At 36.2% G+C, this 72,089-nt stretch overlaps 5 protein-coding genes and 1 long non-coding RNA gene across 7 annotated transcripts in view; 4 read left to right on the forward strand and 2 right to left on the reverse strand.

The window, feature by feature from the left end:
- Positions 1-832, reverse strand: part of LOC132092850 (PR domain zinc finger protein 1-like) — a 7,135-nt gene extending 6,303 nt beyond the window's left edge. Inside the window, exon 1 of the mRNA XM_059499282.1 lies at positions 742-832. The gene's annotated coding sequence lies outside the window, so the exon portion shown is untranslated. The remainder of the gene's footprint in view (positions 1-741) is intronic.
- A 1,584-nt stretch (positions 833-2,416) lies between these two features.
- On the forward strand, positions 2,417-15,377 carry LOC132092122 (prolyl endopeptidase-like). The gene is made up of 15 exons (XM_059498208.1): positions 2,417-2,566; positions 3,545-3,619; positions 3,717-3,850; positions 6,533-6,663; positions 6,746-6,955; positions 9,058-9,179; positions 9,257-9,362; positions 9,448-9,645; positions 10,617-10,814; positions 11,187-11,290; positions 11,373-11,509; positions 11,608-11,702; positions 12,328-12,459; positions 12,555-12,711; positions 14,147-15,377. Exons 1-15 carry the CDS (start codon positions 2,525-2,527, stop codon positions 14,439-14,441), a joined length of 2,136 nt encoding a protein of 711 aa, XP_059354191.1. The 5' UTR covers positions 2,417-2,524; the 3' UTR covers positions 14,442-15,377.
- A 1,456-nt stretch (positions 15,378-16,833) lies between these two features.
- Positions 16,834-30,010, forward strand: LOC132092120 (GRB2-associated and regulator of MAPK protein 2-like). Its single transcript, XM_059498207.1, has 6 exons — positions 16,834-17,101; positions 20,179-20,319; positions 22,461-22,591; positions 24,746-25,858; positions 27,515-27,675; positions 28,829-30,010. Exons 1-6 carry the CDS (start codon positions 16,990-16,992, stop codon positions 29,595-29,597), a joined length of 2,427 nt encoding a protein of 808 aa, XP_059354190.1. The 5' UTR covers positions 16,834-16,989; the 3' UTR covers positions 29,598-30,010.
- A 1,872-nt stretch (positions 30,011-31,882) lies between these two features.
- hadhaa (hydroxyacyl-CoA dehydrogenase trifunctional multienzyme complex subunit alpha a) lies at positions 31,883-42,192 on the reverse strand. Of its 2 annotated transcripts, XM_059498203.1 has the most exons (20): positions 42,117-42,192; positions 41,122-41,157; positions 40,976-41,046; positions 40,453-40,586; positions 40,233-40,371; positions 37,629-37,748; positions 37,399-37,501; positions 36,135-36,257; positions 35,914-36,032; positions 35,787-35,843; positions 34,835-34,944; positions 34,598-34,732; positions 33,975-34,146; positions 33,808-33,894; positions 33,555-33,695; positions 33,407-33,475; positions 32,809-33,004; positions 32,463-32,577; positions 32,229-32,374; positions 31,883-32,075 (listed from the first exon to the last, which is right to left on the reverse strand). In XM_059498203.1, the coding sequence occupies exons 1-20, from the start codon at positions 42,175-42,177 to the stop codon at positions 31,930-31,932; spliced, it is 2,280 nt and encodes a 759-aa protein (XP_059354186.1). In that variant the 5' UTR covers positions 42,178-42,192; the 3' UTR covers positions 31,883-31,929. The 2 variants fall into 2 exon arrangements, with proteins under 2 accessions (XP_059354186.1, XP_059354187.1); XM_059498204.1 differs by lacking the exon at positions 41,122-41,157.
- Positions 42,193-42,373: 181 nt separating this feature from the next.
- LOC132092118 (trifunctional enzyme subunit beta, mitochondrial-like) lies at positions 42,374-53,536 on the forward strand. Its single transcript, XM_059498205.1, has 16 exons — positions 42,374-42,517; positions 45,615-45,691; positions 45,801-45,842; positions 46,046-46,136; positions 46,543-46,587; positions 46,684-46,783; positions 47,677-47,764; positions 47,880-48,067; positions 49,380-49,560; positions 50,349-50,470; positions 50,589-50,668; positions 51,160-51,207; positions 51,847-51,934; positions 52,062-52,136; positions 53,151-53,315; positions 53,392-53,536. The coding sequence occupies exons 2-16, from the start codon at positions 45,625-45,627 to the stop codon at positions 53,425-53,427; spliced, it is 1,416 nt and encodes a 471-aa protein (XP_059354188.1). The 5' UTR covers positions 42,374-42,517; positions 45,615-45,624; the 3' UTR covers positions 53,428-53,536.
- Positions 53,537-60,638: 7,102 nt separating this feature from the next.
- Positions 60,639-72,089, forward strand: part of LOC132091778 (uncharacterized) — a 15,192-nt gene continuing 3,741 nt past the window's right edge. The window contains exon 1 of the long non-coding RNA XR_009422129.1: positions 60,639-60,665. This is a non-coding gene — a long non-coding RNA (uncharacterized LOC132091778). The remainder of the gene's footprint in view (positions 60,666-72,089) is intronic.

The following is a 72,089-nucleotide window of genomic DNA, read 5'->3' on the forward strand; positions in this document are numbered from 1 at the left end:
ACACAGCTTTTCACTTCTCAAGACATTAACTGATGAACTGGAGTGGTGTGGATTACTTGTGGATTATTGTGATGTTTTTATCAGCTGTTTGGACTCTCATTCTGACGGCACCCATTCACTGCAGAGCATCCATTGCTGAGAAAGTGATGCAATGCAGTTCTCCAAATCTGATGAACAAAGAAACTCATCTACATCTTGGATAGCCTTCGGTATAAATCTGCATTTTTGGGTGAACTATCCCTTCAGTTATTAATTATTATTAACTTATGAGTCACTTGACAAAATGAACAATTTTGATAAACAAGATCTCAAATGCAGTTTTTTCAACTTCTCAAACTCTTAATTAATACTTAGCTACACTTATTTTATGGCTGTATCATATCTCATTTGTATATTTTATTCTTCTAAGGAGTTTTAGAGGCAACTAAGACACAGTTGATGTAATCATTTTTTACTGATATTTTTTATTCCAATGCACGTGTTTAACAGGTCCACATCATTTCAGGCTGATGTGAGAATTCAGATTAGAAAAGAACTAAAACTGAAACTCAATACCAGAGCAGTCCTGCACGCACAGTGCTGCAACCACATCACACACGTCTCAGCACCTGAGGAGGTTTCCTTCAGACTGAGCTTCAGCTGATTCACACACACACACACACACACACACACACACACACACACACACACAAGATACCCTACAGACCAAATGCATGTTCAGATAGAGTAAAAAACACTTACTGTGGCTTCTGTTGAGTAAGTGAGTGTCTCTCCAGCCGTCTGTCAAGCTCTCTGTCTCTGTTTCTCTTGAATGTGTAGAAACTTGCATTTTCATTCAGACATCATCTGAAGACAAACTCCACCCTGATGTCTCCCTCCACCCCTTTGAGGCTTTTTCTTTTCCTCTCTCTGAATGTGCATTTCACAGAATCTTACATGGTCTCTACATGACATCTCAGAGGTTTTGATATCTATTTATATTGTTTCTCAGTGCTGAATAATGAGAATACCTCACACCATTTACATGTATTACAGATTTTCTCAGTCGCTTTGGTACATTTCTCAGATCAAAATCAGATTCTCAAAACTAATTCAATCTTCACATCATCTAGTCATTTGTGCACATCATAAAAGCAATTTCTCAGTCTTTTGAACAAAAATGTTTTTGCACGTTCATGCAGATGATTATGTATAGTTGTTTGCTGTTTCCTACATTAAATGCTTATGAAAATAAAATATAATAATATATTATATTATGCTGGTTCTGTTTTCACAATCTGTCAAGCAGCATATTTTCCATTTAGAGTTTTTTTTTTTGGTTGTGTGTTCTGAATAGATGAATTGTGAAGGTGAATCTTACTAATGATGAGGAATGTAAGAGGTTAAATCAGTGGTCAACCAGATCAAAAACACAAAGAGGTAGAAGAAGCCAAGGATGTAGCAACATTTCCCATTAAACAAGGCCACTAAATGCAGTCGAATATTGTGTCCTCAATCATTCAAACATTTAGTATGGTATGTAAATAAACAATGTGCACTATACTGTAATATTTTATATACTTACTGTAATGCATCATATTACAGTAGTCCACTTACATTTTACATTATACAGTAAATATACTTTATACAGATACACATATACATATATACACACAGACAGTAATGTGAAGATTTGTACTATTGATGTATCATACAGGAAATGTGCATTTGTGCATTTTCAATCTGCCGTCAAAAAATGACTAAGCATTTTGACCTTGATCTTGTTCACGATCAGTGACTCAAGGACTCGATGTGCTCATTGACATAAATACTTACTTTTACACATGCATTGACTTCTCCAGTGATTTTGAACAAGTTACAGGCTTTTGCAGGTAATCCATTGTTGTGTGATGCTGTTTGGATTCACTGTGTTGAGAAATGCACATACTGGTTTGCAAATATTAAGAAAGATACAAGAAATGTACCAAAGAGACTGAGAACAACTATAATTCAGTTTATACAAATGAAACAGAATCCTGTATTGGCCGCTATGTTCGTTTTCAGCATTTTCTTTAATTGTTATATATTTTTTTTGTCTAATGAAGAAGACACAAACTTAATTAACTATCGACTTTAAAGTTAAATAACTGTGTTGCAAGAACAAAATATTTTAAGAGTAGAAAAATGGCTTTATAAATGAATAGATAGATAGATAGATAGATAGATAGATAGATAGAAAGATAGATTGATTTGGGGGGGGGTAGACATAAAGAATAAACAGACAAAAAAATCTGAATAAACAAAATCAGAATAAACGCAGAACCTAATTCATATTCATCATGCGTGTTTTGGTGTCTACCAGCGGAGGGCGCTGTTGTGAATTCAGCGCTCTTTCCAGCAGCGCGTTTGTCTTTGTACGGAGTCTTTGACTGTTGATTCCGGACATTGTGCTGCCTGCGGTGTGCGGTTCTCCAACACACTCGTCTCAGATCATTTCATCATATCATTATTTCATCTGTTCAACAGCTCTGAAAATCTCTAAATAATGGCCTTCCAGTATCCAAACGCCTGCAGGGAGGAATCAGTGGTGAGTGACTGAATGACAGAGAGAGAAAGAGGACATGAATGAAGGGATGGAAGGATGAATGAGAACTGAGACAGATGGGTGAATGACTGAAAGCGTGTTGAACTTGATGCATTAAAAAAACTACAACTAAAGCTGAAAAACTGCAGGTAACGTATTAATAAAAACGCTATGGGTGTACTTGAACTAAAATGAATGCAAAATACAAAAATGAGCACTAATTCAGAATCTACGACTACATGATTGGCGAATGAATAGATGAATAAAGAAATTAATTGATGAATGAATGATATTATAAATGAATCCACGAGAGATGAAAATAAATGAAAATAGAAGGATGACTAAATGAATGGATCATTGAGAGTCTGAATTAATGGATGAAAAAGAAAGAAATCAATAGAGGTCCTGTTTATTTCTCAAAATAGAAGAGAGAATTTAATGTTTTCTAATGTATAAATTAAAAATAAATAAATAGATGCAATAGGAAAATAAAGAAATAAATGACTTGATAAAACAAATATAAATGTAATCCTGAATTAATTTTTTAATGTTTTTTTTTCCTTTATGTATTTTCAGTATTTATTTTTTTTCTTTTTAACTTTTACTTACTTATTCTTTCATTTATTTCATATTTACGTAATTTATGTATTTATTCATTTTTAATTGTATTTATTCAAGCATTTATTTATTTATTTTTATACTCATTTATTCCCACATGTATTTATTTCTAGATTTATTTATTAATTAATTTATTTTTACTTTTCCATGTGCAATATGGAAATGAGCTCGTTAACTCATTGGTTGAGAGCTCACGTGTATATACAGTATACACTACATTTTGTTTTCTGAGACATGTTTGTGTTCTTGAAAGAAATTGCTCATCATGAAAAAATACACTTAAGCATTATTAATTAGCAAAGAAACTGGTTTCAAAAACACTGCCTCTCTGCTCATGTGTTGCATGTTTATATGTGTTATCAGGTGGATGACTATCATGGATGTAAAGTTCCTGACCCGTACAGCTGGCTGGAAGATCCTGACAGTGATAAAACACAGGTGATTTCCACACAACACTTTCCCACCCTCCTCTGAATCAGCATGTGATTTATGACTCTATATATTTGAGACTTGTGTGTGTTTCTGTGTCTCTCAGGCCTTTGTGAACGCTCAGAACCAGCTGACCCTGCCGTTCCTGGAGCAGTGTGAGATCAGAGACATCTTTAAGGATCGTATGACTGAACTCTATGACTACCCCAAATACAGCTGCCCCTTCAAACGCGGGAACAGGTGAGACAGGTGTTCACTGAAGACTCATAATAATAAAGGAATATAGTCTACCGATTAATGTGTTTACAATGGAAGGTTATGCATTGCAAAGAAATAAACATTACAATTATTATTATTTTAAATCTTACATGCCTCCAACTTTTTAATGGTAATACATCATATTTTCTGCAAAAAGAAGCACAACTATTTTCAACACTGATAATTAAGAGAAATGTTTCTTGAGCAGCAAATCAGCATATTAGAATGATTTCTGAATGATGGAGTAATGATGCTGAAAATTCAGTTCAAGTTAATTTGTATAGCGCTTTTCACGATACAAATCATTGCAAAGCAGCTTTACAGAAAATTAGGTTTTTCTACAATATATTTAGTAGTAGCTTATCAGTGGTGACTGTCAGACTCAGTTTATGTGCATATGGCAGAAATGTACGGAAAAATCTATTAAAGATTATGAGATGCATTATTTGAATGCTTTGCCAAAGAGATGTATCTTTAATCTAGATTTAAACAGAGAGAATGTGTCTGAACCCCGAACATTATCAGGAAGGCTATTCCAGAGTTTGGGAGCCAAATGTGAGAAAGCTCTACCTCCTTTAGTGGACTTTGCTATCTTAGGAACTACCAAAAGTCCAGCGTTTTGTGACCTTAGGGTGCGTGATGGGTTGTAGCGTGGTAGAAGGCTAGTTAGGTACGCAGGAGCTAAACCATTTAGGGCCTTATAGGTAAGTAATGATAATTTGTAACTGATACGGAACTTAATAGGTAGCCAGTGCAGAGACTGTAAAATTGGGGTAATATGATCATATTTTCTTGACCTGGTAAGAACTCTAGCTGCTGCATTTTGGACGACCTGTAGCTTGTTTATTGAAGAAGCAGGAAAATCACCTAGAAGTGCATTACAATAGTCCAGTCTAGAGGTCATGAATGCATGAACTAGAAACAGATAACATGTTTCGTAGCTTGGCAATGTTTCTTAGAGGTAAAAAATACTGTTTTTATAATATGGGAAATATGGTTTTCAAAAGACAAGTTGCTGTCTAATGTAACACCCAGATTTTTGACTGTAGAGGAAGTAACAGTGCATCCTTCTAGTTGCAAACTGTAGTCTACTAGATTCTGTGTACTGTTTTTACTCTGTCTTATCCGATTTTAATAGGAGAAAATTTACAAAATTTACATCTTTTACATTTTTAACACACTCTGTTTGCTTAGATAATTTTGAAGTTGCATCTGGTCATGTTGAAATGTATAGTTGAGTATCAGCATCAGCTAATAATATATTACCAAGAGGCAACATGTATATTGAAAATAGCAGAAAACCTAGGACAGATCCTTGTGGCACTCCATACTTTACTGGTGATAAATGAGATGGCTCCTCATTTAAATAAATGCCCTTGAATACCTGTATAGTTTTGTAATCTATCTATGAGTATGTAATGATCTATGGTGTCGAACGCAGCACTAAGATCAAGTAAGACTAGAAATGAGATGCAGCCTTGATCTGACGCAAGAAGCAGGTCATTTGTAATTTTAACAAGTGCAGTTTCTGTGCTATGGTGGGGCCTAAAACCTGACTGAAATTCTTCATACAGATCATTTTTGTACAGGAAGGTGCTCAACTGAGCAGACACAACTTTTTCTAAAATTTTAGACATAAATGGAAGATTTGAAATAGGCCTATAATTTGCCAGTGCACTAGGATCTAGTTTTGGTTTCTTAATAAGAGGCTTGATAACCGCCAGCTTGAATGGTTTTGGGACGTGACCTAAAGATAACGACGAGTTAATGATATTGAGAAGCGGTTCTTCGGCTACAGGTAACAAATCTTTCAGTAATTTAGTGGGTACAGGATCTAATAAACATGTTGTTGGTTTAGATACAGTGATAAGTTTATTTAGCTCTTCCTGTCCTATATTTGTAAAGCACTGCAGTTTATCTTTGGGTGCGATGGATGAAACTGAAGTGTTAGACGCTGTAGAATCTACATTTGTTATTGTATTTCTGATGTTATCTATTTTATCAGTGATGAAATTAATAAAGTCATTACTATTAAACTGTGAGAGAATATTTAGCTCGGGTGGCGTCTGGTTATTTGTTATCCTGTCTATAGCTGGACATATTGTTTTTCCCATGCAATACTAAAAAAAAATCAGCTTTGCATCACAAGAATAAATTACATTTTAAAATATATTCACTTGGAAAACAGTTATTTTAAGTGGTAATTATATAACTGTTTTTTGCTTTATTTTTGATCACAAAATGAAGTGAAGTGAAGTGACATTCAGCCAAGTATGGTGACCCATACTCAGAATTTGTGCTCTGCATTTAACCCATCTGAAGTGCACACACACAGAGCAGTGAACACACACACACACTGTGAACACACACCCGGAGCAGTGGGCAGCCATTTATGCTGCGGCACCCGGGGAGCAGTTGGGGGTTCGATGCCTTGCTCAAGGGCACCTAAGTCGTGGTATTGAAGGTGGAGAGAGAACTGTACATGCACTCCCCCCACCCACAATTCCTGCCGGCCCGGGACTCGAACTCACAACCTTTCGATTGGGAGTCCGACTCTCTAACCATTAAAAAAATTAATTATTCCAAACTGTTGACAGGTAGTGTTTGTGTGTATATTTTCTAAAGTTCTGCTCTAACAAACACAATTTTTTCTCCCTCTCATAGGTTTTTCCACTTTTACAACACTGGTCTGCAGAACCAGAGTGTTTTGTACATGCAGGAGAGCCTTGAGGCTGAGCCCAACGTGTTCCTGGACCCAAACACCTTCTCAGAGGACGGGACGGTAGCTTTACAAGGTGCTGGAAATATCTGTGTTTGTCTGACACCGTGTGATATCGCTGTAATGACTGTCAGCTAAGGCTTTTAGCTTATTCTCAGGTTATGTGTTCTCTGAGGATGGTGAGTACCTGGCGTACGGCACCAGCGCGAGTGGCTCCGACTGGGTTGAGATCCGGTTCTTGCAAGTGGACGGCGCCGTACTTCTGGAGGACCGACTGGAGAGGGTCAAATTCACCTGCATGTCCTGGACTCACGATGGAAAGGGACTCTTCTATAACTCTTATCCTGAGCAGGAAGGCAAGAGTGACGGTAAACACACACAAGCATGCACGATAAACATATTCACACATGCAGATGTTAGAGACAGTGTTATGTTTGTTATTCACATACTTTGAGTAATTATTAATATTTTGTAATAGCAATTTATTTTTTTTAATTTTCAGTTTTCATTTTAAGCTTTTGTCATTTTTATTAGTTTTTTCAAATATTTTTATTTAGCTTTATTTTATTTGTATTTCAATATTTGTTTGAATGCTTTCAGCAGTTAAAACTAAACTTTAGTTGCCAAGGCAAAATTAAAAAATTTAGGGTTTTATTATTTTTAAGGTTTTTATTTAACTTTTATATTATATTTTATTTTAAACTTTATTTCAATCACCAAAAACAATTTCAATAGCTTTAGTACCGTATTTTCCGCACTATAAGGCGCACCTTCAATGAATGGCCTATTTCAGAACTGTTTTCATATATAGGGCGCACCGGATTATAAGGCGCATAGAATAAAAGATACTGCAGTCAAACGTTTGACTGGGTTGGCGTTATGCATCCACTAGATGGAGCTGTGCTAAAGGGAATGTCAACATTTTGACAGAGCGCCTTGATCCATATATAAGGCGCTCCGGATTATAAGGCGCACTGTCATTTTTTTGAGAAAATTAAAGGATTTTAAGTGCCCCTTATAGTGTGGAAAATACGGTAGTATAATTTAAATATTATATTAGTATTGATTAATATTTTGTATTTTTGAAATATTTCTGTTTAGCTTCAATTAAAGTTTTTCATCTAATATTTGTTTTTTTTCCGGTGTTTTTTTAAATTTTATTTACATTTTTAATAGCTTTAGAAGTATTCAGATAACATTTTTCTATTTTTTTAAAATTAATAAATGTAATAAATATATATTTCTATTTAGCATTCATTTTTGTTTTAGCATTTTTTGCACTTAACTGAACAGAAGTTTTTTTTTTTTTTTTAGTATAATTCGGTAACACTTTAGAACAGGTAACACCTATTAGTTGCTTATTAGCATGCATATTACTAGAATATTAGCCATGTATTAGTGCTAAATAAGAACATATTAATGCATTGTTCTACCGGACCTTATTCTACATCCTAATCTTACCCAATACCTAAACCTAACAACTACCTTACTAACTATTAATAAGCAGCAAATTAAGAATTTATTGAGAGAAATGTCGTAGTTAATAGTTAAAAAGTGTTACCTATTCTAAAGGGTTACCTATAGTTCTATATTATAATTTATTTAAGCTTTTTGAAAAAAAAAAAAAAAGTTACATTATTTCAGTACTTAACAGCTTTAGTAGTTTTATTCAATGCTATATCAGTATTTAATAATATGTTGTAATTATATATATATATATATATATATATATATATATATATATATATATATATATATATTTATATATATATATATATATATAATATTATTATTATTATTATTCTGTTTAGCTTTTATTTTCAAACTTTTAATTCAATTCAAACACTTAATAAAAAATTGGTTTAGGTTAATGTTTTTCATATTTCTACCTAATATTTTATTTCAGTTTTTAATAGCTTTAGTATTATTATTCATTGCTATAATAGGAATAAATAGTTTTTTGTTTTAAATAATTATATTTTGCTTTAATTTATTTTGATTTTAGTAATTTTAGCACTTTAACCTAAATTTTTTTTCTAATTTTCTTAGTTTTTCACATAATATTTATATTATATTTTATTTCAATCACTGAAAATGATTTTTAATAAGGTCTAACTTGTTAACTTTAGTTAATGCAAACTAACATTTAATAACAATGAGCAATACATTTGTTTATGTATTATTTATTACTCTAATGAAAGTTAATAAAAATACTACTGTTCATTGTTAATTCGTGTCAGCTCAGGTCCAAGCTTCAACTTTATTAGTCATGTGCACAAAAAGTCATGTGACATTGTATATTGATATGCTTGAAATGCATAGTAAATGTTGTAATGAACATTAACAGAAATTAAGAAATGCTTTCATTTCAGTATTTTTCATTCTTAGTTCATGTTAACTGGGTTTCTGCATTAGTTTCAGTTACCAATAACAACATGGGTAAGAGATCTTGAGTCTGTCTGTCTCTCAGGCACTGAGACGTCCACTAACCTGCACCAGAAGTTGTACTATCACGTGTTGGGAACCCCTCAGTCTCAGGACGTCCTGTGTGCTGAATTTCCTGATCAGCCGAAATGGATGAGCGGTGCTGAGGTAACAAACCCACACTAAATGGTGCCTCATTTCTGGTTGTGTTATGAGGTGAATAACGTATGTGTGTGTGTTTTCAGGTGTCTGATGACGGCCGTTATGTGCTGTTGTCCATCCAAGAGGGCTGTGACCCCGTCAACAGACTGTGGTACTGTGACCTGAACGACGTGCCGCAGGGAATCACTGGTACAGACACACAGAAACATTATTTTTCAGACTAAAATGCTTGTTTTCCACTGCCAGGATCTCATGTATATCTTAATGATGACAGGATTGCTGCCATGGGTGAAGCTGATCGATAACTTCGATGCAGAGTATGAATACGTCACAAATGAAGGAACTGTTTTCACCTTCAAAACCAACCTGGACGCTCCTCAGTATCGACTCATCAACGTTGACTTCGCCCAGCCGAACATGGAGCCCAGCCAGTGGAAAGAGCTCATTCCCCAACACGACAAAGACGTCATCGGTGAGCAGAGATGATTTTTCTTTTTAAATCACGTCAATACAGAACTCACTGTCTTTACTTTCTCAATGAATGTCCATGTCTTTTTGAGTCTGATTCATCTGCAAGTCACTGAAAAATATATGTTTTCATGATCTCATAATTAAAATGTAATTACTTTTTCACTTTTACCTTTCCCACAGAAATATGTCACATTATGGAATTTAAATGTCGCACATTTAGTTTCTTTAAACTCTATTCAATTTAATTTATTTTCTTGATTTAAAAATAATAATATAAGTTGTATTTTTTTATTTATATTGGTCAAAAGTTTGAATAATTGACCTTTTTTTTTTTTTTTTTTTTTTTTTTTAAATAAGTCTTTTCTACTCACCAAACCTGCATTTATTTGATTAAAAATACAGTAAAAACAGTAATATTGTGAAATATTATTACAATTTAAAATAAGTATTTTCTATTTGATTATATTTAAAAATGTAATTTATTGCTGCGATCAAAGCTGAATTTTCAGCATCACTACACCAGTGTCACATGATCTTCATGCTGATGTACAACTCAATTATCATTGGTTCTTTTTTTATAAATGTTAAAAACGGTTTTTGCAGCTTTGTGAAGAAAATAATGTTTTTTAAGATTAAAGAACAACATTTATTTGAAATAGAAATCTTTTGTAACAATATAAATATCATAGGATTGCTTTGTAACAAAGTCGTGCAGAGTGCAATCTGTGTCTCAGAGATGTTGGGGTGTGTGTGTGTAATCTGTGCTGAATAGAAGTATTATTTTTTTTAACCCTTACATAACCAAAACTTTTATATGTATACACACACATACTTTTATACTTATATTTCTAGACATTTATTTGTATTACATTGTTTTTATTATTTTAAATAATATCAATAGCATTTAGTCAGTGGTGTGTTATGATGTTAATGATCTGTGAACTATAGTTTCTCTCTCTCCCTCTCTTTCAGTGTTTGCTACCTGTACATACTCCAAGTTCCTGTTTGTGTGTTTCCTCCATGACGTGAAGAACGTGTTGAAGATGTTCCATCTGTTCTCGGGGGAGGAGATCCGCACTTTTCCGCTGGACGTCGGCTCGATTGTGGGCTTCACTGGGAGGAAGAAAGACTCTGAGATCTTCTACAGCTTCACCTCGTTTCTCTCTCCAGGTCCGTCGAGATTCAGAAGCTTCTGAAATGAAGCACTTTGGTCCTTAAAGGGACAGTTCACACCAAAATGAAAATTGGCATAATTTAGTCACCCTCAGTTTGTTCAAAACCTGTATGAGTTTCTGTCTTCTGTTTAACAGTTTACAAATAAAATTGACTTCCATGTTATGGAAAAAATACTGTGGAAGTCAATGGCTATTGCAACGTTTTGATTACCAACATTCTTCAACAGAAATAAAGAAACTCATACAGGTTTGGAACAACATGAATTTTCCATTTTCAGCGAGCTATCCCTTTAATAACTCCTAAATAACAAACAGGTAATATTGTAAAAGTTGTGTATTGAATACAGTGTGATGTGTTTTTCTGCAGCGATCATCTATCACTGTGATTTGACTCAGGAGCCGCTGCAGCCGCATGTCTTCAGAGAAGTCACAGTGAAGGGTTTCAGTCCTGCTGACTACCAGACCACTCAGGTACAGCCAGACGCTTGCAGACGCTTCATCTGTCTGTCTGCAGGAAGATTGCCTTCACTTCATATCTGCTTGTTTCTTACAGGTCTTCTATCCCAGTAAAGACGGCACCCAAATCCCAATGTTTATTGTCCATAAGAAAGGACTCGAGTTGGATGGTTCCCATCCTGCCTTCCTGTACGGATACGGAGGTTTCAACATTTCCATCACACCCAGCTACAGGTGCAACACAAACCGAACACAGAAACATCCATCTGATGCACTACTCGCATCTCTCTTCTGTTCTTGTAAACGTCTGTCTCTCACCGTCTGTGTTTCAGTGTTTCTCGGCTGATATTCGTCAGGCATCTGGGAGGAGTTTTAGCTGTCGCTAATATCAGAGGAGGTGGAGAGTATGGAGAGACGTGGCATAAAGGCATGTGACTGTAATTCTGGAGGTTATCAGGGAATGATCTGCACTTTTATATGTTCATAATAGAATACGAGCAAATTGTATGCATTGTATATATGGCTTCCATTTGTTTTAATAGTACACTATTATAATTTTTTTTATAAAGAAATTAACACTTTTATTCAGCAAGGATGCATTAAATTGATTAAAGGCGAAATTAAAATTAATATAGAGAACATAATTTATGTGAAATTGAAACATTTTGTAATATATAATCACAAAATCCTGAAGTAAAATGCATCACTTGTTTCTACAAAAATGTGAAACTTTTTTTCAACATTGATAATGATCATAAATGTGTCTTGAGCAGCCAATCAGCATATTAGAATGATTTCTGAAGATCATGTGACACTGAAGACTGGAGGAATGATGCTGAAAATACAGCTGTGCATCACAGGAATAAATTACATTTTAAAATATATTCAAATAGAAAGCAGTTATTTTCGTAATATTAATGATTAACTGTATTTTTGATTAAATAAATGTAAGCTTGGTAGGGCAGAAGAGACTTCTTTAAAACAAATCTTAGTGTACATGCTACATTGATAGTATGCATAGTATGATCTCTTTCGTCTCTCTTCCTGTGCAGCCGGGATGCTGGCCAATAAGCAGAACTGTTTCACTGACTTTCAGTGTGCAGCTGAGTATCTGATAAAGGAGGGTTACACTTCCCCCAATAAAATCACCATCAATGGAGGCTCCAACGGAGGGCTGCTCGTGGGTATGACACACACACATTTATATATATATATATATGTATATATATGTACAAAGGTTTGCATTCTCTTGGTTCTAAATCTCCACCCTCTCCTGCAGCGGCGTGTGTGAATCAGAGGCCGGATCTGTTCGGCTGTGCTGTGGCTCAGGTCGGCGTCATGGACATGTTAAAGTTTCATAAGTTCACCATCGGTCACGCCTGGACCACTGATTTTGGCTGCTCGGAAATCAAAGAGCAATTTGATTGGTTAATCAAGTAAGTTTACTTCTACTTGCTACAGTGATGCACAGATAGATTTAATTTGCTACTTTTATAGAAGCACTCCACTTTAGACTTTGCGTTACGGGGGAAGTCGTGGCCTGGTGGTTAGAGAATCGGACTCCCAATCGAAGGGTTGTGGGTTCGAGTCCCGGGCCGGCAGGAATTGTGGGTGGGGGGAGTGTATGTACAGTTCTCTCACCACCCTCAATACCACGACTGAGGTGCCCTTGAGCAAGGCACCGAACCCCCAACTGCTCCCCGGGCGCCGCAGCATAAATGGCTGCCCACTGCTCCGGGTGTGTGTTCACAGTGTGTGTGTGTGTTCACTGCTCTGTGTGTGTGCATTTCAGATGGGTTAAATGCAGAGCACAAATTCTGAGTATGGGTCACCATACTTGGCCGAATGTCACTTCACTCACTTCACTTACTGTGATTTTACCTTATTAACTGGTAAAAATCATTGTACTGCACAGCGTCAAGTGGATTTTATAGAATGTGGCAAGAGCAATATAGTTAAAATAATTTATGCATTTATTAGTATACCTTAATTTAAATTTTTTTTTCATTACTATTAATATATTATGTTGTCGTTGTTAACTAAACTGTTAAATCACTTTCAATAATTGAAATAAAGTTTAAATCAAATATAAAAATTAAATGAAAAATGTTGTCTTGGTAACTAATTAAAATTTGAAGTAGTAAAAATGTTAAGGAACTAAATAGAATATAAAAACTATGAAAATTACAAAGCACATAAATTTACAAAAACCTAACTAAAATGAATGTTAAAATTAAATAGCTAATTTCAAATATTAATAAATACTACAATAGATTATAAATAAAGTAACTAAAACTAAAATAACACTGATTATATACCTATAAACTTAGAATTTTTATTTTCAATACTGCTTGTGGAGTTTTAGATTCACTAATTGAATATTTTGCAACTGAGTATTTTTATTATTATTATTATTTTATTTTATTCAGCATTTTATTTTATTGTGTGTGTGTTCATTTTATCCGCTTGTCAATGATGAATCAAATTCTGTTTCCGGGTCCAAGCCCCCCTCCATTTCAACTGTATTTCAACCATTTATGATCACTATTTATTCAATTGTTTTATCATTTTTAATATGCAGCGTTGTTAACTAAAACTATTAAATAGTTTTCAGTTATTAAAATAAAGCTGTATTTAAAAAATACTTTTTTTTTAATGTTGCCTTGGCAAGTCACTTAAGTAAATAAAATCTATATAAATATATATATCATATCTTAATAATTCAGAAAAGATTAAGATTTGGTATGGAGATAAAAACATTAGGATCATGATTTTTCTGTAGTACTACAGCATAACATATTAACATAACATAACTGCAAAAACGCTCATCTGTTCTGAATTTAAAGAGCTGTAAACGTTCTGACCCTGCAGGTATTCTCCTCTTCACAATATCCGTGTCCCAGAAGCTGACGGGGTTCAGTATCCCGCCGTATTGTTGTTAACGGGTGACCATGATGACCGCGTGGTGCCACTGCACTCGCTCAAATATATCGCCACACTGCAGAGTGTGATCGGTCAGTGGCCCGGCCAGTCAAACCCTCTCTTTATCTACGTGGACACAAAGTCGGGCCATGGCGCAGGAAAGCCCACCAGTAAAGTCATTCAGGAGGTGGCCGACACATACGCATTCATCGCTCGCTGCTTGAACCTCAGCTGGATCGAATAAAATGAACCTCCTCTAAGCTGTTCCTCTACTCTTGCAGGTTTTTCTTCTTAAGGTTTAATTTCCTGTTTGCTCTCCTGTTCACTGAGCTATTCATCTTTCTGGGTCTCTGTCTTTCCCACTTCTACAGGGTTTTATTATACAATGTGTTACATGCAAGTACAAACAGTCCAGTGTTGGTTGAAAACTTTAACCTGAACCACATTAATGACTGATTTCATATCAATTCACCATGTGTCATGGCTGTGTATGAGATACACTTAGGAAATATTATAATTACTGAGGTCAAGGGGTGAAGTGTCATAACCTCTCCAGCACTTTACCAGAACTGTATTTATTTGACGACGGGAAGACATGAACAGTTTACGGATCACTACATCACTTCAATGTACAGCACCCATCAAGAAATTTGTCTGCAAGTGCACATTCACATTTCACACTTTACCCCCAAAACTAAAAGAAATAAATGTTTTTTTTTTCTTTTTTGTACTGTTACTTTATTTTTATGGTAGTTCATTTAAAATAGTCTTCAAATGTTATGGATTTTGTCCAGACATGTTTCCCGGTAATCTCAGAGGTGATTCTTATTACTAAATATGAGAACAATACATTTTTAAAATTCAAATCGGCATAAATTATATAAATGCTCTGCAATAATTATTTTTTCCATTACTGTAATGACTGAGTTTTTGCATACGGTATTGAGAACTGGAGAGGAAGATTGCTCTAAATTGTCATGAAAATAACATTTCTTTTGATTGGAGTTGAAATATAAGCTGAGCATGTTTATTAATGCAAGATTCACCCTGTTTGTGAGTGTGTGTGAATGAGCTCTTGACTGAAATCTGTTTCTACCTCCACATTTATGCAGATTGTTTTATCTTTGAAGGGGAAAACTAACAAAATAACCTAGTACAATAAAACACATTTGAACGTGAATATGATGTGTGTGTTCAGTAAGATGATCAAAACGTTTTCTTTTAACGTACGGTGCTTTTGCAGAATAATTATAGCCTTTAGAATGCTTTAAAAAAATTATATAGAGATATTATTAACTTCATCGATATGGAGTGTAATGCAGTGTTACTCACAGTTTCAGTGTAAGGTGGATCTCTAAAGTGTCTCCTCTGCTGACTGGTGGCAGGATTACGAGCCTACAAAAATAGAGCAACAGTACTCATTTCATTAAATGCCTCCCTGAGATTGTGTTATATTTTGAAAAGGTTTATTATAATGCGGTGTAATGATTCTTATATGGGCATCTCAGGAACCGCACTTCAGTGGTTTGAGTCTTAACTATCAGATAGGTCCTTCAAAGTATCTTGGAGAAGTGAGGTGTCCTAGTCACAACATCTATCTGCTGGGGTGCCTCAGGGCTCAGTTCTTGGACCACTTCTCTTTTCTGTCTACATGGCATCATTAGGTTCTGTCATTCAGAAACACGGCTTTTCATACCACTGTTATGCTGATGACACTCAACTCTACCTCTCATTCCATCCTGATGATCCGATGTTAGCTACTTGCATCTCAGCTTGTCTAACAGACATTTCTTGTTGGATGAAGGACCATCACCTTCAACTCAACCTTGCCAAGCAGAACTTTTCCTGAGCTTTTTGTCTATTATATATATCTTTTATAGACAATTAGTGTTGTAACATAAACAGTAGGATAAATGTATGGTGCTTACAAATACCAAAGTAGAACTATAACCTACTGTAGTAAAACCATATGGTACCATCATTAGTAAGGAAGATTGATTTATTAGAAAATCAATAAATAATGAAGTAATTATAAAAGTAAAAACAGAAGAACTGCTCATATTTACCATTGGTCGGTAAATTTTCGCGGGGCGAAGTTTTCGCTACACCGACAAAACATCATTATTACTTTATTTATTGTTTTTATTATTAGATGAACTATTATATATTTACAATTTGATACATAATGTAACAAAAGCTCGTTGAATAATTTTTTTTAGCATACATGCTAATAATTTTATTTAAAGTATACTGTTAGATCAGTGTAGAGCATTTAGATCTGTGTAGCAGATGTAACACTACAAAATAGTAGCCTTTATGGTCACTGACGTAAATGCCATTAGGACAACATCGCCACCCTCCCAAAAAGTCTTTGCAAAACTAATTGGCACTGAATCAAGGTTCCCACGTTCTTTTAACCTGTGATATCAGGAAGTAAATTAATAATCACAAACATATCAAACGTTTTATTTTATACAATGTATTTAAGTTTCCATTAACACATAACGTCCCGTTGGCATTTTGAGGCGGTGGATCTCCAGCACTGGTGCTCCGTAGTGAACGCACTGTCTGTCCGGTGTTCCGGTGCGCGCGGGGCGGGAGGAGGAGGGGGAGGAGGAGGAGGAGGAGGAGGAGGAGGAGGAGGGGGGGGTGTCCGAGTCCAGTTTAGATCACATCACTTCAGAGATTCAATCACGCGTTTCTCTTCATCATGGCGCGATGTGCTCCTGACACCGGTTCCGTTCCATGCCCGTGATGCGCGTGATGATGATGATGATGGTGACGGATGAAAGATGGAGAAACTATCCGCGAGCATTAACGGACTCTCGTGGAGCTCCGTGTCGCTGCCGCTGGACGTGGTCGTGAGCAAATTCCGCTTACCGACACTCGTGCGGCTGAGCCACGGTAAGAAACCATTAGACTTATAGAACAGTGTTAGAAACTTGGCACTTAATCGCTAGAGTTTGTTTGACGTCAAAGATTCTTCTTACCAAGTCAAAGTTAGCGGAATAAGACACATCACATTTCGCTGCTTTATTAATGCTCTTTCGGGTCAGATTATGCACATGCAATCTGGAAATACTCCGCAAACGCTGATAACATCACATTTTTTTATCGTATAAAACGATTCAAACTTTAATGAAACGTTGTGTGAATGTTTGCAACACAGCATCCTCAGTGAAGCGTGTAGTTGATTTGTCTTTTGGCTAAAGGTGACAAGAGTGTGTGTTGTGTGTTAAAGAGCTGCAGCTCTTTTCATATGTTAATGGTGTAATGTGCTGCAGTGTGTGTTGAATACTAAACATCATCCTGCAGAAGAAACTCTAACATTAACTCAAATTGAAGAAAACAGCATTAAACTCCTATCAGTGTTGACACATTCCCGTATGTGTGAAAGTTTAACTTTGTATGGTGGGGAAAAGCCTCTCAAGTGAATGAGTGAGTGAGTGAAGTGACATTCAGCCAAGTATGGTGACCCATACTCAGAATTTGTGCTCTGCATTTAACCCATCCGAAATGCACACACACAGAGCAGTGAACACACACACACACACACACTGTGAGCACACACCCGGAGCAGTGGGCAGCCATTTATGCTGCGGTGCCCAGGGAGCAGTTGGGAGTTCAATGCCTTGCTCAAGGGCACCTAAGTCGTGGTATTGAGGGTCGAGAGAGAACTGTACATGCACTCCCCCCACCCACAATTCCTGCCGGCCCGGGACTTGAACTCACAACCTTTCGATTGGGAGTCCAATTGGAATAAGGCACCTTTTGTTTGTTTGCATCAGTTTAGACTCCATACTCTCTGGTGAGAGTATTTAAAGAAATAGTTTGTACCTATAAATGCATATTACTTAACCTTAAGAATTTCTGTTTTGGGTAAAATATCTCTTTAAGCATAAAATGAGCTCAGAAGCTCATAAAGATGATTGAATCAGATGGGAAAATGAAGAGGAATTTCAGGTTATAATTGTTTATTTTTATAAAACAATGAAAATGATTTTTTTTAACAATGCATACTTTAATAATAATTAAGTGACAAGACTTTTGCATTTGTGTTAAATTACATATAAATCTACCCTTATTAAAGATATTTAATGCTCTATAAATATTTGTAATGCCTGATCACCCAAAAAATGATAAAGATAATTATAACTAAATTAATGTCCATGCCAACAAACAATGACCTTCTGTTTATTTTAAGTGATGTTGTCTGCCAGTTTAAATTATCTGTCTCTTTAAAGTCAGATGGATTCTAATTGGCTGACAATGTTTTTATTGTTCATCAGCTTGAAAAAATATTACTCTAAAAGGGATTCAAATGATATTGTTCCTTTTTGTCATTAATGCTACAATTGTGGCATGTGATACACCTTTCCAGGTGCTGTAATCTGCAAAATTTTGCCATCGAAATCCAGTAATTTCAATAGGAATCTTTGCAATCAGGAGTTTTGCAAACCCTATTCAGATTTTGCTCATGTTAAAGTTGGTTGTGTTCATCAACACAAAGCTGCTTAGTTTGACTTTTGTGTGAGCACGGCTTTAAATTGACAATCGACAGCAGAGAATGGCCCTTTAAAGAGCAACAAATACACTATTATATGGTATATAAGTAAGTATGGTAAAGTGACAACAGATTTACACTCTTAAAAATAAAGGTTCTTAATTGCCATTGAATTCTCCATGAAGAACCTTTAACATCCATGGAACCTTGACCGTTACTCAAAAGGTTCTTTAGTGTCTTTATTAATTGTTAAAATGTTCACACACTAAAATGATTCTGAAGAACTGTTCACTGAAAAGTTAAGGAACCCAAAATGGTTATTCTATGGCATTGCTGTAAAAAAAAAAAAACTTTTGGGAACCTTTAATTTTAAGTGTATGGTTTATGAATATCTCTCTTGTTCCTTTTGACTGTAATGTTGATTTTGAACCTTCAGATCATCTTGATTAGATGTTGCTGTGATGTGTTTGTGTGCATCAGCACATACAGCAGTAATTTTACACAACAGACAGTCTGCAGAGAACGTGTCTGTGTGTGCTGGACTTGATCCCTGTGTAAAGCATCTGTTCTGAGACTCGTCTCAATGAGGAATTCTTTTAATACCAGATCAATACAGTTCATCTCTCTCTCTTTCTCTCTGTCCATTCATCCATTCCTCAGCAGAGAGATCAGTCTGATGTTTGTGAGGTGATGTTGTTTGTGTTAGATCGCTGACCTCAGTTCTCTCCCATAAACCCCATGTGCGGAAGTTTAAAGAACTCATTTGTTGTTTGTGGTTGAGCTGTCATATGTGTGTGTGTGTGTGTTTGTGTGTGAGAGAGAGACTGACTGTGTGTTTGGCTGTGTGTGTGTGTCAGCTTCAAGGTCAGATACACCCTGATTTGACATTTTGCAGCTTTTGGGTTTTCCAGTGGCTGATATCTAGAGAACAGGCTGTGTGTGTAGAAAAATAATGTCAAATTAATTTTTAAAGCACTTTTCACATACACATGGTCTCATTGTTTTACAGAAAATCATAATATTAATGTTTATAATAACTTAATATCTTCATGCTTTATAGTCCTGTTTAGCATATTAGAGTTGTGTGCTTACATTTTGTTTGCATTTTGGCAATATACAAGCAGCTGTACATGTACTATATGGATGGATATAATATATCCAACTTGATATATATAGAGCTGTTTGATAATAGGTTAAATTCTTGCAACAATATAAACAATCACGCAGCTGAGATTTGCTACATAGTAATTATTGCTTTACGTGAATGTACTGTAAGTATCTGGGTGAGGTTGGATATAGTTATTGTACTTTTATAATTTGTTATTAATTATAAATTCGTTAATTAATTTGAGTTACTGTAGAGTCAGACAAGCATTGCCAATACTGAGTGTTTCAGCCAATATAAATGTCTTGTGCTGAACCTGTAAATGATGAATTATCGTGCTTATCAGTTGTGTGTGTTTTTGTGTGTGTGCAGGTGAGAATGTGGAGGGTCTTTCGGAGGAGGATGTGATTTTTCTTCACTCCTGCAGACAGTGGACCACCGTCACTGCCCACAGTCTGGAGGAGGGTCATTACGTGATTGGACCCAAAATAGACATCCCGCTACAGTATCAAGGTACCATACAGTATCATTAACGTTAACTAAAAAAAAAAAAAAAAATTAATTAAATTTTCATTTAGTTTCTTAAGTACTAAAATAACTCAAACCAAATAACCTAAAAGTAAAACCTATTTAGATTAGTGCTGTCAAATCGATTGATCATATCCAAAATAAATGTTTGTGTTTAAATAATGTGATTAATCGATTTGACAGCACTAATTTAGACATATGTAAAAATAATAAAGAAATAAAAATGACAGAAAAATATTAATTTAATATTAAATGTTAATTTAAAATATTAACAAAAACTATAATAGTATCTCAATGATACTAAAATAACACAGGTATTATATTAAACACACAGACTGCAATATGTGCCAACAGGTATACCTCACATTCAACGATTTGCTGATGAATGACAAACCCATATTTTATTTTCCAATTTGTTGACTAGAGGTGTGTTATTACCTCTAAAAGTGACTTATTTACTCCTAGAGAATGATAAAATGGTCATAAGAGTCTTATCTAGAGATCAGATAGAGATTAGAGAGCATAGAGATTTAGAGTGGACCCTTTTAACTAGGAAAATTGGATGCAACATCAAACACATGTTGAAAATGTGTGCACAGACATATTTGTACATTTTCTTCCTCAAGCAGTTTTTAATAGTAAAGTTTGAAGAAAATATGCAAAGAAACTGACCCTAGATCAGCACACAAAACTGATTTCTCATTGAGAGTGTACAAGCTATTAAAAAACACTGAAAGCAGACAGAAAGAGCCAGAGACAGAGATGACTGGTTGTTAACAGTATATTGATTGTTGTTTTCAAGCACTTAACTTCACACGTTCACTTAGATGTTTTCTCCATTACACACACACACACACACACACACACACTCTCACACACATTCAGTCAGTCTCAATTCTATTCACTGTTATACTGCAGTTAGTGTTTTCATACCATATGGGCAAAGCATTCAGGCGATAAAGGGACAACAAATGAAAGCTGAAGATTGTACATTTCTTGTGGAGAATAATGCCAAAAATTTCAAAGAGATAGGAAGTACTGTAGTAGTGATGATATTTTTTTTAAATACTACATTTATACATATGTATACATACATGCATGCATACATACACGCACATTTTAATAAATCTGATTATTTTGATTAGAACACACACCTTCTTATGAATGGCCATCAATAGAGAGCAATGCTTTTTGCTCAAAGAATGGAGTCGTTTGGTTAGTGCTTTCATTCATAAAGTCAAACTCATCATTACCTCATCCTGACGTCATTCCCATGGGAGCCACGGAGGAGCCCGTTTTTCTGAGCTTCCGGAATCGCAGACATTACTGCGCTGGACTTCCTCTCCTGGGACGGCCGTTACCTAATACACCCGCCACCGCACCATTACATCAGGTGACCAATGAGATCATCTGCTGGGGTTTCCGGAGGCAGTGAGATGCTGAGAGGGATGGATGAGGTCATTTGTGTCTCCGTGGCCGGGTCTAGCGTCTCTCAGATAGACAGAGTGCTAACAAGCAAGATGGAATTATAGAAGAGTGATTTTTAGACATCTGAGACCATGTTGATATTTTAGATTTGCTCTGACTTTAATGATGTGGATGAGTTTGTTATTGATGACTCTCAAAATAGAAGATCTGCATAATATTAACATGTTATATTTGTGTGTGTGTTTCTGCGTGAGCTACTGTAGGGCTCTGGGAATAATAAACTCCATAGAGATTTATTTGTATTTTTTTATGATGATGATAACACATACAACTATAACAATGAACATACTGTGTTTACATTCTATGGAAAAAAATTACCAAACCAAACCTAAACAACTAAAAAAGTTTTGTGCTCTACACTAAAACAACATTTCTGCATGTGTATTTCTGTCTTAGATATATATACATTCTGGCTGCAGAGTGACTTCTTAAACAAAAATGTGAAAGAAATGGCTCTGGGTTGATCCTCAGAAGGAAAAATGGTTTCTAAAACATTAAAAAAAAACTGCATTAACCTATTTTTTGAATGCCAGGATGTTACTAATGAACTCTTTTTGCTCACTTCTGGGGAAATTTGGTGGATTTTGCAAAACACTTTTTTTGTTTCTTTCTTTCTCTGTGTTTTTCTCTGTCCTCAGGGAAGTTTAAGTTATTGGATCAGGATCGGGATGTTCGCGAGCCAGTTCAATACTTTGGAAGCGTGGAAGAAATCGCAGGAATTTTTCCTGATCGTGTGTTCGTCATGGAGCCCATCACATTTAGTGTTAAGGTAAAGACAGCATCAAAACCTGTCATTTGAACTAAAACTATAAAAAAACACATTAACTGAAATTTAATTAAATACTGTATAAAAATATCAACTTATTTCAGTTCATGCCAAGCCAACATTTCTAATTCTTGTTTAGTTGAAGTTAGTGTTGACACAGTATTAAGATTTCAGTATACCACAGTTCTCGGTACTAATTTCTAAAGCTTACTTTTTTTAAATTACTGCTGTATGTGCTGATGCACACAAACACATCACAGCAACATCTAATCAAGATGATCTGAAGGTTCAAAATCAACATTACAGTCAAAAGGAACAAGAGAGATATTCATAAACCACAAAAACATGCTAATAAAATTTTTTGACTATTTTCATTCCATCCAAACAGTGTACATATTTAATTTTAAAGGGCTTTTGAATTTTAAAGCCAAGAATAACAACTAAGTTAGCTAGAGTACTGCTTTTCTGACTGATATGACACAAACAATGTTAACCATTTGTACATTCTCTAACACACATATTTTAGATTCATGATTCATTTAAAAGCCTCTGTTGTGTATAATATAGTAAATATAATCATGTCCTGTTTTTTTTACCCTGATAAAAGTTAAAGGAGCATTAAATATTTAAAAGGTTACTCCACTGCAAAATAAAAATTTGTCATTAATGACTTACCTACCCCACATGTCGTTCCAAACCCGTAAAAGCTTAGTTCGTCTTCGGAACACAATTTAAGATATTTTGGATGAAAACAGGGAGGCTTGTGACTGTCCCATAGACTGCCAAGTAAATAACAGTGTGAAGGTCCAGGAAAGTATGATAGACATCGTCAGAATAGTCCATCTGTCATCTGTGATTCAACCATAATGTAATAAAGCGACGAGAATACTTTTTGTACACAAAGAAAACAAAAATAATGATTCCTCTCCAGATCAGCGAAGCCTCATTTTGACAAATCGGACTATAACGCAGATGGCGGATGCTCCTCTATATGATTCGCGCCACAAGGATACGTTATATGTATTTATGATTTGGTTTGAAAGAAAACAATACAGCAACGCAGCGCGGCTGATACAGAAGAGCTTACGCCACCTGCTGAACTTGTTGAATTGTCGTTATTTTTGTTTTCTTTGTGTATAAAAAATCGCTTCATAACGTTACAGTTGAATCACTGATGGCAGATGGACTATTCTGATGATGCTTTTCATACTTCACACTATTATTTAATAGTAACAAAAGTGGTGTTTCCCACAGCCTTGCACTCTATTTGTGGCGTCATATATGTTCAAATTCCCTCTCTGCCAGCAGGAGGCGCTTGTAGAGCGGGAGAAAGAGAGGCTTCTCCGGCTGTAATCAAAAAAGAGCTGCGCTCAAAGATGCTGCTCAGGCATTACAGACAAGATGAAATGAAAATAACTTTCTGAAGAAAGTCGGATACCTTTAGAAATACAGTGATATAAAAACACCCACACTGGGTTTCGACTTTAACACATGCAGTGCTCATTTTTATTCAACGAAGTCAAAGCCTTTTGGAAAATCTATTTGTGGCGGTGAGTTTTGATATTGTAGCGGACCGCCACAAATAAATCAATGTATGGAGGAAACAATGGAACTTACCTGCTTGAACTCTCTCATTTGATTTGGGTGTCTGTCTTTAAAGTGTTTTGTTAGTTTGTTGTTTCCTCTTTTTGATGTCGTCATGTCTCAGTGCTTTTATGAAGAGAGCACATCTGTGCAACTTTCAGAAAGCACATCAAGAACCGGGTTGACCGGGTACTCGGTACCACGGTTCTTAAAAAAACCTGGTACCATAATATTTTCATTTGTTTAGTACCGACTTACCGAAGTAACGGGTCTTTTGACAACACTAGTTGAAGTACTAAAATTGCTAAAGCTAAAAAATAGACATAATTAAAACTATTACTAACAAACTAAAACTTAAATAAAAAATGAATATAAAAAAATCGTTATTGGTATTGTTCTTGGTGTGAACAAGCTTTAGCTAATTTTAGACTTGATTAAAGTTTAACTGCTATAAATTACAAGCAGCCTGTACCTTGACAAAGAAGGTTCGTCCTGGTCTCTAACCTCATGGCATCAGTAATGTGTTTTTTGTTAAATGCTAATACATGTGTCTCTCTCTTCCTCTCGCTGTAGGTGGTGTCTGGGGAGTTTTCGGAGGATAGTGAGTTGTATAATTTCTCTCTTCAAGCGGGAGATGAATTAACCCTCATGGGCCAGGCAGAACTGCTCTGCGTCCAATCAACTCGCGAGAAATCCCGCCTGACTGCATTGCTACGGCGACTGGGCAAAGCAGGCGGAGCTCTGGGACGTCCCGCCCGCATGAAGATGCCTTGTTTGATTTGCATGAACCACCGGACCAATGAGAGCGTCAGTTTGCCGTTCCAGTGCCGCGGGCGGTTTTGCACGCGTTCGCCGCAGGAGATGCAGATGCAGGGAGGCCAACACACCGTGCGCAGCATCATCGAGCGCGTGCGGTTACCCGTGAACGTGTCTGTGCCGTCACGACCTCCTTGTAACCCATACGACCTGCATGCAATCCGTGAAGGCCATCGATATAAACTCCTCAGCATCATCAGCAAAACTGTCGTTCTCTGCTGCATACTTCGCAAAGAGGAAGTCATGTCATCTCACTTCCTGTTATTAACAGACATGCCACGCTTCACTCTGCCGGAGGGTTTACTGCATGCTGACATTTCCTATCAGCAGGTGGTGCTACAGTGCGCTCTGCGTTGCCAGGAAAGCTTCGATCCGGACAATTACTCACATGCCGTGCGCGAAGTCAAGACGGATTTCTCCGAGGAGTGTCTCAGCCCACGGCAGATTCAGGTGTGCGTTCAAGGCTATGGGCGCGACGAGCTCGGGACGTCCCTGCAGAGACTGTCTCTGTGTGTCTATGGAGGCGGAGCCATCACACACACGATATCACATGGCTGCGGAGACTCGCCGGGCGACTCGCACACGCTGCCCTCTAGTGACGGTGAGGAACGAGAATACGTCACACCCAATTGGTCAACAGAGACACAGGAGATTCCATACGAGGAGCTCTGGACCAATCAGAGTTCTGGAAGTTTTGGGGTGACGTCTGAGAGCTCAGTGAAGGCGGAGCATAACCTCATATCCTTCCACTCCACTACCACATCATTAGATGGAACGGTGGGCTCCACCCACGTAGCCATGGTGCAGATGGAAGCAGGAAGAGTATCAAGAGTATCGACTCCACCTCCTGTCCCTCCCAAATCTGAAGCTGTAAGCAGCCATTTTGCACAGTTTTTCACGCTTTTGCATCATATTGCGTTTTTTTATTATTATTGAAAAACATACCATATATAGATAAATTAGGGAAATATGTATTTGTTATAAAATAATGACACTTCAAAAAATCTTAATGGTTGCAATAGGCTTAATTTTTTGTAAGTAAAATTTAAATGTTACGTGTAAAAAAAAAAAAAAAAAAAAAAAATATATATATATATTATATATATATATATATATATATATATATATATATATATATATATATATATATAATTACTTTGTTACTATTGATTTGGGGGTGAAATATTCTGGACATGTTCTTTTAATGCATATTAAATGCATATAGCAGTTTTGTGAGATTCACTCTTTTAGATAATTCTCAGGCATTATTGGGCTTTTGACCCTGAGCTCAGCTGTACTGTAGTTCAGTAACCCTCTTTATTCTCATGATTTTAACTTGTCTTCCTCAGTTCTTTTGTCACGGTCCTACAAGCATACACACACACACACACTGGAATTAAAGTCTTTTTGACACTGTTGACTGGAATTACAGCCTTTCTCTTTTACCCTGTTCTCTCTCTCTCTCCCACACACAGTGGGTTCAGGCCTGGCCTGTAATTTAGCTTCCCAAACACACACACACACACACACACAAACACACACACTCACTGTCCCTGGTGTATTTGCGGAGGAAGTGAACTGTATCCCAGAATCCTAGAGTTGTTCCTCCCAGAAGAGGAAATTTAGACAGTGATAACAGATAACAGATGGAGTTTATCATCTGGATGATTATTGAGACAATATTTCCATATTAACCGTAATTAGGAAACAAGCACTTGTAAACACTGGTTTACTGCAGAGTGTGTCTGGAACTCTAATTAAAGAATCCAAAAAGAGTTTCAGCTTGTGATTTCTTTTGTTGATTGTATTGTTCTGTATACTGTTTAGTGTTCTTAAAAAAGCACAAATATTGATCTTGGTTTTGTGTATAATCCATTGAAATAAACATATTTGAATATTAATATAGAGTTAAAATGATTTAAAATGTATTAACAGTTTCCATAAAATATACTTTTTTTTTTTCTCTTTTTGTGATATTTTGTCCCTTCAGTCATTGACACATCAGCTACAATAACTGACTTGAATTATCTTCATATCTTTTATTATATGCAATTATTTATGATTAATTAGATTAATTAATCAGCAGCATATTATGTCATTATTTCCACTGACAGCCTGAGATAAATTGAGTTTCATTGTATTATATTCTGTTAATATATGATTTTTGCATCCATTTAAACATTTATCACTAGACTCTGGATTTCTCAACAAACTAACAGTGTTCTGTATATAGTTTTCAGTGTATAATAATGATTGTTTGGTATTTAGTGCTCCTTTTATTCCATATTCTGTTTAATATTAATTGTTCAATATTTGGTATTTATTATTCGATTTTCTGTGTTCAGTATTAATGACACGGGAATATGTTGTTTAAATTTCTCCTGGAAATAAAGTGACATTTACTTGAAAACCAGGTCTTGAGTTATGAGGAAGACAACAGCAAGACTGTAATATAATAGATGTCCCATACACTGTTATATATTAACTGTTCTTTCTTGTTCTTTTGAATTTCTTCTGTCTATCTAGGTGAAAGAAGAGTGTCGTTTCTTAAACGCTCCTCCTGTTCCGCCCCGCTGTGCTAAAGGCCCCGCCCCCAGCCCTCCAGTTCCCACCCGCTTACCTAAAACTCCGCCCAGACAGACGCTCAACCCAAAACTCTCATTTTATTCCTCTGGACTGCAAGAAAGGTAAAAATTACTGTTGCAATGATTTAAATAGAGTCTTTTTAAGTACTTATTGGTTGGAACTAAGTAAGGGGAATCAAGAGTAAGTTATTAATCCATCATTTTTTTTTGGTACTTTCGAGGAAATATTTACCCTTGGGAATACTGATAATTTGACTATAACAAATACAATGAAACAAAATACCTAAGGAACAAAAATGATTTGCATTCATTTATTATGAAAAGTTGCAAAAAAGGTCTACATACTATAAATAGGGATGCAACTATTCACTTAACTCATGATGCAATTCACAATTCTGATTTCATAATATGATTTACTCATTATTAGATTTAAGACAAATTATAAATGATAAGTTGTCCTTTTATTATTGCTTGGACAAAATGCTGCACATTTATTTGTGAAACCCCAAATCAAATAAATCTCTTTATATAAACATACTAAGGCTTTGCCTGTTCTCTTTCCATTTAAAATTAGAGGCAACCACTTAATTTTAATCATGGTCCAAACAAAGATGCTGGATACGTGCAGCATGAGCAGTTTTAGAAATATGAAGCAAAAACAAATGCTCTGACTTTCATTTTGTCAATCTATACTACAGAAAATATATCTACATGAAACAAAAGCAGCAGATGGGCTGAATAAAAACGCATATTCATTCTCTGCCAGCTGGTGGCGCTTATGGACCAGCAGCAATACAGCGTCTCCTTGTTTGCATCACTGTGCTTATGAACACTACTTTAATATGCATTATACAGAAGCGAGATGAAATGAAAATACCCTCTAAAGTTTTCTAATGATAGTTAGTTTCCGTAAGTCAGAACCCAATTGTATTGCGATTTGTTTAAACATCTCAACCTATTTGAATCATTGCATAATTTGTATCGATTTTCAACCGGCTCGGGGTGCATCACTACCTTAAAGGTCCAAAAAGACAACAAAAAGTAAATGCGAGATAAAAACCACAGCTCAACATAAACGTCTTCAGTGCAATGGGCACTCGAATTAGCTTTTTTCTTGTCCTTCATCACCTTTCTAGCATGCTTTTTAGCAACTTTTCGACTGTTTGGATTGTTGTGGCTTACAACTTCTTGTTCTTTATTTGAGTTTTGGTGATTTCTTCATTTACTCATTTTAATACAACTCTTTCTCTATCAGTTCTGCTCCTCGTAGTGGCAGCAACTCTCCATCGCCAGACTCTTATTCTCTGTATTGTTACCCGTGCACCTGGGCCGGCTGTGTGACCTCTGACCCCTGTGTGAGCCCTGATCCCACCCAACCTGCACAAGCCTGTTGGTCCCACCCACGAGGAGGCGGGGCCTACACCTCCAACATCCTCAATACACCTCTACTCAGTACTGACTCCACCCAAAAGAACTACTCCACCTGCCCTAGACCGCTGCCGGTGGCGCAAAACCGCTTTGCACCATTTGGTGCCCTAAACCCTTTTGCTAATCCTGGACACGCCCACGCCTCCTCCGATTGGCTCACCACCACAGATAGGAACTCTCCCACTCTGATACCTGACCTCATTAGCTCTACCCCTAAGGAGCCTCAAGCCAATCAGGGAGGTTCAGAAGGTGGCCCTGAGACTCCGCCTAGACCCGTTAAGAGTTCAGAAGAGGACGCGGTTGCTGCAGACCCCGCCTCCGGATCAGTCACCAAGGCAAAGGGGGCAGAGGGAGGGGCCGGGTCATCTTGGCGACCCCCAGCAGAGCTCTGCTGGCTCTCAGTGGAGGAGGTTTCATCCAGTCTTCGGTTCATCGGCCTTTCAGATGACGTGATTGGTCTGTTCAGCCGAGAAAGAATTGACGGCTCTATTTTCACTCAGCTGACAGAGGAAATCTTGTCAGAGGACTTTAAACTCACCAAACTACAGGTCAAAAAAATCATGCAGTTCATCAAAGGATGGAGACCCAAGATATGAGCAACATCCTTGTGAATTTAGGAATGTTTTTTTTTTGAGAGACACAGGAGTACTCCAGCTACAATGAGTGCTTCTGTTCTTACTTATTCAGATGTTTTATAAATGTGTGTGTGTGTCTGAAATACACCTCTCTAATTGAAGGACTGACCGATTGTGACTAATATATTATGGAACACTATTTGATGTTTTTGTTGTTTCTGGGGTGGGATGGTTTTGCGTGGCTTCAGTTGACAGTCAGAACTTATGGTGTGGTCTTTCAAGGGTTTACTGACTGTGTTTTGACCACTTTTGTCTGATTTATGGTAACCTGACATGTTTGTTGGATTTGGGACTATGATGAATCTCATGAAACCTGTCAGGAACATGTCCAGGTTACATTTTTGCAGAAAATCAAAAACTAAAAATAAATAAATCATCAAATTTAGCTTAAAAAAATGTATCATTTTAAAATAATTAAAACCAATAATTACATTAAGATCATTATTATTATTATTTTGTAGTGTGTTATTATTTTATTGATATTTAAGCACATTTAAACCCTAAACATTGTTAATGTCTGAAGAATCTCATTATGATTACTGTAATGTGGAAAAAAGGTTTAAATAGATTTAAGCAAAACAATGTATTTTTTATAAAACTGAATCTAAAGAGGACCATTGAGAATAATCATAATAAACAAAAAATCTCAAATAAAAGTAAAAAATTGGAAAACGTTGTTTGGAGAATTCTGGCAAAATGTTCATGAAAAATGTCTGGGGAATATATATATTCTTGACAGATTTGATGAGATTTACTCATCAGAGCACATTTTTCCTCTTTCCTTATGCTCTCATATGAAGCTCATGTCATGTATACAGGAGATTTAAAAATAAAGAGTTCAGTTTGTGATGTACACTCTAATAAGATGTAATTAGGTGACAGTAATTAAGAGTTTACTAACTACAGCCCACGCTGAAGGAGGACGTGTGCAAGGTCAGAGCTGCTGAAATGAGAAGGTTTTAGCCTTACTTTACTGTTTAAAGAAATATTTTATCAGCATTTAAGAAAAGCTTATTTAACAGCTTCCCCCTCTGCAGATGCATTTGTATTTTGAATAAGATTTAACAGCGGTAGTGTGTTTCATTTGTAATGTAAATTCACCATGTCTGATTTAATCTTGATGGATCAATTACAGGAAAGAGTAAATCAATAGTGCTCACTTGAACAAAGTGTATTGTCAGGTAAAATGTATAAAAGAAGCTCTGGTATATGTTTCGGAATGGAAAACTAGATTTTTGCTTACTTTTGATTAGCCCACTACTTTTAAAAACAGTCATTAGTTATTGTTTGGTATTATTTTGTTGGCACAATAGATAAACAGTCAGTACTGTGTCTAAAAGTAAGGTTAACTTCTTTTTCTAACTGTTGCATAAAATCAATATTTGCAATTATGCTAATATTTGGGAAAACATAGCTCTAGTTTTTGCACATTGCTTAAATATTAGAAATATAAAAAAATAGTAATTTTGGTGGCATTTAGATTTATTTTAGTAGCATTATATATATAATATATTTAATATATATTATTTAATATATATTTCTATTTAATTTCTATTTAATTTATTTGTAAAATCAAATAATTTTTTGAATACTCTCTATGCCTCCCCTGACATGCTCTGCTGCCCCACACTTTGAAAACACCTGTACTACAGAATATACTCTGTCCATAAGTATATATGCTATAGTGTGGACAGATGCCAACACATTCTTTCAAAGAGTTTTCCTTTACATATAGTGAAATACAGGATGAACCTTTTAGAAAATATCCAGGGGTTACAAGTTTATTATACTGTAGAAGAATCATGTGCAAACAAATAAAACCACTATGCCACAACAAACAAAAAAACAACAACAAATAATTACACACAAGTTTCTGCCTCCAGCTCAACTTGGAGATATTCTTGGGCACATTGGTTAAAACAAAAATGTAACTGCAACGTTCAGAAATTATTCTACAGGGAACAGATGTTATCTTTAGCTGAATAATGCCATTAAATACGCTACTGTTAAATTCTTAAAAAATAGAATTCGTGTTGAGAACAAATCTCTTTAGAGGGATTTTACATAATTATCTTTTCTTTAACCACATTAATAAACTGTTAAATTATGTATAGGCCAAGTTAGGAAACATTTGCTTTTAAACCCACTAATCATAAAACACAAATAATTTTTATTTATTTTTTTATAATGCACTACCCTAAGTGAGTGAATGTGACATTTTTTGTGAAAAGATCCTGAATGTTTTTGTGAAAAGATCCTGAATCCTGAATCACAAAGTTACGGTGACACATTTTCACTTGTGGAACCTCTTGCTGGAGTCTTTGGCGTGGTCAAGGAGCAGCTGGCAGGGAGTGAACTGATTACCGTAAACCTCCTCAAAGCGCTTCATTTTTTGAACAAGTTTGTCAGCTCCGTGTGAATCAACAAAACGGAATGGGCCTGAAATGTGGGAAAAAAGTGGGTTGTCAAAGTTTACTTTGGAAATCCTTAATTATCCCCAGGCACAATGCGGTGTGCCTCAGGGCTAAGTGCTAGGCCCGCATCAGTTATGATAAATCTTTTTAATTACAAGGTGTGTAATGTGTGTGTTACCTCCCAAGCATGGTGGGAAGCCAAGCCCAAACACGGCTCCGATGTCTCCCTGTACAGGGTCAGGCAAAATGCCTTCCTCTAGACACAGTATGGCCTCGTTTACGAATCGGGACACAAGTCTGTACTGAATATCCTCGTCGGCAGAGCTAAAGAGAGAAATAGGAGAAATATGAAAGGTTTCTCCTGAGGTAAATCAAGCTTTAAGATGCTTGTTAATCATGAAAAGCAACATACACAGCAGGGGGCGCTGTTAGCTTAAAGCTTTTGAGAATTTCTTCAGCTCCAGAGTTCACCTTCTTTTCTTTCGACTTTGCTCCATACACGTAACAACCCTTTCCAGACTTGCGACCTAAAGTGCACATATTCACATCCAATAACAATCTGATTTCTGAATTCAATGTGACAAGAATAGTTATGGTGATGATACGGTTTCTGAAATTTAAGGCATTATTCCCTGAAAAGTCAAATGAACATTTGTGTTTGGGTGAAATACTGTATCCCTTAAACTTGCCATCAAATGTTCTGTAAGACTGAACCAAAATGTATTAAGACAAAGCTGTATGTGGTCTAACAGATGCACCTTTGAACCCTTTTTGGACCATCATCTTCAAGACCTCAACATTTCCTCCTCCAAATCGCGTTCCAAAAGCCTTGCCAAGATCTTCTGCAACATGAGCCGCCACGTCAATACCGACCTCGTCAGCAAGTGTCGCCGCACCGACAGGAAACCCGAATCCTGTTGTCAAAGAATCCAGTTTCTTGGGCCCAACTCCTTCCTTTAGCCAAAGTGATGAGACAGGAAGATTAGAGTTGGCTCATATAATAAAAAAAATAGTTTTGAACTATGAATTGTACCTAAATTGTACCATTTACAGTACAATGTAACAAAAATATTTAAATCATATAAATGCTGTTCTTTTGAAGTTTCTATTCCTCAAAGAAGTCAGAGAGAAATATCGGTTTCTACAAAAATATTAAGCAGAATCTGTTTTCAACAGTGATTATAATAAGAAGAAAAAAAGATTTGGCTCACATAATAACATGTTTTAAACACATAGTCCAAATTTAAGTATACATTTAAACCACAAACAAGCATTCAATCTTTAACTGGAACATATTGTTAATTAGTAAAAAACATTTTTTACATGTATACGCTATTCAAACATGTAGGAATTTACCTGCAGTGCTCGAACGGCCTCGGCTAACATAGGCGCTAGACAACGAGTGGTATAAAACCCTGGACCATCCTGATGAAATATACATACAACATAATCTCTCGCTGATGCACAGAAAAGGCTGAAAATATAAAGTAGAATGTGTTCGTACCCCCACGACTATGATGACCTTTCCCTGTTTAAGCCCAACAGCCACGGCAGATGCCGTTGTGTCTTTGGAGGTTTTATTGGTGGTGATGATTTCTAGCAGTTGCATTTTATCCACCGGAGAGAAATAGTGCATCCCTATCACCTACATCACACACACAAGTTGTTCAGCATAAAGACTTTCACAAACAATCACTCCTTCAGTACTGACTAATAACAATCAAACCCATTTAAAACACACATACACACACACACACCTTTTCAGGTCTCTTACTGGCTGCTGCAATGTCTTTGATTGGCAGAGCGGATGTGTTGGTGGCAAAGATACAGTGAGGAGGAATCACCTGCACACAGAACAAGTATGATCAGTAGTGTATATATACGGAGGGCTGCACTGCAAACACACACACAAAGTTGAACTTACGGCCTCAACCTCCTTCACCACTTTATGTTTGATTGACAGGTCTTCAAACACGGCTTCAATGACCATGTCAGTGTTCTCAAAGTCACGGTAATCCAGCTGTCCTGACAGCAATGACATAATCTCATCTCTCTCGAATGTCGTCAGACTCTTCTTTTTTGTTTTGTCGTTAAGACTGAGAAAGAAACAGTGAAATATATTTATTAGATTTAACATAAAAGTTGAAACATATATATATATATTCACAACCAAAATTTCCATGGTTTTTCAAAGGCCTGGAGATCACAATTAAAAACCCCTAACATATCCAGACTTGCAATGACTGTGGGAAAACATATCTTTAGAGGATACTTTCAATAGTTTGACATTTTGATATTTGTGTTTATTTGTGTGTTTGGATTTTAACAGAGCAACGGTCTCATTTCATGGTCATCTATGGACAAAGATCACAGCACACATCTGCTCTGGCTCTCTGCTTAAATGGTTTCTTTCTAATGCCCTGGACTCGGAGTGCAGCGCCCTCTGCAGTCTAACATCATGACCTGCAGCTGATGAACCAGTGGGTTTGGAAAACGGCTGTATATTTCTATCATGTTGATGTCTATCTGTGGGTGTACTACACCAACCCCTTGTACACCTGTTGATGACCTCTTGCAAGTCCTTCCTCTGTTGTGTCTTTTAAGATGGTGGCCACACCCTTGTCTATCGTTACCTGAGCAATGCCTGCTCCCATAAGCCCCGCTCCCAGGACAGCCAGCTTACTACAAAAAAAAAACCAAAAAAACAAAAAACAAATGCACAATTAGATATTACATTCACATCCTGATGACATCATATCACTCAGCCCCTCCCACCAGACTTACTTCACTTCTCTCTCAGGCTGCCCAAAGTGGTTCTTTTTGCACGTCACCTGACCATGATAAAGGCCAATCAGAGCTCTGGACTCTGATGTCATCGCCAGCTTGCCAAAGTTCTAGAAAACAGACAAGAGGTCAGACGAGCTGATAACTGCTCATATATGCTGTTTTTATATGCCTTTTTTTTCTAAACAGTTTATTGAACATTTAGATAAAATATAAAAAATGGTTTGTATGGGTTTTTCATATTTGACACATCAAGCTTTTAGAGCACATATCGTATGATATAGTAAGAATATGGAAAATGTTATTGAGAGGACCAAACTGAGCAGAAATTTGCAAATTGGTGCAGATGCTGATATTTATATGGTCAGAAAGTAAGATGAAATTCCGATTTTTGTAATGTAAATCAGTGAGATCTTTATTACAGTATAACATTGCTTGCAAAAAATGCACAGAAATATCAGTTGTCACACTATCTCCCAATAATATGTCTTAGTTAAATAAGGTGTTTAGTTTTATGATCAAAGCTCTGTAGTGTCATAACAGATAATGCAATGCAATACAATGATGATTGAGAGATGAACAAATAATCGTTCCTCAAAAGCCTGATATTTATATTTCTACTTTATAAAAAATTATAATCAAGTAAACCTAAGTTGTTTCAGTCCAGTAAGTGCTCATCTTGAATTATTAAAGTTATTCTTATGTTTGATTTTTATGTTTACTGTACTACCACGACCTAAAAGGAATGAACTATAAGGCCTTTTATTTGCTGTAAAAGTAGAAAACATCAATCAGTCGACAGAAGGCATGTAGTAGATTGCGTGCAACAGGTTTTCTGGCAAGAGTTTGATCATATTGATCATTTAGAGGCCTTAGAAATTTGTGAATCAGATATGATACAGTAGGTTAAACGAGTTGAAATTCAAGTGATCACGATGTTGGTGATACTAACCTGAGATTCAGTCAGATATCCAGCAGCGTTTCCTTTCTCAACGCCCGTCTGGACACACTAAAAACACCAAAACATGTGAGTTCATGAGCCAATGGGAGTATGTGTGTCTGTTTGTGTGTGTGTTTACCTCTATAATCTTCAGTGGCGCGGGATAAAGCCCTTTACTCTGTTTCATGACTTTACTGTGGACAGTTTTGTAGATCTGTTTCCTGACCGGTGGCAGACCCATTACCCATACCCATATCTCTGGAAAAAACGAATTTAAAACAATAAAAGCTTTTATTAATAAAGAGACAAGTCAGCGTTCTGTCTTATCTTCTTAACTTGACACTAATGTGTTTGTCTTACTCTGCACGAGTCCTTTCTTCTTTTCCACTGTGACTTTTTTACCAGCAAGACCTTTAGCAAAATGAACAGCCACTTCCTCCAGGTACTCGATGGTCCTCTCTTCTGGACTCTTCAGTCCTGGGCCTGTCACACAAAACACAGACACCTATTACTGTAGTTATAGGGGTCCAAATCTGCATCTGTGCAGAATTTATTATATTTCCTCCACTAGTATACATTTATTTTGTGTCAAGTATACTACACTATACTATACTACTTAAAGTCTGCTAAATTAGAACAACTCATTCTGTGCTTAATGCACTTTAATTGTGAGGAAGTAGTGCTGAAGTCCAATTAAAGAAATACTTAAGAATATTTGATTGTGCTAATGTGGAACTATTGCAAGTATACTTCAGGTACACCTTAAATATATTGCATTTACAGACAGATATCATGCAGAGATCACACAATCCTTATTAAAAGTTATATTAAAACACATTTTAGGCTTAATATAAAGAAATTTGCATTGTGCAATAAAGAAATACTCCAAATAACAATTAATTTTATATCCTTAAGTCTTACGTGATATTGTCAATAAATATGTTAAAGTATTTCATGAATTTGAAGTATACCAAGTATGAAATAAATGTATTTTAAATAAATTATGGAATAGGGTTTTTTTTTTACTTTGGTCTAAAGTCCACTTAAAATGCTAGTCAAGATCTCTTGCATCAAAAACTGTTTTCATGATGTATATTTTTTTCTCTCTTTTTTATTAAACAGGCTGATGCTACTGAACCTTCTTTTACATTTTAAATGTTCTATTTTATTTGCAAGCTGTTAATGCAATTTGGTCTCAATACATGGTATAGAGCAGTGCTATTTCAGTATTATTTATGTACTATTTTACTATTTATTCATATTTTGAATTAGCTGTTATTTTATATTTTCAACTGCAATCATTTTAGTTTATTAGTAATTTTGCATTTTTTACATTTCCTTTAGTTTTTTTATATTACAATTAAGTGTTAATATATTGTTATACAGTTTTACTTTTATTTACTTGAGTACTTTAGTAATTATAACTTATTTCAGTTATAATTTCCATTTAAGTTTTTATAATGTTAATCATTTTAAATTATATACATTTTATTTGATTTATTTTAAACTTTATTATTATTAAAAAAAAAGCAGAAAAAAAAACTTTTTTTCCATGATACCAGCCTCTTTAAATTTGCTTGTGATTGAGGGACTATATATTAATTCTTCTAATTGATTAAATCACCCAGAGGATCCACCAGCTGATGTACGAGCCCCATTTTTTTGGCTTTGTCTGGCTTTATGTTCCTGCCGGTCAGCATCATATCAAACGCAGCGGGAAGGCCAACCTAAGACACACAGACAACATTATGAAAAATACTGATGAAAAATTCAGTTTTCTACCATTCAGAGATTAGCATAATCTACACATCCCTGACCACCTGAGCAGTTAGAGAGTGTAAGTAAACTCCTAACCATTTTGGGCAGCCTCTGTGTCCCTCCAGCCCCGGGCAGCAGTCCCAGCATCACCTCTGGGGTGCCTAGAATCGTCTTCTTACTCTTAGTGGCAATCCGGTACTGACATGCAATGGCAAACTGAAAGAACAGGAGAAAGGAGGACCAAGGGTGAATTTAAAGGGTTTATCGTCTAATACAGGGGCATCAAACTCAATTCCTGGAGGGCCGGCACCCTGTGGACTTTTGTTCTGACCCTGCTCCAGCACACATTCCATGTAGTTTTCAAATAAGCCTGAAGGACAGATTAGTTTGATCAGGTGTGTTTAATTAGGGTTGAATCTAAACTCTGCAAGGCTCCGGCCCTCCAGGAACTGAGTTTGACATCCCTGGTCTAATATAATATTACAGTCTGCTTGTATAATATTGCATTGTTCTGTATTATCAAATATGGTGACACTTAGGGAACACATATTCACTATTAAGAGTTTTCCCCTTAATAAACTCTTAATCACAGTTTATTAATATTAAGTAAAGTAGTTGTTGTAGTAGTAGTGTTTAGGGTTAAAGGATCTACGTAGAATATGGTCATGGATAATAAGTAATTTGTGCTTTATAAGTACTAATATACAGCCAATATGCTAGTAAAATGCAGGCTAATAAACAACTAGTAAATACAACCCGAATTCCGGAAAAGTTGGGACGTTTTTTAAATTTTAATAAAATGAAAACTAAAAGACTTTCAAATCACATGAGCCAATATTTTATTCACAATAGAACATAGATAACATAGCAAATGTTTAAACTGAGAAAGCTTACAATTTTATGCACAAAATGAGCTCATTTCAATTTTGATTTCTGCTACAGGTCTCAAAATAGTTGGGACGGGGCATGTTTACCATGGTGTAGCATCTCCTTTTCTTTTCAAAACAGTTTGAAGACGTCTGGGCATTGAGGCTATGAGTTGCTGGAGTTTTGCTGTTGGAATTTGGTCCCATTCTTGCCTTATATAGATTTCCAGCTGCTGAAGAGTTCGTGGTCGTCTTTGACGTATTTTTCGTTTAATGATGCGCCAAATGTTCTCTATAGGTGAAAGATCTGGACTGCAGGCAGGCCAGGTTAGCACCCGGACTCTTCTACGACGAAGCCATGCTGTTGTTATAGCTGCAGTATGTGGTTTTGCATTGTTCTGCTGAAATAAACAAGGCCTTCCCTGAAATAGACGTTGTTTGGAGGGAAGCATATGTTGCTCTAAAACCTTTATATACCTTTCAGCATTCACAGAGCCTTCCAAAACATGCAAGCTACCCATACCGTATGCACTTATGCACCCCCATACCATCAGAGATGCTGGCTTTTGAACTGAACGCTGATAACATACTGGAAGGTCTCCCTCCTCTTTAGCCCGGAGGACACGGCGTCCGTGATTTCCAACAAGAATGTCAAATTTGGACTCGTCTGACCATAAAACACTATTCCACTTTGAAATAGTCCATTTTAAATGAGCCTTGGCCCACAGGACACGACGGCGCTTCTGGACCATGTTCACATATGGCTTCCTTTTTGCATGATAGAGCTTTAGTTGGCATCTGCTGATGGCACGGCGGATTGTGTTTACCGACAGTGGTTTCTGAAAGTATTCCTGGGCCCATTTAGTAATGTCATTGACACAATCATGCCGATGAGTGATGCAGTGTCGTCTGAGAGCCCGAAGACCACGGGCATCCAATAAAGGTCTCCGGCTTTGTCCCTTACGCACAGAGATTTCTCCAGTTTCTCTGAATCTTTTGATGATGTTATGCACTGTAGATGATGAGATTTGCAAAGCCTTTGCAATTTGACGTTGAGGAACATTGTTTTTAAAGTTTTCCACAATTTTTTTATGCAGTCTTTCACAGATTGGAGAGCCTCTGCCCATCTTTACTTCTGAGAGACTCTGCTTCTCTAAGACAAAGCTTTTATAGCTAATCATGTTACAGACCTGATATCAATTAACTTAATTAATCACTAGATGTTCTCCCAGCTGAATCTTTTTAAAACTGCTTGCTTTTTTAGCCATTTGTTGCCCCCGTGCCAACTTTTTTGAGACCTGTAGCAGGCATTAAATTTTAAATGAGCTAATTAAGTGGATAAAAGTGTAAAATTTCTCAGTTTAAACATTTGCTACGTCATCTATGTTCTATTGTGAATAAAATATTGGCTCATGTGATTTGAAATTCCTTTAGTTTTCATTTTATTAAAATTAAAAAAACGTCCCAACTTTTCCGGAATTTGGGTTGTAGTCATTAAAAATGATAAAACCTTTTTATTATTTATTTTAACTATTTATACACTATTTTTATTTTAGTATTATTTATAATTAATTATTAATATTTTAAATGAGCTTTTTTTTTATTTTATTTCTTAGTCATGTATTGATTTGTATTATTTTTCAGGGTTTTGTATATTACTATTTACCTTTAATTCCGTTTTAGTTGTATTCATTTTAGTACTTCAACTTTTTAGTTAACAGTAACATCACTGCTGCTTTTCACAGCTGTAAAGAAATTAAATGATTAATTTTTTTTAATTTATTTATTAAATAATAGAAGTGAATAATTAAAAATGAGATGATCATGTGCTGACCTCCAGTCCACCGCCCAGACAGGAGCCGTTAATAGCAGCCACAATAGGGATGGGTGATTTCTCAATCTGGTCAAATATCTTCTGTCCTTCATGTGAAAGTGATGTCACTTCCTCTGCTGTCTTGCAGGCCTTAATCATACTGAAAGAAGGAGATGATGATGGATGTGAGTCTGTATAAATAGTCTAGCAATTGTTGTGTGTGCGCGAGTGTGTTTGCTACTTGATGTCAGCTCCTGCAATGAAGCATCCTGGTTTTCTGGAGATAAGGACGGCGCTCTTTACTGCTGAATTCCCCCAAATCTCATTCATCACCTCCACCATCTCTGCCTGCATGTGCTTGGACAGAGTATTCACCTACACACACAAATTACATATAATATCTATTTGTAAAATGTAAAAAAATGTTTTCTATTTGAATACATTTAAAAATTTATTTTCATTCCCGTGATCAAAGCTGAATTTTCTGCATCATTACTCCAGTCTTCAGTGTCACATGATCCTTCAGAAATCATTCTAATATTCTGATTTGCAGCTCAAGAAACATTTATTATTATCAATATCAATTTTGAAAACAGCTGTGCTGCTTCTTATTCTTGTGAAAACGTGATGCTTTTTTTGGGGATCATTAAATAGATTTTTTTTTTTTTTGTAAAACTGGCACATTTGATTAATTTAAAGCATCCTTGCTGAATAAAAGCAGGCATTTAAACTTTTAAATCAATAAATACTTGAACAGAACACACCTTTGAGGTCGGATCATTGATTCGAACCACAGCAACATTATCCTTGACCTCATAACTGACATGAGTGCGAGCTGCAGACAGAGAGAGACAAAGAAGTGATTAAAAAGAAAACATTAAACATGTCTCTATTCATCTTTAATAGTTACCCAGCACAGCTGAGGATAGACTTCTCTGTCCATGACCTTTGACCCAAAACAAAAATAAACACGATCACACACAAATAAAGTTCCATGTGAACCTTTAATGAAAAACTCATATAGTCCTTCATACACAGAGGTCACTTCCTTTTAACAAATTAATAGTTATGAATATTGTAATTCACAAGCCTGGTTTGTGTTTATGACAGAACAAGTGATTTATTCACTCTTTATCTGTATCTTATCTTACAAAATGTTTTTATCTTACATAAAAATATGAATATTTTATTTAATGATGTAAAGGTAAAAATCAAAGTCCGGACCATTATGCTGAATGACTATTTTACACTTTGGAACATTATATCCTCCAAATTTTTACTTTTTCATATAAGTTATTTGAAATATGAAAGTAGGCACTTGAATTTAACATGTTTTTTTTTAATGATTTTTGTCAATTTAATTTGATGCAGGCACCAAAATGTGACATATCTTCTTTGACCCATAGATATATATAATAATATAAGTGTTTCACAGGTGTAAAGTTATATTTTTGCATCATGTTTTGACCCAGTAGACAAAATCAGTGTACAGTAAACTATATGCTAACTTGACATTAAATGTAATTGTAAACAAAAACAAAATAAAGCAAATGACAATAAGTCTCTTACAGGTTAAATGTATAACAAAGTATATATTTTAATGATTTTACAGTCACCACAGCTGTAAAAAAATTTTTAGTATTTTGAAAACTATAGTTGCCATTGAACCTGTATTCTAGTTATTTTATATTTTGATTAAATATTGTATAATTAATACCATTATTATATCTGTCCTGACGCGCCTGTGGCTCACAGACCTGAACTGTCAAAACTAGGTGAAAGTTCATTCATGCTGGTCACCTTATTCAAACTCTCTAATGTCACTCAAAAGCGGATAAACAAGTACAGTTCAATTCAATAAGATATATATGTACACTAAGTACATATTTATGAATACGTTTGTACCTGTGGTAGCTTTTAAAGCTGTGCAGCAGCGTCGCGTCAACAGGAATCTCGCGCTCGCCATCCTTCACGTGAACACGCGCGCGCTCACTAGCAAGCGCAAGCCCGTGCAGCCGCCATTAGGGCAGCCAACTTAGCGCCTTTAAATAAAAGCATCTAATCACATTTTTAGTGTATATAGCAAGCTTGCATATCTTTTAATATATGTGTGTGCGCGTATGTATGTTTATAAACGTTAAGACAATGTAACATTTTAATATATAAAGTAAGCGAGGTTTTTTTTCACTCAGGCAGTGAAATGGGTTGCCAGGGGCGCGGGGTCCTGCGGCTCGTGCACTGCTGTAGTCATTAGACAGACGCGAGACATCAAAATCACACTCGCTCAACATTCTCAACGATAACAGGTACAAATATGATTTTTGCGTTTATATTAAAACATACAATGTGTTTATATGATGAATTCGGATGAATATCTTAAACAGTGTTATTAGACACGCGGTAGAATGATCGGTCTGCTCGTTCCTGTGTGTTAAAGTGTTGTTTTCATGATTCATATCATGATCGGTGTTGTTTTATAATGATGTCAAGATCGCAAGTTGCTGCTTAAATGTTTATAACGCCTTTATGTATTTGTCCTTGTTCGGTCTACTGACAGAAGTAGGTGAAGGGTCATACACACACACACACACACACACACACACACACACAACCCCCCCAGATCAGTGAGTGTCAGGTATACTTATGTTACCGTATTATCATTACTGTCACATATTTAACATATTAATGTCACTATGGATAGCATTTGATAACTTTAGCAACACTTTTAAAATGTTTGAATGTCACTTATTTCAAAGAAAGATTGAGGGTTATAAATGATACAAGGGTATTTGTGAAGAGGAAGACAATCATTATTGTGTGACTTTTTGTTTGTGGTATGTTGATTATGTTGATAGTTAATGTGATGAAATAGTCCTGTGTTTCCTATGCTAGGATACCTCCATAGATCGACTAAAAAATCATTAAAACACCAGCTGATTCAGAGACTTTGAGCAGCATTTATGTGCAGATAGCACATAGTTTTGATACAATATCATTTTGATACAAATTATACTATTATAAACATTTTTAAATGGTTATTTATTCGGCATTCGGAAGATGATTCAGTGATGTGTAATTGTTTAAGTGTTCGTAGTTTGTTTAATCTCAGACAGACTACCCTGGTTAAATAAAGGTTAAATAAAAATTTTTTTGTTTTGACAAATGTTTAATAGTTTTGAAGGAGTCGAATATAAATATATTTTATTATACAACTATTTCATTACTTTGTGATAACAGTTCGTTCAGTATAATAATAAAACATCCATTTGTTATGCTTAACAAATTTCTGCCAAGTTTTTCATTCATCTTTATTGATTTTTTTTAATGAGAACAGAAAAAGCTTTATTCCTTAGCTGTTACAAGTGTTAAATAGCAGCATGTCAAAAAACAAATGATGAGACCTATTTAATTTAGTTTAGTACATATTAGAGCCCGACCGATATGGATTTTTGGGGGCCGATGCCGATATTAACTCGAAAAGAGCCGATTTATAAGACGATATTTTGATTTTAAAAATAATCTGGATATTAGACCCATTTTCTATAAACTGCATTTACACAACATTCAATAGCAAAATATCTGCCTGTTCTATGTATGTGGGCTGTATAAACCATTTTCCAGAATGGACTATGTTAAAAAAAAAGCCTTAGATTACAGTCTCAATGACTAAACAATTGCACATCAAAAGTATATATTTTTTAATGATCAAAAAACAGTCTGGTTTTAAACATTTAACACTTTTACTTTCTTCCAGTTGAAGCTGGTTTTAACAGTCTGTGTGTTTACTGTAAATAAATTATAATACTAAAGTTAAAGTATTTGCAGAAGTAGTCCCACACTTTGCTGCTACAGCATTCACCTTTTTCAGCCATCTGTAGGCAGAAAGAGAGACGGAGAAAGAATAAGCATGTGTATTAATAATATCACCATGTATCATTACTCATGTCATCATTAGAATTATAATAATAATAAACTGGGATCTCCTACACAGGCAAAAATGAGAAATATATATATATTTTTTTTAATTTGTCAAGCAATAGGTATTACCTACTTATATTTAACAATATTATTTCAACATTTTCCTGTTATGTCTGTAAAGCTGCTTTGAAACAATATGTAAAAAAAAAAAAAAAAGCGCTTGTTCAGCTCACATTTATTTACATGTCCCCTCTGGTTTAATCATTTCTGACGCACCTACTGTAGTTACTGTAACTACTCTATATTTGCTCTCACAGACACATTCACAACAGACCCGTATATCTTCTCCTCTTCTCTTTGTGCAGTCTGTATCAAAACATCGTCTTGCCTACTATTACCGGAAGATTACGGAATCAATTCGAAGTTGAATGGTTAACGTTAGTGTCATGAACACACCGCTGTCAATTTTGAGAAGAACCTCCTTCAAACAAGTTAATAGCAAGCATTTAAGGGGCCTGCTAAAAAGGAAGCTATTAGCGTTAGAGTAACGTAACCAGCCTGAATTCACCAAACTGTTCTCTGGACCTGAGGCTAGCCTCTTCTTCCTTGCTTCTCTCTTAATTCTCATCAGCAGGACTAGCGCTATCGCTCGCTTCTTACAACGGGACAGATACATGTTTGCTGCTGACCGAAAGGAGGAGGAACAGACTATAAAAGAGCTCCCGCTAAACGTTTTTAAAACCCCGCCTACACCATAAGCGCAGCGCAAATCGTGTTGTTTCTGAAGGGCAACGCTGAGCCCAGCGGCAAGCGCCGTGCATACCGCGTACTGTGTGAAAGGCCCAATTACGCGGTCATTATGTGGGAAACACACCGCAATAGAATAAGAATAAGTTAAACGCTAACGTTATAGTTTGACCTCCTATTAACGTTCGCGCTCTTCCACTGATAAACATGGTATTAGCTTTGTGGCTAATCTAATATAGCAATGCATTAGCGGCTGTAAGTGATGTTACAGAATATTTAGAAGTGATAATGATAGGACCGTTAGCTAGAACTACCACACAGTTTTTATATACAGGGTATGAACTAAATCTACAATCATTTCACATGACGAACGACAGACTCGCCGTCAAAACAGTTGATCGCTTTCTTCTGTAGTGGACTTCTGGCGCTGTTGTTAACTCTGGAGCTGCAGAGCTCCCTCTGGTGGGCACACTATGCAACACTCATAACATGAGTGAAGCATGAGACTCTGTTTCTCATGTTTCATCGGCCGTTATAAATGCCGATGCCGATTTAAATGCAATTAGCTTATATCGGCCGGCCGATATATCGGTCGGGCTCTAGTACATATATATATATGTGTGTGTGTGTGTGTGTATGTGTATGTAGAGAGAGAGAGAGCATACTTGACTAATAAAGCGCCTGCTGAAATGATTGATAGTTTTGAATAATCATTCACACTTTTGTATTAACTTCTAGATAATCAAAGATGACATCTATGTTGTTAACTTCACTGAGGAGCAGCCCTTTGACATCTTTTCAGGCTGCTCAGTTTGGTAAGGCGTCCTGCGTTTAACACTTCACGTTATGCACTGTGCACTAAACATGTAATGTAATTATAGATATTTAGAGCTGTATGAGTAACTTCATTCTCTTTCTCTCCAGCTGCTCGTTCTCTCAGCACATCTGTTCATCTGCGAGCTCAAGGTAACGTTTCAGGTGTAATGCTTTCCAGTAATCAGTCCAGTTATGATTTATTTTGATATAAGGTCCTCATGCTAAATAAAAGAAATACACAATTTAATGTTGATTTAGAGTAAAAAAAGAAAAAATCACATTCCATTTACACAGTACAGCTATAAATATTTTTGTTTATGTTTTTCTTTCTGTTGTGTTTTCTAATCACACAGCAAAGAGCAAAAAGACTCTGGCCAAACCAGGAGTGAAGAACATTGTTCTAGTTGATGGCGTCCGAACTCCTTTCCTCCTGTCTGGCACCATGTAAGCGAGAATATGTTTTGGTTCAGATGAGCATGAATTTACGTTTACATTTATGAATGTAAATACCGGAATTGAACCCACAACCTTTTGTGCTGCTAACGCAATGCTCTACCACACAGCCACAGGAACACTTTTCAGAGATGAAGTCAGAGATGTGGCTTAACTTGCACGTTACTTAAGTGAAATTCACTTCAAACTTTGTGAACTGAAATAAAATTGTTTAAATAAAACAACAGTTTGTAAGTTGCAGAAAGGAATAGAATTAAAGGAATAGTTCACCCAAAAATGAAAATATTCAGAAAATTTACTCTCAGGGCATCTAAGATGTAGACGAGTTTGTTTCTTCATCATATTTACCTTGCAAAAAGTGATGAAATCATTCTTTGTGTCTGCTCTCTCTTGTCAGATACGCTGATTTGATGCCTCACGATCTGGCGAGAGCTGCATTACAGTATGCCACCACACTCACACATGTACTTATAAAGATTCACTCATCACTAGCTTTAGGACTAACAGTCTGTCTTTTTGTGTGTGTTTTTTTTTTCAGAGGTCTGCTGAACAGAACTGGTCTCCCTAAAGATGCTGTTGATTATATTGTCTATGGAACTGTTATTCAGGAAGTGAAGACCAGTAATGTGGCCAGAGAGGTCAGTCTGTCCTCTGTCTAGAATTTGGATGTTGAAGCTGTTTTTAGTTACTGGCAGGAGAGTTTGATCAAGGTTGGAGCTAAACTCTGCAGGAAAGCGGACTTCGAGGGCCAGAGTTGAGAAGCCCTGGGAGATTTCATTTGTCCACAGAGCATCACTGCAGTTACAGTGTTTCTTTGTGATTTGGGTACAGTTCAGACAAAAAGCAAACTCATTCAGAACATGAATTAAAAAATGTAATTAAAAGGATTAAATACGTAAATATTTAAAAAGCAAATTTACTATTTCTGTGATTTTTTTTTCCTGTCCTAATGATGTTTTAGCGGCCATAAAAAATATTTTGCTTTATATGTGTGTGTGTGTGTGTGTGAATGTGAATTCATTAAACCCATGACCATATTTATTTACATAAATTATGTGCATTATTTTGTATAAGATATATATTTATTATATATTTTCCTGTGCAATTTTATGTATGTGACAAACTATTATACTACAAGCTATTATAGTTTTTATAAATATTTCTAATTGGTTCTAATTTTTATATTTTCCAGTTTTCATTTTAATTTAAGTTAAAGATGTATATATATTTTTTTGTAGTTAAAATTTTATATTAGTGCATAAAATTAAATTAAATGACAATAATAAATAAATAAAAAGAAAAAAGTTTATATATATATATATATATATACATATATATATATAAAATAATTTGATTTCAGTTAACTTTTATTTTAAGTAGCTGAAATAATTTTTTTTAAATTGTATTAGTTTAGTTAACTATGTTAACTGATAACTCACCGGAAAACCATTTCTTACAAACTTTGGTTTCTGATTATAAATTTAGTTTGGATGTTCATTTAGAAATAATTATTTGTAATGTTTTCTTGTAGGCGGCTCTTGGTGCTGGATTCTCAGATAAGACTCCTGCTCACACAGTGACTATGGCGTGTATTTCCTCCAACCAAGCGATGACCACAGGTACTGACACAACTTTTGGTGATGGTAGATGTAATTGAATTAAAACTGAACCTGAAGGCAGGTTATAGAAGACTGTTAAATGGACTGAACTATAGATTATTCATTTGTTTTCTAGCTGTCGGTTTGATCGCTGCCGGTCAGTGTGATGCCGTCGTCGCTGGTGGAGTAGAGTTTATGTCTGATGTTCCCATCCGTCACAGCCGCAGGATGAGGAAGACGATGCTGTCACTTAACAAAGCAAAAACCCTCGGGGCTCGACTCTCTCTGCTGGGCTCCATCCGCCTCGCTCACCTGGCACCTGAGGTACTACATTACCCATAATACACCTCACATATCACCCCAAGCACACCTCAGTTTGAATGTCTAGGTACCAAATCACAGAATACAAATAAGGTATTTGTCACTCCAAATCTTTGTGCAAAGGGACCCACGTCATATTCATGCAGATGGTAAAACCTGTCAAGTTTATTTTGATGCAATCGACCTGGGTTCGAATCTGCTTAATGGCGAACTTTCTCCCTTTTCAAATTACCTCAGAACTGCATTTAATTTCAATGAAAATTCAGCAAATAATCAAAAAGTTACAAATAAAGTATCTGGTAGGGTTAGGGTAGGTGTGGAAGGGCTTATTGTCCCAATAAGGTTGCATCCATTTAATAATATTTTGAATTAAATTTAAAATTTACACTCAGTAAGTTATTATTGCATACTGTGTTTTATAATGTACTACAATACTGAGGTGCAGATATTGCCACTATTTGCAATAAGAAGTATAAATAGCAGAAAATCCTGCTATTTTAAAATAGTGTAAACAATATAGCTGTTTGCACTTAGTGTAGTGCAGTGCTAGATTTTGGTGCTGTTTTTCAGTGTCAGGACAGACCAGGTTCAATGTTAGCTCCTAGACCAAGATATTTCTAAAAACAATGCTCTGTGGCTGAATATACAAACACAATCAGGGTTTTCCTACATTTTTATTTTTTATTTTCCTGACAACACGCAATTGATATTGCAAGCGAGATGGGGAATCAAATCGTATGATGTTTATATCTGTAATTAAACTTATATAATCAATAGAATTGTAGTAATTTAGACGTATTATAATACATTTGCATATTATATTGTCTGTTTATTAGTTATTATAAAGCATTTATTCTTCATGGCCACTACTTCTACTTCCCTAATCCTACCTAACATGTAAACTTAACACTTACCTAACCTAAAATTAATAAGCATCATATTAGAAGTTTTTGAGACAAAAGTCGTAGTTAATGGATTGTTAATAGGTAGATTTGGACCTTAAAATATAGTGTGACCAAATGCATACATAAGATTGTCCCCTATATATTAACTGTGGCCCCTCAGTTGAAAAAAGAATCGCCTCTGGACACATTACTGTTTTTTTGTAATTCTCAACCCATTCTTAGTGATTCCATCAAGATGAATGTCTGATCAGATATTATACCCTTTTATAAAAATCAGATTTATAAAATGCCATATATCACAAGAACAGCTATATCTCAGTGTTTTCGTCTGTCTGAATACAGTCTGTATGGTATTGTTGGGTTCACTTCATTTAAAGCTCTTAAATGTCTCTCTCTTCATGTGTGTTTAGCTTCCAGCTGTGGCTGAGTTCTCCACAGCCGAGACAATGGGTCACTCGGCGGACCGTCTGGCAGCTGCGTTCGGTGTGTCGCGTTTAGAGCAGGATGAATTTGCTCTGCGATCTCACACCCTCGCAAAGAAAGCTCAAGACAGCGGGCTGCTCAGTGATGTCATCAGCTTTAAAGTGCCAGGTGAGCAATTAACACAACTAAAGCAGCATTTGCCACAACATTTCAGCCAATTCTGACCATTTTTATATCATACATTTTGGACTTTTTTTTAAATCTGTAATTTGTTTTTCTCGAAATTCTGACTTTTTTTTTTTCAGAATTGTGTTTTTATATATAACATAAATAGTTTATAGTTTATATTTCACAGTTCTGACTTTTCTGACTGAGAAATGCAGATTTGTGGGAAAAGGAAAGAATAAACTCAGAATTGTGAAATTTTTTTCTGCCCTGGAAGGAGAAAAAAACGATATATACCTGTGTGTATAATTGCGACTTGTATTACCATTCAGATTTTTTTTTTCAGAAAAAAGGTAGAATTTCCTTCTCGCAGTTTTGAGTTTACATTGCATAATTCTGTTTTCATAAAATATTAAATTACTGGGACCATTCTTATCAGAATGGTGAGTTTATGTTTGAGTTTGTATCATGCAATTCTGACTTTTCTGACTGAAAAAAACTGGCGAAAATTGATAGATATAAACTTGAAATGGTGAGGGGGGGCGATAATTGTGATAGTTGTAAAATTACCTTTTGCTGTTTCTTGAAAATGAGTAAAGACTCATTGAGATTGGGAGGTCATTCCACCAGCTGGGCACAGTCCAGGAAAAGGTCCGTGAGTGATTTTGAACTTCTTTGGGATGGAACCACAAGGCGTCGATCACTTGCAGAGCGCAAACTTCTGGAGGGCACATAAGATTGCTCTCAGTTCAGATGGTTGTTTAAATGTTGTGATGATGTGTTTGTCACAGGGAAGGATATTGTGTCTAAAGACAATGGGATCCGTCCTTCCACCATGGAACAGTTGGCCAAACTGAAACCTGCCTTCATCAAGCCTCACGGCACAGTGACGGCCGCAAACTCCTCCTTCCTGGTCAGTTCATCTGAGTTTCTGGTTTAATCCAACTTGCTTTTATCAGCCCTTTAATCAAAGGGATATCTGTCAGATTTATCATGAGCTCTTTCCCTTTGTGTGTGTGTTGTTCACTCAGACTGATGGAGCGTCTGCAGTTTTGATCATGTCAGAGGAGAAAGCTCTTGCTATGGGTTACAAGCCTAAAGCGTATCTCAGGTACAAAACAAAAATAATGCCTCACATTAAAAAAAACTACCAGAAGGAGCATCTCACTGACAACATCATCTGTGTTTTCCTAAACAATTTAGCTGATCTGTCAAAATTTACAAAAAGGATCAAGTGTATTTAATGAGTTTAAACAGCAAAAAATGGCTCAGAAATACTATCTGAAAACCATATATTTGTTCAGAAACGTGTGAAGGTTTTAGTGTTTATTCTTTCAAGGGAAATCAACTTGTTGAAACTGTTATAGGATAAATTGTTTTAAGATTGAATAATAAAGATGCGATTTACTTTTAGGTAAATGCAATTGTTGAATATTTTGAAATGATAGTGAAGTCTTTCCATTTTGCTCAGTTTCCTGCGGCTGTAGGTGTCATGTGTTTATAGTGTCCCATTACAGCAGACAGACATCATTTCTTCAGCACACAGCGCTTCATGCTGTTGATGCTGATGTTGATATTATGTCTGTGTGTTTTTACCTTCAGAGATTTTGTGTACGTGTCTCAAGACCCAAAAGACCAGCTTCTTCTCGGGTGAGTTCCTGCCTCTTTTCTTCTTTTCTTTCCTCTCCTCTCTCTTTCTCTTTCAGGCCTGTGAGGTTTTGTTATTGCTGTGGTTTGGTTGTGTTGTGGCGTGTGAGTTTCTGACTGACATACATAGAGGCTGCAAAAAATGACTCTTTGTTTTAGATTTCGGTTTGAAACATTTTCTGTTCTTTTTTTATATGCTACATCTTCCTTATCTCCTTTGATATAAAGATTCTTAATAGAGACAGACTAATAATCAGTTAAGTGAGTATATTGCACCAATAATGACAATGTTATACTTTTAATTCTACTTTGGTTCTTACACACCATGTTAAAAGATGGAGTGATTTATTCAGTGAACTGCTTGCATACATTAATCAGCTTTTTACACACTGCTGTTCAAAAGTTTGAGGTTGGTAAAATTTCACTGTAAAAATTAAAAATTATTGCAACTTAAAATCTCCTTTTTCAATGGAATATATAGTAAAATGTAATTTATTCCAGTGATTAAAGCTGAATTTTCAGCATCAATAATCCAGTCTTCAGTGTCACGTGATCCTTCAGAAATCATTCTAATACACGGTAGAAAGTGTCGGTCTCTCTCATGTCACACACACTCATGTGTTGGTTTGTTTTCTCTCACAGGCCGACCTACGCCACACCAAAGGTCCTGGAGAAGAGCGGTCTGACCATGAACGACATCGATGTGTTTGAGTTCCATGAGGCTTTTGCTGTAAGCACCCCCTTCCAGATTTCTAATGATACTGTGTTAAAAATCCAATGCAAGAACACTTACTACATTTAGTAGTGATTGTGTGTGCAAAGACTTTAGTTGTCTGCTTTATTTTTTTTTTTTACAGGGTCAGATCATGGCAAACCTGAAGGCAATGGAATCGGACTGGTTCGCCCAAACATATATGGGCAGAAAAACTAAGGTAGGTGCATGTTTACACTAGAGGGTGTGAAACCCAGGAGGGCTTTATTCATGATTCTCTATAGTGCCCTTGAGCAAGATGCTAAACCTCAGGATACTCCAAGGGGATTTGAGCGAGAATAAATGTACTGGATGTCCCATTGGGTAAGAAATCGTCAACTAAACAAAGCATAATTACAAAAACTAGGTTTATTTTTTTAAGAAAATGTGTTTGATTTGCCATGCAAAACTCACCGTTTATAAAGCATTGATTTATTGTTGCTAAAGGTGACTCAAAAAAAAAAAAAAAAAACGCCTAAACATTTGCTGAATGAAATCAAATACTTTGGAGTTTTAATTAAAAAAAATAGGGTCTGTTTTGCTGGAACATGTAACACTTTCACATAAAATATGATGCATTTCATAGCATTTTTGCCTTTGACAATCATTTGTAAAGTGAAGACGTCTTGTATTAATAATCACCAGAAAAACTGCCACAAACACATGATTCCTGTCTTCCTCCGAATCTGTATGAATGATTCTAAAGACATTATTTTATGCTTTTCCTGATTTTTAAGGTCATAATTATGGGCAGTGACTGAAGAGAATGCAATGTTTTACTACATCAAAACAGCAACAGAAAATTGCATATTTTGTGAACAAAAATTTTGTTATTTATAAACGTGTTTGTGAAGTTACTTGACATTAAATTAAGCATTTTAACATATTTTCCTCTTCTTTGCAGATTGTAAGTTACATTAAACATTTTGAATACTTTTAAATTGAAAAGTGTTTATTTGAATTTTGAATTTAATGTAATTATTTTGAAAAGCATTTGTTGCTCTTGTTATTTTGATGAGCTTACTAAACTCTGCTTTATAAAATTTTCCAATATTTTTGGAAATGAGCAGAATTAAAAAAAATTCCAAGATGTAAGGCTGTAATGGGTTGAAAATCTTGCTTCTCTCTTTTGATGAGCCACAGTAATGCTGATGCTATCGATGTTAATGAAAGCTCATTGTTTCTGTTTTCTCAGGTTGGTGCTCCTCCGATGGAGAAGTTTAACTCATGGGGAGGTTCTCTGTCTCTTGGACATCCATTTGCGGCCACCGGCTGTAGACTGGCGACCACTGTCGCCCACAGACTGCAGAAGGAGGGTGGTCAGTACGGCTTGGTGGCTGCGTGTGCCGCTGGAGGACAGGTGTGTGACACTATATAACCAACAAAGCATTTGCACTCTTGGAAATATCCTCATAACACTTGTATGTGTGTTGCAGGGTCATGCTATGGTGATCGAAGCTTATCCCCAGTAACCATCAAACTTCCACAGACTGTAACACATGGACTCTGTAAATAACGTGCCGTATTGCCTTGAAATGTTCATGATCCATCCATTATCTGGAGGTTCTTGATTTGAAATGCCAGTTGTATTCTTACACATTACAGAAGGGTATAATTCACATTTGATTCTGAAATCTATAGTTCTAGATTTTTTCTTCCTAATTCTAAGCATTCTATAATCTCCAGATAATGCTTCATTTTATCTATGAAGTTTAACAGCTGGATCTGCTCTCACTGGTTTTTTGTTGTACAGCAGTATTAGCTGTTGTTTAGTTTTTAAGGATTGGATTGTAAGATTGATTGATTCTGTATCAACCATAAAGACAAAGGTAATGCACTTACACATACATGAGCCTCAGATTCAAGCAGGAGAACCTCTGGAGAACTCTGTGATCCATTTCTCAGTTTTCTAGTGGTTTGTACAAATAAACATTATTTGAAATCGCCAGTTATGTTAACGTTTTTCAAAAGTTTATGAAATGCATTTTGTCATATGTGACCCTGGACCAAAAAACCAGTCTCTGGGGTATATTTTTAGCTTAGAGCCAAAAAAAAAAAAGTTGTAAGGGTCAAAATTATCGATTTTTCTTTTATGGCAAAAATCATTAGGATATTAAGTAAAGGTCATGTACCATGAAAATATTTTGTAAATTTCCTACCGTAAATATATTAAAACTTAATTTTTGATTAGTAATATGCACCCTCTGATTCCAGATTTTCAAATAGTTGTATCTTGGCCAAATATTGTCAGATCCTTATAAACCATACATCAATGGAAAGCTTATTTATTCAGCTTTCAGATGATGTATAAACCTCAATTTCGAAGACTGACACTTAAGACTTATTGTTTTTCTTTCGTTTCTTGGAAATAATTAATGTTCAGTTTATTAAGAAATTTATCTTTTTTTTCTTCACATTTTTCGGGACAAACTTTGGGACACCTTTTACCCTAAAGTCTTTTTTAGTACTTTTTTTTATATATATACCCTTGTAATATAGCTATTTACATATATGAAGTTAATGCTAAACAGCTCTGTATTTTTGTTCTCTTTTTGAGGCACTTTTTCTATATAAATATAAAATAATACATAGTATTTTTTTATTAGTAATGTTATTGTAATGAAACGAGATAATAACGTGGCCCTTAGTCTTAAGCATTATAAAAGGATTGCCTCATATTAGCTCAGCATTACGTCACGTGCAGAGCAAGCTTTACGCACATTCATAAGCGGAGCGCTGTTTACGGAGTGTGTAATAATTGTATTCATAAGCACCAGAGGATGATCCTGCTCCGCCGCGAATCCCAATAGCAGCGTTTCAACTCCTCAGAAGATGAACTACAAATAATCCCGACGCAAGTTGTTTTCCTCAAATTGCTCGTTTGCCATCATCTCACATTCCGTAAAACGTCGGCATCATTAAATTATTTTTAAACGAATTAATTCCAATATTCTTCCAAACAAGCGTCACGCCTCAAGCCTACTTCTATATTTGCGTATTAATGTCGTTATTTGTGCAGAAAAGTTTTTTGGAGCGCTTCAGAGAGGTGGAGAGAGAAAAAAAATGTTTTCATCCAAATGCAAAAAAACGGAGTAAAATGTAAATAGCGGTTGCGTGTCGGTTTTTTTTTTGTTTTAACTTTCAAACGTCGTGAACCCGCGAGACGGGCGCCGCAGCGCACGCTTTGATCAGAAGCGCGCCTTTTATGCCGTTTGACTGGAGAATGCGCGCGGTGCTGTCGGTACAAATCTACCTCACGCTCCCCACCCCGTCAAACCGAGAGATGGAGGAGAAAGAGAGAGAGAAAGTCAGGTGGAGGGAGACACTTTAATCTCGTCCCTTTGCTCGCGCTCGCACCTGCAGACAAGCGCGTGCGGCCCCAGCGCGCCTCCCCGAGTGTAACGCGCACGGTTACCGGATGCAGCTGCGAGGCCATAATAACAAACACCGCCTGTGAAGAAAACATTATAACATTTAAAAAGCCTCCCGCTCAGGCTCTTGGGAACCGAAGGTAATTGTTTATATAGGATAAATCTGTATTCTGAACCTTGTTTGGGGGGAATTTCCTTTAGTAAACTGGCACAGAATATGAAGAAAATTGTTACGCTCAGATGTTGATTCTGTAGTTTTACGAATCACTTTCTCAATATTTTGTTTGCATTTGTTTTTTGGAGGGCTTAAACAAAAAGTACCATAGTTTTATATCAAGTGACTTGGAGTCGACTGCGATGTAAGCCAACACCAAGATACATGACAGTATAAAACAGTAATTTTACAGACTATATATATATATATAAATACCCACAATCATTTTTGTTCAAAACAAGTTTTTTCTTATGTCGTTGTGAAAGTTGTAGCTAATTCGAATTTATTGTTGTTATTATAACCTGCTGATAACCTCCTAATGTTATTATAACCTAACTTCCTTCTTTCTGCAAGATTTTATTTAGCACACACTTGATTTTAATATAACTTTTGTGCTTACTGAAACGTTTCAATATATATATATATATATATATATATATATATATATATATATATATATATATATATATTTTTTTTTTTTTTAAGTCTTAAAAGAGTGGGTCAACAAAATCAGTTAGTGTGAACTCAGATCTAATCAGTTTTTTATTACACGTAAATGAGGTTAGGAATCCAAGATCAGCACTTTCACACTCAACTCGCTCACTTGGTTTAGTTGTATCTTCCGAAAATATTAGTACAAGATCAGCTCCTTATTGTCAACATAATTATTATAATAAGGCAGTAAATGATTTTTGTTAATTTGTTTTAGAAACAAATTTTGGATTTTGATTGTCTTTTCAAATCTGCACTGAAAATGTAACAAATTTCCACAGATTCAGTTTGACTGTTCAGTTTTCACCTATAAGCATCACTTACACCAGACACTTTTATCCAAAGCAACTTACAGTGCATTTAGGCTATATATTTATTTATTTTTTACCCATATGTGTGTTCCATGGGAATTGAACCCACAACCTTTTGCACTGCTGGTGCATTGCTTTACCACTGAGCCACAGGAACATCGCTAGGCTCAACCTGAATGCTGATTAACTTCCTAGTTTCCTATTTACAGTCCTATTATCATATTAATATTGTTTATACCAGTTTTCAAAGTCTGATGTAATGGGTCTCATGCAGATTTATTTGCAGTCAAATGTGCATTTTATCCAGAAGTAGTCCTGTACGGTTTATATGTTTGACACACCGCAGTGTTTTGCGTATTGTTTCATTTTGTCTCCTATCTTTGGCACGTTTGCCTTAAACACCACAGAGAGGGAATAAACTATTTTTTTTCCCCGACTCTAATTTGTAAATAGCATCGATCGCAGCTGGCAGGAGATATGCCGGTGGATTCATACAGAGCGAAGGATTTATTTTGTTTTTAACAGGGTGCTGACACAATTCTCATTACCGGACAAAAATCATTAGCTGCTCCACAGCTACATTCAGACAAATCGAGTAACTGTTAATTTTTCCACTGAGGAACCATGTGTGAGAGAGAGAGAGAGTGAAAAGGGGAGTTGGATCTGGTGTGAAAAAATATATAATAAATTAAAATGGACGACATGAATTGAGCGCCGAATGTCAAACACTGTCAACAAGATGGCTCTCTGTCACGGGGAGAATTTGAGACATTAACAGCTTCTGTCATTCTGCTGACAAAATGGTAGCAGAGATTTCCCAGGGTGCCGAGATGACTGCTGGCGTTTGTCAACAAGCCGCTGTCAGCGAGGAGAGAGAGAAAGAGCGAGCGGGAGAGAGAAGGCATACACAGTGTCATGACAGCTACCACACCAACATCCCCTGAGTCCTCGCCACCCAGAAAGAGTGCGTGGAGAGAAAGACAAGAACGGATGGAGGAGGAGAAGAGGGAGACATGGATAGATGGATGGATAGAAGGAGGGGTGCAGGTCTCTAGTGCACCTTTCATATAAAATTGCAGGAGGAAAATGAGCTGTCACTCCAATTCCCAGGATGCTTTGCTGTTTAGCATAAGTGCGCTGTGTGGGCTGCTGTCGGACAGACTGACTCAGAGAGATAATTAACTAAAGCTGCAGTTTCTCTCCTCTCCCTCCCTCCGCCAGACACCTTCTCCAGCGCTCATCTGCATTTTTGCCAGAGGCGAGCGGTTAGCACAGGAGCCGGGTGAAGAGAGGGTAAGAAGCCAATTAGTCAGGTGGATGGATGAATGATTGACAGCAGGGTGCTACCTGAGTCTCACTCTACATTAATGCCACTGTGCTCGGCTCGGCTCAGCCTCAAACACGCTCCCGTTCCTGTGCAAGCGCGGGCCCGAGATCATCCTGTGCCGCCGCAGCTGCTTTGTGCACTTCCCGTCCTGTCTGTCTTGCTCTCATTATTGAAACCCTTTGTGGCGAGTCCAAGTCTTCTTTTGCACCTTTCCCTTTCTCCTCCACCCTTGACACGGCTACTTTAAGCATTTCCCCGAATCTGTTTGTAGGCATCGTTTAGGATGCCAAGGGCCGTATAACAATCACATGTGTGTATGGTTTGCACCTGTGATCTCATGACCGATTCAACACAATGAGATGTCTCTCAACAGTTTGAACTATTAAATAATAACTCTTATTCTTTAATAGGTCAGGTGTACTCTTTGGTCTGAATTAACATTGAGATTGGATCCTGGTGCGAGTGTAAACCTTCACTGAACCTCAGACGTCCGGTGAGATATGATAAATCATATTGTGTCTGTGGCTCTACCCGTCTTTGAGATCATTTCAGCCAAATTTGTTTCAGACGCACTTAGAAAAAAGGTACAAAATCGGTCACTAGACCAGTACCTTTAACATATAGGTACTAATACAGTATGTACACTTTAAGTAATACTGTGTACCTTGAAGATACTAATATACACCATGAAAAAAAGGTACAAAAGTGTATCTTTTGAAAAGATACCAACCCCAGTGACCGCTTTTGTACCTTTTGTGTAAGAACTGGCACAAATGAAAACAACAGTCCATGTAATAGGTCATGCTGTCTTCAGGCCCTATGCCACGTCTTATTTTTGGCTTTTTAAATAGCTACATTTACATGCAACCAAATTCAAAAATACCCTGCACTCATGCACAGTAATGCATATGTTTCAATGCAATTTGACTGAATTTAAAATTTAAATGCATTATATTAAAGATGGTGTCTACCTAAGGATTGATTTGTAACCCATATCTGTGCAGATGTGCAGAAACAAGTAATAGGTTTTAATTTGAGCTTGATTAATTTATCAAAATTCATATTTAATTTCCACTTTTTGTCATTTTTTAATTAGTTAATGATATTGTGTTCAAAGAAAAATAAAAAAGGCCTATGTGGTATTATTAGCTTCTGCAATTTACGTGCATCTACAGTGCATGCAGTTTGTCTCACTTGCACACATTTTTGAGTTGATATTTCTATTTGTCTTTCTCAAATGTCATTAAAATACACTATAAATGCAAACATGGAAGTCAGTGCATGATGAAATGACTTTCTTGTGTTAAACATCCAATTCGGATTTTAGAGTCTTTCTATTTACTGCTAAAAATGGTGTGTGTTTATGTACCATTCAGTTGCAATTAGCTCTGAAAATTTGAAATCATACACCAGAATACTAGTTATAGTGTGAAATTGATTTAATCAATCATATGCGTTAATGCATTAACTTTGACCGCCCTGGTTTTGATCGACAAATGTGTTACATAATGCACGCCATGTTTTCAAACAAGACATTTCTAAACATCCCTTCTGAATGTGAAGCTTCACACCGAAATGAGGCAATTACTTCAAAAGAGTATTTTTGCTGAGCACAGTGAAGCGTGTCAGCAGAACTGACAGAGCGCAGGTCCGTGTGAGGTCTGGTTCAAAACAGAGAGACCCAGCGTTTAGTGTCTGTTTATAGACGTTAAGCTAGTGAACGGAGGGAGGAGTGCGGATACTACACCTTAAGGGCATTTTTCCCTCTGGCATTTTACTGGCTGTGGCGTCATACTGCTAGCAGCATCAAAACACTGGCAGCCTGTGTGAGCTGACAAGATGAAGGGAACATTGAGAGGGCCGGCGTGTTTGGTGAGAGAGCATCACCAGCACAGGAGACACTCAAACTGCAATACTGTACTGGGCTGCCGACAGACAGGCCATCGACTGACTTCAGAGCATTTTTATGTGCATAAAGTATTTTTATATGCAATTGTGAGTGTAATTTTTTAAGTTTAAGATTCACATTTTAATAAATGAAGCACTACGGAATGAGGGAGAGATGTCCCTTATAGAATAGGAGTAGAGTGTGCAGTTGTGACCTTTGACCCTAACAGACCATCTGATGTATGCTGCACACAAAAAATGGCAAGACCTTATTTGCCAATAACATTACCAGGGTTATTATAGTAAAAAAAAGTAAAACTAAAACTATAGGGGAAAAAAAATCATTCCTTGAATAAAATAAACATTGGAATAAAGCAAAACATATTAAAATGTAATATAAATATTTAAGAAATTGTATTTTATAACATCTACTATAAACATTTAATACATATATAAATTAAATAAAAATATATTATATTATATTAATATATTTTATTATATATTCAGTATATTTTTTATATTTATAAAATAAAAATACACACACACACACACACACATATATATATATATATATATATGTATGTACTTTATTTCAGCCAGTTACCAAGGAAACATTTCTCATTTTTATTTACTTTAACTTCATGTACTAAAATAAGTAAAACTAGAATATTTTTTCAAAATAATTATTTATATATTAAAAATGCTAATAAAATTGACAACATATCACAAATTACTAAAATATAAATAAAATGAAAAACTAACCTAAAGTATTAATTAAAAACTACAATAGTAAATCAATAATAAAAAAAAACTAAACAAAAAAACACCTGATTTTACATACTTTCTAGGAGTCAAATGCACAGCTTTTTATCAGTCCACCAGAAAACATCAAGTTTCCAGGCTGCTTCATTGTGTTTCCAATAGGAACTATTCCAGAGGGTTTTAACCAATTAATATTATATGCATCAACTTTATTTAGTTGTTTAAGAACATTTAAGTCATGTATATGTCAATTTATCTCTTGCAGTAATCTTTCCTCATCTTTTTCTGTGCTTGAAACCAAAATGTGGCGAAACAAGCAGGAAGCGCTGCACATTTGCGCTGGAAGGTACAGTTTGGTCTGATTTTTCTCTATGCATTTTGCTTTCAGAATAAGTTTCTTAACTTTTTTAGAAAAGGGAAATGAAGAAAACATACTGATAAATTTAGCTATTTTTAAAAAGACAAAAAAAAAATGTTATGTCTGTTTTTTATAGCTCAAATAAGGCTAAAAAAGCAACAACTGCCTTTTTATTCCAGCAGTAGGTTGAATAAAATATGCTAAAAGAAGACTGTGAATGCAAGCGGTTCACTGACAAGGTGATAAGAGACTGAATAGTCTTATTTATTATTTTACCTGTAATACAATCTGCAAAACAAGATCTGCTCCAGATGTACGCATGTTTAGATGTTGCTTTCCACAGGCTTCTCTTATCATGTTGTCACTGAATTCCTTGATTCCACTGTCTTATTAAAATATATTCATTGTGAAAACACATAACAATGTTAAGGCATGTTTCTCTTTTTTAAAAAGAGAAAAGCCAAATCTATTGAAAATTCTTGTTATTATATATACATATATATATACACACACACCTGTTTTTGTTCTGCTCCCCACTAGAGTAAGTGATATATACAAAGAAACTCATGTATATTTAGCAGTAATGCATTAAATTGAAAGGTGACAGTAAAGACATTTATAATGTTACAAAAGATTTTTATTTCAAAGACACTGTTCCTTTGAACTTTCTGTTCTTCAAAGAATCCTATTTAAAGTATCACAGTTTCCACAAAAGTATTAAGCAGCACTGTTTTCATCATTTATGATATTCAAAAAAAAAAATCTTAAGCAGCTGATCAGCATATTATAATGATTTCTGAAGATCACTCGACACCAAAGACTGGAGTATTGATTCTCAAAATTCAGCTTTGCATCACAGGAATAAATTACATCTAACATATATTCAAATTGAAAATGGTTATTTTGAATTGTAATAATATGTTTATAATATTACAGATTTTACTGTATTTGTGATGAAATAAATGCAGCCTTGGTAAGCATAAGATCGTATCGAAAGTCGTATTGGTTTGTGAAAGTTGTATTTCACAAACTATCCTACCTCAAAATCCACCCATCTGAAAAAAAATTGTTGTTGGACAATTTACATGTCAATCATGTGACTTTTGGTTGTTGACTTGAGAATACTACTGTATTGTTGTGTAGATGGTAACCCTCATTTGGGGAAAGATTTTACAGCAAATCAAATGAAGTTTTCCATCTAGACATTATCAGGCAGCAGGCACAGAGAAGAGAGGTCATATATGAATGCCCACTGGGTTTTGTGGCCCTCTGGGGCTATTATACACACAAGTCCTTTCAGTATTTGAGAAGGGCAGCCTGTTGACAACAGGAGATTGGATGACTGATAATTGGTTTGCTGGTAATATGATTTTATGAAAATCAGAAGTAGACGGAGGAGCAGTCTTCATGAGGAAATGTGCTGAGAGTGATTAACAGGAGGCAACGGACAGACAACAGGTTTTATTTGCTCTGTGATTGCAGAACACAGTGGAAAGATTGCAATACTCAAAACATTTGATTAGTTTCAACCCTCATCTGGCCTGAAGGAGACACTTGTGCCAGTCTATTCCTTCTCTGTTTATAGAGAATATAAAATGATTTTAGACGGTGACACTGTTATAAAATGTCAATGTCAATGTCACCTTTATTTATATAGCGCTTTAAACAAAATACATTGCGTCAAAGCAACTGAACAACATTCATTAGGAAAACAGTGTCAATAATGCAAAAATGATAGTTAAAGGCAGTTCATCATTGGATTCAGTTATGTCATCTCTGTTCAGTTAAATAGTGTCTGTGCATTTATTTGCAATCAAGTCAACGATATCGCTGTAGATGAAGTGTCCCCAACTAAGCAAGCCAGAGGCGACAGCGGCAAGGAACCGAAACTCCATCGGTGACAGAATGGAGAAAAAAACCTTGGGAGAAACCAGGCTCAGTTGGGGGGCCAGTTCTCCTCTGACCAGACGAAACCAGTAGTTCAATTCCAGGCTGCAGCAAAGTCAGATTGTGCAGAAGAATCATCTGTTTCCTGTGGTCTTGTCCTGGTGCTCCTCTGAGACAAGGTCTTTACAGGGGATCTGTATCTGGGGCTCTAGTTGTCCTGGTCTCCGCTGTCTTTCAGGGATGTAGAGGTCCTTTCTAGGTGCTGATTCACCATCTGGTCTGGATACGTACTGGATCCGGGTGACTGCAGTGACCCTCTGATCTGGACACAGACTGGATCTGGTGGCTACGGTGACCTCGGAACAAGAGAGAAACAGACAAATATTAGCGTAGATGCCATTCTTCTAATGATGTAGCAAGTACATAGGTTGTTATGTGAAGTGTTTCCGGTTCCGGTTTACCTAATTAATGCAGCCTAAAAATCCTTTAACGGATTTGGATAATGAAAGCATATTAGTATGTTATGTGTAAGCCAGGGTAAAGAGATGGGTCTTTAATCTAGATTTAAACTGCAAGAGTGTGTCTGCCTCCCGAACAATGTTAGGTAGGTTATTCCAGAGTTTTGGCGCCAAATAGGAAAAGGATCTGCCGCCTGCAGTTGATTTTGATATTCTAGGTATTATCAAATTGCCTGAGTTTTGAGAACGTAGCGGACGTAGAGGATTATAATGTAAAAGGAGCTCATTCAAATACTGAGGTGCTAAACCATTCAGGGCTTTATAAGTAATAAGCAATATTTTAAAATCTATGCGATGCTTGATAGGGAGCCAGTGCAGTGTTGACAGGACCGGGCTAATATGGTCATACTTCCTGGTTCTAGTAAGAACTCTTGCTGCTGCATTTTGGACTAGCTGTAGTTTGTTTACTAAGCGTGCAAAACAACCACCCAATAAAGCATTACAATAATCTAACCTTGAGGTCATAAATGCATGGATTAACATTTCTGCATTTGACATTGAGAGCATAGGCCGTAATTTAGATATATTTTTGAGATGGAAAAATGCAGTTTTACAAATGCTAGAAACGTGGCTTTCTAAGGAAAGATTGCGATCAAATAGCACACCTAGGTTCCTAAATGATGATGAAGAATTGACAGAGCAACCATCAAGTCTTAGACAGTGTTCCAGGTTATTACAAGCAGAGTTTTTAGGTCCTATAATTAACACCTCTGTTTTTTCAGAATTTAGCAGTAAGAAATTACTCGTCATCCAGTTTTTTATATCGACTATGCAATCCATTAGTTTTTCAAATTGGTGTGTTTCACCGGGCTGCGAAGAAATATAGAGCTGAGTATCATCAGCATAACAGTGAAAGCTAACACCATGTTTCCTGATGATATCTCCCAAGGGTAACATATAAAGCGTGAAGAGTAGCATAAAATGAGAATAAATTTGCATGTTTTTAGCAACAGAAGTACAAGGCCAGTAAGAAAGAACAGGATGTTGTTTGTTGCTGAATATGTTGAGGCCAGTATTTAGACCATGCTTCTCTCTAAACTACATTTGTTTAGCACTATGACAATAGCTTTTTTTGGAAACAAGCATTTTTTAGTGGTGATGTAACATGACCAAACTCACGATTTTCATTGTTATTTGTCTTGATGTCACATTATATGAAACATTATCTTGTTGAATGTTCCTTTTACTCTCAAGAAGTGTTGGGAAATATTATTCATTTCAGTTTGTTGTGGTGCCAATGTTCCATTTAATTTTTTGGTAGAACGGTTCAAAAGTTTGTGGTCTGTAAGATTTTTGAAAGAAGTCTCTTCGGCTCACTAAGGCTGCATTTATTTATTGGATCAAAAATACAGTAAAAACAGTAATGTAATGAAATATTATTACATTTTAAAATGTCTGTTTTCTATTTGAATTTATTTCAAAATGTAATTTATTCCTGTGGTCAAAGCTGGATTTTCAGCATCATTACTCCAGTCTTCAGTGTCATTTTAAAATGCTGATTTGCTGCTCAAGAAACAAAAAAAGTATTTATTTCTTTTAAAAAAATTGGTTTTTAGTTTTATGAATTGTGTATATTTTACATCCAGTGTTAAAGTTTGTTGTTATCACCCTAATTGAGATTCTTATTATATGTATGTATAATCAATGCATTATATCTCAATGCATTTTTAGTTACCAATTCTTAAACCTTTGGTCCCAGATCTTAAATATCTGATTGCATATTATGTTTCACTGGTTAAATTATGAGTAGCTTATGGCCTGGCAAGCTAGTTTCAGGCAGTTTCTTCCTGAGCTTGACTTCACCTCCCTATCCCCATTGTACTATTGGGTGTATCGCCGAATACTGGTTCAGGCTTTTAACCACTGTAACTAGGTAACCCCTAAGGATGAGATGTCAACATTACTGTTTTATTCATGTTTTGTAGCTTTGGATTTACCACCAGAACTTTACGCGCACTAGGATTTGTCTGCTGCTGATATATTGCAAGAGGGCAATTTATTTGACATGTAGCTTTGAGAAATGCCTTATAGTAAAATATTATTAAAATGTTCTATAATAATTGTGACCTGGAACATGCATTTAAGCAAAAAGTTAACATAGTGGTGCATTTCTACATTTAAGGATGGATTGCATTTAAACCAACTGTAAACAATTCCAAACCTCAAAAGTTTTTAAGCAAACTCAGACGCACCCAAGTTCAGAAAACTGCTTTCACATCAAACCAAACGATCTGACCTCAAGTCCTTAAGCTCTATTGTCAAATCATCCTCAAAGTAGCTTCCCCAGCACTGTTTGAGATGATTTTATGTGTGAACTGCCAGTTGGTTGTGGTTTATGTTGTACATAGGTATCTGTCAGTAAATGGGAGTTTGAGCCCCGGTGAAGGAGATACAGTTGCAAGAGCCGAGAGCTGTGAAAGCCTCCGTGGGGACACACACACACACACACACACACACACATACACACACAGAGCTGGGACACGGACACCTGCTTAATAACGAGGGAAAGGGAGGAGAGGATAGAGCAATGGTGGATAGACTAAATCCTTTTTTCCATCATTACCTCAGTCCGGCCCAGAGATGGCTTCTGTTCAGAACACTCTCTGCCTTCTGCTTGTTTAATTAGTCTCAGAGCTGCTCTCTGTCTCACTCACACACGCTTTAGCTCTCAAATACAATTCGACACTCCTGTAACCTTGCCGTACTCTGTTAAGTCAAAACCCTTCCTGTGTTCCCCACATTTTTTCAATTTCTCTGTCTCCCTGAAGAAGTCACATTATACAGTCGGATCCAAAAGTCTGAGACCCCGTTGGAAATCAGGGATTTTTTTTTTTTTTGTACAAACGAAACGTTTTTATTTTAGATATAAGTAAATAAGCGTCATTGGTCTTGTGACTCTTTGTAGAGATGGATGGATGTTTTTCTCTCCTTTGAAGCTCAAGATGCATGATGATTTTTGGAAAGTAAAAAAATGGTTCAAAATAGTTTTTCACTTAAATTAAAATGTTGATGATAATATAATTCGCAATGTATTGATTGTTTTAACAAATGGAAAATAAAAGTATCTATCTATCTATCTATCTATCTATCTATCTATCTATCTATCTATCTATCTATCTATCTATCTATCTATCTATCTATCTATCTATCTATCTATCTATCGGTTTGTTCGTTCATTCATTTGTTCTATCATTTGTTCTAATTGTTCTATCTTACTATCTGTCGTTCGTTCATTAATTTGTTCATTAATTCTGTCATGTTCTATTGTTCTATCTATCGTTCGTTCATCTGTCATTCATTCTATCATTTGTTCTATCTTTCATTCTATCTTTCGTTCTACCTATCTGTCTGTCTATCTATCATTTGTTATATCATTTGTTCTATTGTTCTATCGTTTGTTCATTTGTCTGTCATTCGTTCTATCATTTGTTCTGTCTTTCGTTATATCTATCTATCTATCTATCTATCTATCTATCTATCTATCTATCTATCTATCTATCTATCTATCTATCTATCTATCTATCTATCTATCTATCTATCTATCTATCTATCTATCTATCTATCTATCTGTCTGTCTGTCTGTCTGTCTGTCTGTCTGTCTGTCTGTCTGTCTGTCTGTCTATCTATCTAATCTTTTGCCAACGCATCATTACAGAAAAAAACAGTGAGTGAAAATAGGTGGCAGAAGTAGCAGTATTGATAATAATAAACTCTCTCTCTTTGTCTTTCTCTGTCTGTCTCTGTGTCCCTGTGGTTCTGACCCATCTGTTCCCTGTGTTGAGACGGTTCTGTTCGTTCAGAGCATCGTCTGCTCCGGGCCGTCTGACCGTTGACCCCTCATCACCCGTCCTCCACCTCACTGCACCATCTCTCGAGTTCATCCCTCCATCCGCTGTCATCGCCCTTCACAGCCTTTGTTTTCTTCGCTGTCAGAAATGAATAATTATGAAGTGACTGTTTTGAGCTATTTTGAATATCTGATGTTTTTAGCATATTATTAGTGCCTGCCGCACAGAGCAAGTGCAGAATGTGAATTTAAATGAGTTTAAAATCTGATCTGAGATCCTGTTTACTGTCGAGCTAAAACATTTAGCGCCTGTGTTCGCTCCGGCACTGCGAGGAAAGTTTGGGTAAATTGTTTAATGTGCAGGGCTGGAGGGAAATGATCGCGAGCAGAGCGAAAAGCAAACAGAGAGACAGAGCTGCACTCTTTCAGTGTGTCTGTCTCTCCTCTCTGTTCTCTGCGTCTGAAAGAGACGCGCTGGTGTGATAGAGTTCACGCTGACAGCCTGACACCACTCATCTGTCTCCTGAGAGTCAATCATTCCAGACAGGTACCATTACTCAAACACACACACACACACACACACACACACACACACACCAGCCATAACATGCACATGAACACAACAAACACTCTTTAGCATCTCTCACAATCAACAAAAAAACACCTTGCATGTATGTTACACACGCACACACATGCAGAAATGCACATGTAAATGATCACATCACACATCTGACACATCTCAGATGTAAACAATGCGATTCACTTCACAGCTTCATGAACACCATTTAATCAAATAAGTATTTTTAGTGGCTCTGTGAATGATTCTTGGTTGATATGCAGGCTCCTTTAACAAAATAAATTACTAGAAATCATTATAATTAATTTTTCCTCTGACTGTATTAATGAAAGTTTCTTTACAATGGCAGAAGTGTCTCCCAAGTATTCTATAATGCAGATCAGACCACAAGAAGATGAATGTGGGCCTTGTTCAACTTTGAATTAGGATTCTGATGGCTTCCCTGCGAATCGTTATCGCGTTATCGATTTGGTATGTTTTGTTTTTGCTTATGCTGTTAATTTTTGTTGTAGATGTTAAGAAGTGCAGTGTCATGATGAAATAGTATCAGTTTGGAATAATTTTATTAATATAATGCATTATACAATACAGATGGCTTCAAAGCAGCTTTACAGTAAATATTAGTGTGAGCAAATGTCCTCTATTTTTAATTACTAAGCATCAGATGATCAGTGGTTTTATGTTATGTTGTTTTAGTTTTATTCTTATCAAAGGGTCGTTGTAAACAAAGGTGAGCAACTGAATCTCTTCACAAAGGCCCCTTTCACTTTGTTATGGGTGCTATCATAATTTCAAGTGATTTTGCTGTTTATGAACTCATGATCCCGGGTGGCGCAAGAAATGTATGTATTACCTGGAATTTCAACTCAGCAGGAAATGTTTGTTTCTACCATGCACCTGAAGTACAGACAGTACTCAAGAAATATATTTAAATATGCAAACAGTACAGTCTATATTTAAGGAAATTTGCTACAATCATTTTAAATATTGCTGTTATATTATCAAGGTAGCATCCCAAACGGGTGCTTTGCTTTCATTTATGGAGTTTACAAATACACCTGTAGGGCATGAGGGTAATGAGCAGGGCATAGCTATGTTCTCTTCCTCATTTTCACTGTATGGTGTAATTTAGCATAGCTAAAATGCTGTATTGATCAGCCCACTTAATAATTAAATAATATACGATGTCCTTTCAACAGATAAGAAGCTTTTCAAATATTTGTCTTTATATTTAACAATTTTTTGTTTTTATTTTTTTATGATAGTGTTAAATCATACCAAATCACCACAGTTTTATTGTAATAAAGGAAGCTGGTATTTTGTAGGGCACTGTGGTAAACAGAGTGAGTTCTCAGCAGATGTCGCTGTTGTCACAGTAATATTGACCGGACGCGCGCGCTCTTTATTGCTCTCCACGTTCATTAACTTATTTACTAGTTCTGCCGGTAGATTTCCCGGTAAAGCGACTGTAAACAGAGGTTTTGAGCGGTTGAGACGGCGTCAGTGGGCTCCGCGTCACCGTGAGCTTCGGCAAGCCTCACCTGTCTCGCTCTTCTTAATTATACATGAGCAGCGGCCCACGCCAGCAGGGGGCGTTACGAGCCCACCGTCAGCAACTCCACTAGACACTAACAAACAGTTCTGTGGTAGGCTATTACCATGGTATTTTGCAAGTAGATTTAGACTAGCATGTATTTGCAAATAGTGGTTGTTTTTGTTGATATGTAGGCTACCATGAAAATGCCATGTTTGTTTATGGCATGATGGCATTACCAATGCTATTCTTTGAGAAACTTGGTAAAAAAGAAACATGGTAGCCCTACCACCACATTAACTTTTGTATGGGATGATATCACCATGTTATTTTGATAATAATTAGGCTAGTACATCCAAAGTACGTGTCCAAACCCAATCGTAGGTTAAGGGTAGATGATAGGCTATACAGTAAAAAATAAATAAATAAATACAAATAAAAAAATTGGGTATGTGCACATCACTATAGCATTATTTTTCTCACACTGTACAACAATGATTACTATTTTTGCATTATTGTAAGGGGTAGGTTTAGGGTTGGGGTAGGTGTAGACATTATTAAAACAATAAGTAGAAAATTCAATTTATTGTTAGCTTCCGTTTTTTGCTGTATCCCTTCTAGCCACAACCCAGTTGTTTTGTTGAATGTTGCTCACACTCACATTATTATAGTTTTTGTGAATGTATCATGCAAGAAAAAGGTAAATGAACATAGTATTCATAAAATACCACAGTACTGTGTAATACCATTACTCTACATTTTAGCAGCCATAGGCCTCTGTAAAATCTCTGTGTTTTTACATTCAGTAAAATCTGAAATACAAGTGAGTTCAATATTCATAACTCACCTTTTCATGTGTTAAGAATAAGCGTTCGTATATTTTACTGATTGAAATAACAAGACGAGCTTCATTCTTCGCTTCCTGCCTCCAGGTGCAGACAAACACCTGAACATCCCGTGCACCTCCATACGATACGCTTCTCATCACATCACATGACTATTTTACCAGACTTTTTGTTGTTAGTTATAAATCCAGTGCAGTCAATTCTGTACTTGTTTGTCTTTGCAGTTGAGCCGTGTTCATTAGCGGTGGAGTCAATAGCAGCACTTAACACATCTGGACTCAGATTAAAGGGTTAGTTTAGCATTCAAACTCTAACGCGAGGGTCAGGACTCACTGGCTGTCTGGATTACAAGGGTTAACAGGCGACTTAACCGAATCTACTTAACCAGATGACACAGAGGATTTATTTCCGCCTGATTATTCTAATATGCTTTAGATGATGACCGGTGTGAAGACTCTCGCTCTCATGCACGCGCCGCACAGGAAGGCCTATAAACCTCCCTATTAGCTGCTTCAGTTAAAATGGCATTTGTGCAGTATTTTATCAGGCAGTTGACAAGTGAATTAGAGTTGGCTGTTAGCGCCGTTGAGCTTTATGACAATAGCCTTAGGGTCTCGCTAAAGATCGCTGCACCGCCCTGCTCAGCCCGCGCCGCTAACCGCTGACGCTCAAACCGAAGTGACATGCTGTCATAACAATAGTTTACAAAAATGTTAAGTTCTGCGTTTCGGGCAGAAAAAGCCAGGGAGTTTTAACTTCTGCGTCTGCCTCTTTTTTCCTTCCCTCTCGTGACATCCCGTTTTCGCTCTGACAGTTTTGGGTGTTTTTATGTGTGCTAATGCTCACAATCTGCCTCCATACATAAAATGATAATACAGCCATCGTCATTTGTAAACAGTGCATGTGTTTGTTTGGCCACATTTTGGTTTGGGTAGCTTTCACAGAACTGTCTCCCTCTATGAATTGTTGTAAAGGAAGATATAGTGAAATATTGAACAATCAAGCAGCACCAAAAATGTAGGCTACGTGCACCGAAAAAAGTTTTGTACCTCTCACCAACACACAAAATACATCAAAGAATTGCTCTTTCTTTTTGGTATTCTCGCAATGTCTCTGAAGGTACTGAGGTCGCACTGAGGTCTGTAACCCCTCGCACACACACAGGCTTACACAGTCCAAATGAATTCACACCGTCATACACAAAGACAGACAGATGTATTGTATTTTGTGAGTGTGTGTGTGTGTGTACCTAGCTGCTCTGTGAAGTCTTTAATGGGATTTTGCCTCAGGCTGTTTTATTAAGATGTTGCTTTCTGCTGCCTGTGCAGCTGACACCATTCCCCCCCCACCACAAAGACACACACACACACACACACACACAATCCCCCCAGACCCCACCTCCAAATGTACACACACACTCACTCATCCCTCTGAAATTTCTGCCACACTTCAGTCCTCTGTCTTATTCTGTGGCCTGCATGATGTGTGTGTGTGAGTGAGTCAGGGGTCGTTATTTTGGTGTGTATCTGTTTCAGACAGAATCAGTTTAACTATAACTAGGTTAATGTGTTTGATGGATGAGATTGAGTCTGTATTGACACTATACAAAAAAATAAAAAAATAAATTGGCCTAAATTTCAGATTGATGTATTTGAGTCCTCAGAAGTTGAGCTAAATCTCACTAAACCTGAGTTGGTGAAAAAGATAAATAAAATATATGTAACTTTTACATTTATTCATTTGTCAGATGTTTTTATCCAAAGCGGCGTTCAAGGTGCATATTATGATGCATTCACTGGAAATATATATAAATATATATAAAATGGAAAACTTCTTTCATTTAGGTTTTAAATTACTGTATAGTATCATTGAAGTCTATGATATTTCCTCATTTAGAGGTTTAAATTAAGTAACTGCAAATGCATTTAAAAAAGCTTTATTTTACAGTTTTAGGGTTTAAGTGCAACTGTAGTGTTCAAAATTAGTTTTATACAGAAATAATGGAAGTATATAATTTGTCCTAATTTAGATAACTAGGTAAAGTGTGTGTGTGTGTGTGTGTGTGAGAGAGAGAGAGATTGTTTCAATACAAATTTGTTCTTTGCTTCAAGTCAAGCTAAACCTGATGCTAAATTTGTTTTGTAGGATTTGCTTAAAAACAATTTTGACTAATTGAAACTAATGACTAATTTGACTAATTTGAATAATTACAAAGAAACAGTGATGCCTTGAACTAAACGTCAAATTTAACAGTAGAAAGACTA

The sequence above is a fragment of the Carassius carassius genome, chromosome 18, assembly GCF_963082965.1.
Source record: "Carassius carassius chromosome 18, fCarCar2.1, whole genome shotgun sequence".
Taxonomy (NCBI): Eukaryota; Metazoa; Chordata; class Actinopteri; order Cypriniformes; family Cyprinidae; genus Carassius; species Carassius carassius.

Coding starts and splice junctions, on each gene's coding strand:
- LOC132092120 (XM_059498207.1), top strand. CDS start 16,990: ATGGAGAAACTATCCGCGAGCATTAACGGACTCTCGTGGAGCTCCGTG. Junction 22,592..24,745: donor CCATCACATTTAGTGTTAAG/GTAAAGACAGCA, acceptor CTCTCGCTGTAG/GTGGTGTCTGGGGAGTTTTC. Junction 25,859..27,514: donor TCCCTCCCAAATCTGAAGCT/GTAAGCAGCCAT, acceptor CTGTCTATCTAG/GTGAAAGAAGAGTGTCGTTT.
- LOC132092118 (XM_059498205.1), top strand. CDS start 45,625: ATGACATCTATGTTGTTAACTTCACTGAGGAGCAGCCCTTTGACATCT. Junction 51,935..52,061: donor AGTTCCATGAGGCTTTTGCT/GTAAGCACCCCC, acceptor TTTTTTTTACAG/GGTCAGATCATGGCAAACCT. Junction 52,137..53,150: donor ATATGGGCAGAAAAACTAAG/GTAGGTGCATGT, acceptor CTGTTTTCTCAG/GTTGGTGCTCCTCCGATGGA.
- LOC132092122 (XM_059498208.1), top strand. CDS start 2,525: ATGGCCTTCCAGTATCCAAACGCCTGCAGGGAGGAATCAGTG. Junction 3,620..3,716: donor CTGACAGTGATAAAACACAG/GTGATTTCCACA, acceptor TGTGTCTCTCAG/GCCTTTGTGAACGCTCAGAA. Junction 9,180..9,256: donor AATGGATGAGCGGTGCTGAG/GTAACAAACCCA, acceptor GTGTGTTTTCAG/GTGTCTGATGACGGCCGTTA.
- hadhaa (XM_059498203.1), bottom strand. CDS start 42,177: ATGGCGAGCGCGAGATTCCTGTTGACGCGACGCTGCTGCACAGCTTTA. Junction 34,733..34,834: donor CAGCCTGAGAGAGAAGTGAA/GTAAGTCTGGTG, acceptor TTTTTTTTGTAG/TAAGCTGGCTGTCCTGGGAG. Junction 32,076..32,228: donor CTTCCCACCATGCTTGGGAG/GTAACACACACA, acceptor CCCACATTTCAG/GCCCATTCCGTTTTGTTGAT.